The sequence below is a fragment of the Euphorbia lathyris genome, chromosome 2 (assembly GCF_963576675.1).
Source record: "Euphorbia lathyris chromosome 2, ddEupLath1.1, whole genome shotgun sequence".
NCBI classification, from domain to species: Eukaryota; Viridiplantae; Streptophyta; class Magnoliopsida; order Malpighiales; family Euphorbiaceae; genus Euphorbia; species Euphorbia lathyris.
The window spans coordinates 27,535,560-27,596,507 of record NC_088911.1 but is presented as its reverse complement, the minus strand read 5'-3'; the positions used below and the strand labels follow the sequence as shown (position 1 = coordinate 27,596,507).

The 60,948-nt window shown below is 35.7% G+C and overlaps 3 protein-coding genes and 1 long non-coding RNA gene across 9 annotated transcripts; 3 read left to right on the top strand and 1 right to left on the bottom strand.

Annotated features, from left to right (window-relative positions):
- The first annotated feature begins 7,399 nt into the window (after positions 1-7,399).
- Positions 7,400-10,808, top strand: LOC136217558 (uncharacterized). Its single transcript, XM_066004135.1, has 2 exons — positions 7,400-8,227; positions 10,539-10,808. The coding sequence occupies exons 1-2, from the start codon at positions 7,514-7,516 to the stop codon at positions 10,692-10,694; spliced, it is 870 nt and encodes a 289-aa protein (XP_065860207.1). The 5' UTR covers positions 7,400-7,513; the 3' UTR covers positions 10,695-10,808.
- A 1,741-nt stretch (positions 10,809-12,549) lies between these two features.
- On the top strand, positions 12,550-17,033 carry LOC136216781 (calcineurin B-like protein 7). Its single transcript, XM_066003342.1, has 9 exons — positions 12,550-12,577; positions 14,285-14,359; positions 14,486-14,568; positions 14,678-14,737; positions 14,999-15,107; positions 15,210-15,262; positions 16,224-16,304; positions 16,389-16,501; positions 16,621-17,033. Exons 1-9 carry the CDS (start codon positions 12,550-12,552, stop codon positions 16,682-16,684), a joined length of 666 nt encoding a protein of 221 aa, XP_065859414.1. The 3' UTR covers positions 16,685-17,033.
- A 3,194-nt stretch (positions 17,034-20,227) lies between these two features.
- Positions 20,228-22,639, top strand: LOC136220473 (uncharacterized). Its single transcript, XR_010684534.1, has 4 exons — positions 20,228-20,555; positions 20,637-20,753; positions 20,862-20,940; positions 22,429-22,639. It is a non-coding gene; the product is annotated as an uncharacterized lncRNA (long non-coding RNA).
- Positions 22,640-28,106: 5,467 nt separating this feature from the next.
- Positions 28,107-36,183, bottom strand: LOC136217555 (mannose-6-phosphate isomerase 1-like). 6 transcript variants are annotated; one of them, XM_066004130.1, is made up of 12 exons: positions 35,715-36,183; positions 34,688-35,100; positions 34,200-34,367; positions 33,412-33,624; positions 32,928-33,194; positions 32,533-32,828; positions 30,205-30,294; positions 30,047-30,125; positions 29,790-29,908; positions 29,602-29,674; positions 29,315-29,435; positions 28,107-28,193 (listed from the first exon to the last, which is right to left on the bottom strand). In XM_066004130.1, the coding sequence occupies exons 2-8, from the start codon at positions 35,000-35,002 to the stop codon at positions 30,101-30,103; spliced, it is 1,374 nt and encodes a 457-aa protein (XP_065860202.1). In that variant the 5' UTR covers positions 35,003-35,100; positions 35,715-36,183; the 3' UTR covers positions 28,107-28,193; positions 29,315-29,435; positions 29,602-29,674; positions 29,790-29,908; positions 30,047-30,100. The 6 variants fall into 6 exon arrangements, with proteins under 6 accessions (XP_065860202.1, XP_065860203.1, XP_065860201.1 ...); XM_066004131.1 differs by lacking the exon at positions 28,107-28,193 and adding an exon at positions 35,184-35,273 and having other exon boundaries at positions 29,127-29,435; XM_066004129.1 differs by lacking the exon at positions 28,107-28,193 and having other exon boundaries at positions 29,127-29,435; positions 29,790-29,940.
- Between the last annotated feature and the right edge of the window lie 24,765 nt (positions 36,184-60,948).

Below are 60,948 nucleotides of genomic sequence, written 5' to 3'. Positions count from 1 at the left end.
TTATTACATTTATTCAATATGTTACGCCCGAATGCGGATTGTTCTTAAAAACACATAAATGTGTTGCCTATTAAAGAAAGGCGGATGCATGATTACGCATCACTCGCAAAACCCTTAGGGTTAAACTCAAAAAACACATAAATGTGTTGCCTATTAAAGAAAGGCGGATGCATGATTACGCATCACTCGCAAAACCCTTAGGGTTAAACTCAAAAAACACATAAATGTGTTGCCTATTAAAGAAAGGCGGATGCATGATTACGCATCACTCGCAAAACCTTATGATTAACCTTATGATTATATTATTTTCGAAAGAAAAATAATAGAGTAAGGCATAAAATTAAGCGAATAAACGAGTACTCAAAAATTGCAAAAAGGGTTTGGCCACCCTAGCGAAAGTAAAAATTACTATGAAGAATTACAAGTATGAAGTCGGCAAAAGGCAAGGATCATACATGAAAATAAAGTGACAATAATCGCACGTATAGGCAAGGCAAAGCGGCAAGTGAAAGAAAATTAATATATACGGGCAGTTTGTTACATACAAAAAGTCCAAATATAAATTAAACTATGCTACGGCTTCCTCTCCTTCACCCCTATTGCTTTCCTCGCCTCCAGCGACTCCCTCATCTCCTCCAGTGGGCGGATCTACTTCAAGCAAATCCTCAACCCTCGAATCAATAACTGCTTCAGAGGGCGGTACCTCTTGCTCAGGCTGAGAGATGTCCTGCGGTGCCCCTTCTTCCGCATTCTGGGTAGGGATCTCGCCGATAATTGGAGATTCCTGAAAACTCTTCCAATCTAAGAGGAGTACCTCATCCATATCAGCATCCTCGGCTTCCAGCTTGTCCCACTTCTCAGTTAAATCCTTTTCAGGGATGGGAACCTTGGGGCGGTTAAGTACGAGACCCTGATGTCCATGCTCATAAGCGGCATGAATCCGCTCCCCATACCAGTAGATGCGGGCACCGTCTTCAGCCAGAATTTCCTCAGCCCTCTTCTTTTGTGTCTCCTTGGAATCAGCTAGATCATCGAGGGCCTTTCGCAGCTCATCGGACTTAGCCTGAAGAGATTTAAGAGCCTCCTCCTTCTCGCTCACAGCCTTCTGAAGGGGGCCTTCTAGGACCTTCACCTTCCCTTGGACATCATCATAAAGCGACTTCTGAGTCGCCAATTCAGTACCAAGACCTTCCAACTCCTTGGCTCGCTCGGCATCCCTTCGGAGAATGCCCTCAGCGAAATTGATAATCTGCATATAAGACGGCTCACGAATAAAAAAGGGCGAATAGAAATAGGCGGTTACAATGGACGCAAGATCCTTGAAAGAGAATGACAAGCAACAATATACCTCTACAGAACGCTTCTCGATCCCCTCCACAGCGGTAGGGAGCGGTACTTGTTCGCGCACACGGGAAGCAGAGGGAAGCCGCCCGAGGACATTGCATATGGAAGAGACAATGTCCTTGCAAGAAAAACTCACGGCCATGCCAAAGGTCCTAGTCCACCATCCGCTGATGTCGGGAATTGGCTGCAAAGGCGTAAAGAAAAATATCAAGAGAACAGCAGATAGCTCATGAGGAAAAAAGTAGCAATATAGAAAGAGGGAATAGATCATGATACCTCATGAATTGGGGTACTGCTCTTTCCTTTGGATGAGGCGGATACGGGTGTACCGCCAACAGTAAGGGACACGGAGGTGTTCTTCTTCTTGGGACGAGAAGACTCTGTATCCGCACTTATCTTCCGCTTCCTCGTCAAAGGAAGATCCTCGGAGGCAGAAGCGGGACCTTGTGAAACGGAGGCCCTTACAGGAGAAGCCGCCTCAATGGAAAGAATCGTTCCTCCAGAAGAATCCGCCCCTACAACGGAGGCGGTTCCCGCCATCCGCTTCTTCCTTCTCGCTAAGGCTTTAGCCTCCCGATCTGCAGCGATTTGAGATAAAGGATCACCCCTGCAAAGGGTTAAAAGAAATCATCAACTTGGAAATAAAAAGTACCTTGTACAAAAACGCAATAAGGGATATAGACCACGCGATCCCCCTCGCGGTAGGCAATCGCTACTCGGCTCCTTAGCATATGGAAGGCCTGATCATATGTCCATACAAAAGGAGGGGTACTCTTCAGGAACTTGATGACGGCGGATGCTTCCTCGCTGGGATAACCGAAGTTCAAACTCTTCACATTGGGCCGGCCCCAATGGCGAAGGAAGTTCGGATTTCCCTCATTAAACTTGATAAAAAAGTAAGAGCGATCCCACTCGCGGATCTTGTTCAGTTTCTCGTCAAAACCATAGTATCCGCTCTGGCGGATGAAAGTGAAATACCCCGCCGAACTCTTGAAATGATGAAGCTTGGAGAAAATTTTAAGCGAGAAATGAACCTCCAAACAATCCGCCAAAAATTTATCCAGGGTCAAGTCGGCCCATCCATTTGGATGTAACTGCCCGGGTGCGATTCCGTAACCGCTGAGGATGGAAGCAATCTCATCCGCCAGCGGATAAGTGAAGCCGCAGATAATCTGGGCGATGAAAATGGTGAAATACCCCTTTGGGTAATCGCCCGATCCTCTATCCTCCCCGGGAATGATGGTCTCGAGACCTTGGAGCCAAGGATATTGCACCCGCAAATCCTCAATGGTCTCGCGACAAACTAGGCTTCCCGACCTGTCCCTCTTTGGTAACAAACGGGGGGTTGGGACAGGTGGCAGAATCAACTTCTTAGGGTCAAAACCTAGACCCTCGTCGGTTGTATTCGCCAGGTGGAGGAAGTCAGTGGGGTGGGAATCAGACCCATGAGAACTGGTTGAAACTTCATCAACCATCTCATCAACTTCATGAGAAACCTCGCGGACGTAGCTCTCATCGAACGGTGCGAAGTCAAGGTCGGGGTTCGACATGTTGAGGAAAAGAAATAAACAGAAGTAAAAAGCCGAACGAGGTACAAATTATGAAGAGGAAAACTTACATGGGAAAGACAACACAGAGAAATGACGGAAATAAGAGGTCAACGCCGGAAAAGATGACGCCGGAAAAGAAATAACGAAAGAGAAAAAATTCACAAGTTTTTGAATTTTGAATAGACAAGCGAAAACGAAGCGTCCCCTATGAACAGACCCTAAAAGGCTCTTGTATCAAACTAAAGGGGAGGCATGTGATGACCCGCGAGGCTAAACCGGGTCATACTCATTTCGCAGGCCCAGCCCATACTTAGACCTATGGTCTAAGATCGGATGAGACCCGAATAAAGGAAGCGGGCGCAGCGAGTAACCGCCCCGAATGGGACCCGAATAAGCGGAAACGGGTGAAGCGAGTAACCGTCCCGAATTCCTAAACGGAGCATCAAGACTCCCACTCAGAACCACGTTCGTTGCCATGAAAGTCACGAAAGGGACATGCCCTAAAAAGGGGGAACCGCCCTCAGAACGTGGCCCACTAAGGAGTAACCGCCCTCGGCGGTTACCTAAAAAACACCTATAAAAGGCCTTAAGAACGAGGGAAAAAGGTACGCTCACAATTTTTCCCGCAATACTATTGTCAAATTACCAACCTTCTTACAAAAACTGACTTGATCGTCGGAGAGTTTTCCCGGAGATCCTGTCTCCGGTTCTGTTTTGCAGGTAACTCTGGCAGAGAATATCAAATCGGATCCGGCAAGTTATCAAAATGTTATCATCTTATCATTTTTTTGGCTTGGCTGATAGTGGAGTATGGCTTCCATTTTATGCAGATAGTGGAGTATCTCTCTATTACTCCTACTTCATTTTTTTTTGTTGCTCAAAACGTGTTGGATATTTTGAAGGTTCTTATGGATCTAGATCCTGGATTGATGGGAAATCTCTTGGTTGAGCATCAAACATTTATTTAGTTGTATTCATCAACCTGAAAATCAATCAAATGTGTAGAAATACATGTTGCTAAGGTGTGAAACTATACTTATATTGTACCTAAATTGAAGGATGGAGTGCGTTTCCTTGGTGTTGGAATAAACTTGAAAACTTCCATGATTAAATATTTATTGAGATTTAATTTTTTTATCTATATTGAATATAGTTTCTCTTGATGATTGGTTGCTTCTATATCAGTATATTACAATGCAATATAGATTGCTTCTATATCAGTTTATTATATAGCCTACCATTTTGCAATTGTTTATTTATTGATGTGAACTTAAAAAATAAATTTTTTCAACTAAATTGAAGAAAAACAGATCCTTCATTAAATAGAGGATAAAAACAGATCCTTCATTTTATGTAATTTTATGTGGAAATAAAAATATGAAATAATATCTTTTTGCTTTATTAATTAAGCTAATTTAATATATTATGAAAATAGAATAATAAAAATTAATTTAGAAAAAAAATCGATATCATTAATTTTAATTATTAAATTATCAATAAAATTTTAATATTTTTATGCTAAAAAAGAATCCGTGCATCACACGGGCCAAAAACTAGTTTTGTATTATATTCAAACCAAACCCATAATAGTGATATGTAAAAAGATTGACCATGTTTTAAAAGACGCTTTAGTCTTGCATGTGTTTGACATGTGCAAAACCCATTGAAACTCATTAAAATTAATGCTCTAGCCATATAGGTTTAATTAGACTTATTTCTAGCTAATTAAGAGACCCAAATAATGTTAATTAGTGAGCTGAAATTGGAGTCCAAAGTACAAAAACGGATTTCATGCTTAATTAGCAATAATTCAATATTTCTTATCTAATTATGATTTCTTTTAGCTTGGTGAACAAGATTCAACTTCACTGTTTTCCTTATCAGTTTAGGTTTAGGTTTATTTTGTAGCCTATATAAAGGCTTGTATTTTTCATCATTTGAATATCAATATTTTTAGAGTAATTAATTTATTAGTCATTATATTTTGACAAAACACACTGTTTAGTCCCTGTATTTTCAAAAACACATGGTAAGGTCTCTAACCTTTTTCCTAGTGAACTGTTTAGTTCTTCCGTCTGTTTGTTAGATTTTTTACCGTTTATGAATTCGGAAATGACTAAATTACCCTTTACTATTTACCTTCAAATTTCAGTAGAGGAAATTCAATTTAGAAGAAGAAGCTATTTGTATGGAGAACAAGAAAAAGAACAGACCTAATGCTTACGAATTTGAACGATTAAGAAGAAAATCAAGAAGAAGAACACTCAAAGTTGATTTCAGATGCAATAGAGTTCAAAGGAAAGGAAAATAAAGGAAAAGAAAATAAAGGAAAAGAAGAACGCAAATCCAAATTGACTAACAGAATCTTCATGAGAGTCTAACGGCAGGGACTAAACAGTTCACCGAGAAAAACGTTAGAGACTAAACAGTTCATCGAGAAAAATGTTAGGGACTTTACCGTGTGTTTTTAAAAATACAGGGACTAAACAGTGTGTTTTGTCAAAATATAAAGACTAATAAATTAATTACCCATATTTTTATGAACAAAAGTCAATTTTTTTTGCTTTTGGACATTTTTATTATGAGCTTGAGAGATCGGGTCATCTTTCTTGCAATATTATCTTGATCGTGAATAAATATTTTGGTAAGGTACTTGTGAATCGCCAAACACTCAGGTTTCAATTTAATTATTCAAATGTATAAGGTTTTTTGTTTTTTTGATAAAATAATAGGTATCATTTCATTAGATAAGGAAGTTCAGAGATACAGATACATAAAAAATGAGGAATAAAACCTCATACCCATACAGGCTAGTGCCAGTACAAGATCCATTACAGGAAGAAAAAAGACTACAATGAGCAATAAAAACCATTAAAGGTAGAAACAATACAAAGAAACTAGAAACCATATACTCCTTGAAAGTCGAATCTCGTTGAAATACTGCTGCAATCCGTTCTTCATCCTTCAAACTCCTCCGGACATTCGGATTTGAGTCCGTTTCTATTGTGCAACCACGCAGATCTATAGATCTACGGATAAGATAAATCTTTTCCGCTTGTGCTAAAACCGAAACAATGATAAAAGATAGAAGTATGGCTAGCAGATGTAGATCTGACGAAAAGAACTTCAAAAAAAGTAATAGATTTCAAACCAACTAAAGTTACAAAACTAAGAAAATGCAAATCTAAAACATAGATGGGAGGAGGAAGAAGGAAGTCGGGATGGATCCGGTTAGAAAGGAGTTAGGAGAAAAGCAAGGAAAAAATGAAAGAAAAAAGAGAAGATGAAAGAAAATGGAGATGAACTTTGAAGAAGAGGGAAGAAAGGAGGAGAGAAGTGAGAGCTTCTCACACTAGAAAAGTCACATGCCCCCGAACTTCACCTAAATTATGTTTCCAAATGTATAAGGTTAGATCTCATTTCATTGTTTTTAATTCTTTGGATTAGTTGTTATCACTCGTTTGTGTTTGTTGTTTGATTGTCTTAATTCCTTAAGATAGATCCAGAAAACTTGTTGATTTGATTATTCGGTATTGATTCATTAAAAATCTCGAGCCAAACTATATTAGATTCATCATACATGTATAAAATAAGTAGCATGAAAAACAAAATAAAATAAAATAGAAGTCTTATAACATACACATTAATTTAAAAGATTTATAAACAAACAATCATTTAGTATTGACCGAGCTCTAAGAATAGTAGCTAGTAATGGTAATCGGATAAGACAAATTCACAGATCCCATATGGGCTTGTGATCGGCGGGGTTGCAAATGAACCATAGTTACTAGTGCTACTTGTGTAAATATCAAAGTAGAGATAAAGAGTTTGGGGAGGGAGAAGCAAATAAATCTTTAGAATTTGTATTTTGAACTTTAAATTTCTAATTTTCGAATTAACAAAAACCTTAAAACAATTATTAAGGTTTTTTTTATAGATTTTATTGTGACTAGTTAAGAGTTAGATTCCCGAATCAATTACTAATTCTTTTCTGTGATCATTAATTATTTTATTTTAAATTAAAAATTAAAAAAATATATATATATTAACTAAAAATTTAATCAAGTTCTCAAACTTGAAAAAATTCACATTGGACTCGCTAATATCATGAGCCTATTTTAAAACCAACTCGGACTGAGCTTAGGTTTCACAAGCGGACTCAATTACTTTGCGAACTAGCTTTGCTCCAAACTCCAACCATCCATCAAATATGAATACGATGGACAAGCAGAAGTCAACTACTTGAATTGAGATTTTTCCCCATTGGCATTGTAACCACGTCCACAATGTCCGATTTTCTTTTTCTTAGAAATTTTGTTCATCTTAATATTTTGCCATATAAAAGCAAGCATAATTCAAAGCAACAAAGTATATTCGTTTCCCCGAATACGTGAAATGTCAGTTCAAATAAATAAAAATATATTCCTCAAATGGCATATTCGTTATAATATGATAAACCAAGGGCTAATCATTCACACTCAACTAAAACTCCTAACTCCTATTGTAACAAGCCAATCAATCCTTTGCATAGTGTAGTGTTTATACGGCTCCCAAATATTTTCTGGTTCCTTCTCTAGTCTTCTCCCCTGAAATGCAGACTGAACTCAACCATACTGCTCATGGATTCTCTAACCTTTAAACCTTGTTTCAGTTCTTTCTATTTTTATCCTTCAAATCCTCCGACTCAATATTCCGCTCCGAAAAACTTTTCATTTTTCAAGTTCACTCCTATAATCAAATTTAGAACTTCTCCAATCTGTTTCTCTTGTAAGAGTCCTTCAAATCCGCAATTTCCTAAATCGAATCGTAAGAATAACACCTTCTTTTTAACTCCTTTATTGATTATTGTCCCAATCTTGCAACGCGTCAAACGCGTAGCTTCTTCGCAGACCAAAAAATGGGTTTCTCAGCTGCAAGCGTACCGGGAGGAATCGGAGAAGGCAATGAATGATTGTAACGGCGATTTTTTGCAGAGTGGATCTTTAGGTGTGACTTTATTGAGTATAACGACGAACGCTAAAGTCCGATTCAGTCCTTTTGTATCGACATTAGCAGGTAATCCGACATTTATTTCGGGATTCGTTGCGTGGTTCGTGGCTCAATCAGTAAAGGTGATTCTGAATTTCTTTGTGGAGAGAAAATGGGATTTGAGAATAATGTTTGCCTCCGGAGGAATGCCGTCTTCACATTCGGCTTTGTGCACTGCTTTGACAACATCTGTAGCTCTTTGTCATGGCGTTTCTGATTCATTGTTTCCAGTATGTTTAGGTTTCAGCCTTATTGTTATGTACGATGCAATCGGTGTTAGGCGTCATGCTGGGATGCAAGCCGAGGTATTATTTTATTTCTTTTCTTTAAGCATTCGTTATTGTTTGAGTGAAAATTGGTGTTCTATTATTTTGTTTTATGTGCATTTGAAGCGTAATGCGTAGATTTCTAGAATTTGCAATGTTTTTCTTGTTTTTTCAAACCTTGGGGGAATTTTTTCAGTGGTCCTATGTACTTTGGATTTATATTTAACTTTGGCTCGTTCTGTTTCCATTTAGTTTCTTCTAGATAGGGGTTCAAACAGAGTTACAATTGTGTTATTTCACATAAGTATATATAAATGTAATAGAAATAATAATAGTGTCAAACTTAAGAATTTGTCGTTGTAAATAGTGTGTCAAAAAATGACAATCCTTTTTCTAGGTAGGAATAGGATAGCTGAAGTTGTGATTGATTTAGAATTTTTGGATTCATATTTGGCATAAATTTTATGCTAAATTCTAGCTTTTGAAGAGAGCTTCTTAGACCTTTTCTATCCAAAGTAAAACAAGGACTTACTTTTCTGGATTATTTACTTTTCTTCATGGTTCAATATCAGAATTTGAATATAGCTGTTAGAAGATTGGAACCTAAGTAGAACACTATTCAATATTGTTGAATTTATTATTCTTCCATTGATGCTCAAAAAGTCATGCAAACCTGTTGGGCACGGATATATGATAGCAAAAGCATGATGAGTAATTTTGGATTTTGGTGGATTAAGCTCTGATTTTTTTTTTTCAATAAGATAGGACCGGTAATCATTTATTTTAATTTTTTTGTTATTACATAAGTTTATTTTTATCAAATTAGTTAGTTGTGAACATCTAATTTACTGAAATTTCGAAAGTATGTGAAAATGGATAACGCTTTCTTAATTGAGTTTTATGTTTAAAGCTAACCTTTCTAGTAATCGATAGTTTAACTTGACTAAAAATAAAAGATTAATAAAATTAGAGACTTAATCTACCAAATGAGTTTGGGGATGCTTTTAAGTCATATATGACTAGTGCTTTATTTCCTCTAAAGAAATCCATAAAACATTATATATCATGCGGTACTAGTGCTTTATTTCCTCTAGAGAAATCCATAAAACATTATATATCATGCGGTGTTGTCATTAATTGCTGAGATTTTCTAAGCATTGATTGTGCATAAGTAGATAAATCAGTATGACGTGCATATGACTTGTTAATTCTAGTATCATAATATGTGATTGATTTATGTATATAACTAGGTGTTGGGTCAACCTTTTCACCAGTAATATTTTTCTCAACGAATTTAAGACGTTAGTTTCATATTCTCTCTGGATATGTTGCACGTGGACAGTTTGGAGTAGGTAAAGTATTTATGAAGCTTTTGGTTAGAGGGTTAGGAAATAGCTGCACAACTGACCAGGTGTTTGTAGAGTGCTCTTGGGTTCAATTTCATTAAATACATTTACAAGGAGGGCCCAGTCTTACTAAATACAAGGAGAAGTAATGAGCCTCAATTATAACCTTGAACAAAATTTCTCAACAAGGATACCTGTAATTCATGCCAAATAATGATGGATCCAAGAGAGAGAGGTTAGAGTAGTTTCAGCACTCATTGGTCGCTAAAAATTCATTGAAACTGAGTGTATAAAGTTTTAAAATTCTTTTTAGCAAAAGCAACAAAAAGGAAATATATTAATTAAGAACTCATGGGTGCCTCAAACATTCCATTAGTGAATTTTAGATTCGTCACTAATACCAAAGAAATAAAGTACTTGTCTTGATATGTTTAAGATTATCCGATTGGCCTTTTGAATTTACTTATAAGGACCCATTGACTTCCAAACTTGCTTGAAGTTACGATGGTCTGTTAGTCTCTTAAACTTGCTTAAAGTGATACGTGTTTTAACTTGTTCAAATCTCTCCTTGTTTTGCCACGTGGATTTAGAGAGCTAACTAGACATTTTAAGCAAGTTCAGAATGCTAATAAAGTATTTCCAAAGTTCAAGAGGTAGTCATATAATCTGAACAAATAAAAACAGGAGACTCTGATGTATTAAACCAAAAATCAATCATAAGAATGTTCTCAAGATGGTGAAATTGAATTGCATGAATTAACTTATTCAGCCTCTGCATAATAAGTTGTGTACTTAAAACTGCAAATTAAGCAGCTGGATTCATCATCACTTGAACCTTGAAAATGTTGTTCAAAGAGTGGATATTTGGAGTCGTTTTTCATGGACATGATCAAACTTTATTTGGAGCATACAATTCATGAAATGCATGTGGATGTGGATGTGTTTCTTCTTTGATTCCTTTTGAAATGCATATTAATGAAATCATGTTATATGGACTGAAATAGGTTCTGAATATGATAGTGGAGGATTTGTTTCAAGGGCATCCAATCAGCCAAAGAAAGCTGAAGGAACTTTTAGGCCACACTCCCTCGCAAGTCCTAGCTGGAGCTATGCTAGGCATTTTGGTCGCCTGCTATTGTTGTCAGGTTACTTACACTTAGTTGTAATCTCAAAGGAAATTTTGCTTCATTCTTCACTCTTATGTTATCACAAAAATACTTGGAAATAGAAAATGATCATTTTCTCTCCTATGCTATGAATAACATTATTGCTTATTATACTGCCTTCCCTCTATTTCTTAATATTAGCTTTACTCTCCGAATTTAAATGTTCAGTTCAAACTTTATTATTATTATTTTGAGATTTTCAAAGTCATGCAAAAATTAAAAATGTAAATTTCTGTAAAAAAATCAAAGGGTAAAGTAAAAAAAAAAATGTTTATGGTTTGCCATATATGTTTGTGTAATATAGGTCTGTTGTTTAAAAGTTTGCAATACAATATTTTAAATTATGTTATTGAGTTCTGATAATGTTGACAATCGGTAAGGGAATTTTTGTTTTAAAAGAAATTACATTTAAATATTGATAAAATACAGCTCTCCAAATCGAAATCAGGTGAATATTTTACCTTTCTTTTAACTAATTTGACCGTTTATGAATCTTGTTTGGCAAATAGAGTTTAACTGTTAGTTGATTACCTTTTTGTCAACTAATTTAACTAGGTGATTTGATTAGCTATTTGTATAAACATGTTTGATAAAACTTAACTGTTTATGTAAAATGACAAATAAAGTATTGATAGTTTATAATTATTATTTTATTTTTTAATAGTTTATATTCTTAATCACCTTCTAAAAAAGCGTCATATACACATGCTATAACTTATGTCTTTATTTATACATAAAAATATATTTAAATAATTAAAATTATTCTTAGATTTTTACTAATACATAAAATTTAAAAGAGAAAATAGTAAACATATATTCATACAAGTAAAACAAATGTTTTAAGACGTACATTGGCGTTGTTTACTTCTCGCTAAACTATCAGTAATGTCATTAGGGACTTTTTATCATTTTCATCGGTACTCGTACATTGAATTTCTTGTATGGAACTACACTCAACATCTGAAAATATTTCTGCATGAATAAAAGTGAGATCTTCATCTCTATAATCGTAAATGCTAGATCAAGAACTTTGTTTAATCTTATGTAGTTATGCAATGTAAATGCATCACAAATTATTCTATTATATGATCTTACATTGAATATTTGGGCACTTTCTCTAATATGTTCCATCATGCCTTCAAAATTTCAAATTCTATCCCAATACAACTCTCCTTAAGAAAGAATGAGCATAATTGAAAATTTCTTGAGACTCTTGGATTTGCATCCGATGATACCTTATCTTATGGTAGGGTGTCAAATTTCCTTCTCTTTTAGGATACCCTTTGCCTACCAAGTAATATTTATCTAAATATAAATCTACATTATTAATATCTAATAATTGTTAAAATAAAATGAATAAGCTTAATGAATAAGACTAATGATCATGAGGAGGTTTGAAAAATTTAGACTTGGATATTATATAATATATAATATATATTTTCTAATATAAACTACTTAATTTATAATTTAAAATTATACTAAAATAAAAACTTAATATTTCATATTTTTCCAAAGCTTCTAATAATATTTATTAGTTGTGAAGCTCTTAGTCTAGTGGTTGAGAGCTTAACTATGACTAGGGAGGTCATGGGTTCGAATCGCATTCGGGTTTGGTAGAAATTTTTCTTTCTTCTTTAATGTAAGCGCATTATGCGCAAATTTAAAAAAATATATATTTATTAATTTTAATCCATATAATTTTAAATAGTAATATGATTTACAGCAAATTTAGATTGGGGATAAGTGCCACATTTAACCATAACGTTTCAAGCGAAGTATAGATTCAGCCCTAACGTATGAAATGGTATAAATTTAATCCTAAGGCTTCCAATGAAGATCAATTTTAGCCATGCATTATCGAAAATTTGGAAAAACTGGTTTGATTGTGATTTAACTGTCACATCGACCTTCTTAATAAGTTTGTCGATAAATTAAAACAGTTTTGTACATTTTTTGTTGGTTTTTTTGTAACTATATTAATAACACAGTAAATATTCTACAATTTGATAAAAAAAAATTATGATTAACTTATACGTAACAGATATGGATATTAACATTTTTAATAGAATTTTTGTAATCTTATTAAGAATACATTAAATATTTTAGATATAATTTATATTTTTGGAAAGTCTAGAATGACAGTTAAATGCCAGTCAAACCAGTATTTTCTAATTTTTTTAATGTTGCTCGGAAACGTTAGAGTTAAATTTGCGATATTTCAAACTTTAAGACTCAAATTGCACTTCCTTTAAAACATTAGGGTTAAATTGGATTTTTATCTCTTAGATTTATTAGTTCACATTTACCATTAAAATGTAGCTAGATGTATCATGTTATTAGTTTACTTTTAGTAAACGAACAAAATGATGTTTATTCGGGTAACGATAGTAATTAGGGATAATAAAAAAAAAACTTTTAAAATACATGTTACAATAGGTTAATGGAAAAAACTCGTAAAACTAAATTTTTTAAAATTAGAAGTTTGAACCTAATAAGGTGCTTCAAACTTTTTTTTTACTAGTCAAAAGCTCTAAAAATGGCTTAAACCTCTAATTTTATCCTAAAATCCAATCTTACTAAACAAGATCATAAACTAAATTAATCTTTAAATTCATTTTACATGATTCCAATTCGATTTGAAAGGTGCGTCTTTTTATAATGTAATTTTTTTAAAACACAAAAAAAGCCCCATAGATTGTTATTAAAATTCAACTTAAGGTATTGTGTACCACGAAACTCTATTTACAAATTTTAAACTACATTTATTTGCAAATATGTCAAACCATATATATATATATATAATATTTTAATTTTCCCAAATTCAGATATAATTTTGTAAAGTAAAAATATGCGACAAAAAAATAAAATAAAAAGCATATTTAAGCCTCTGAACTTTACCTGTTTTAAGGATTGAGTCCCTGATCAATTATTTTTCCACATTGAATCCCTGATCATTGAGTTTGTTATGGATTTGGCCATTATTTAACTTTTCTGTCGAGTTTGGACTGCATACATCGTTAGAGCGATTCGGCTTGTTGACATGGACAAATAAAAAAAAGATTTCTTTGACTATGAGAGATAAAAAAATTAAAAATTAAAACGAAATTATAAAAATTAATTTTCAGTATATTCTTCCAAACTCGATTTTCTTCTCTCCCATTTTGTGATTTTCAATATTAGAATTGCCAAATCGATCTTCTCATCTCCTAAACTCGACAAAAAAGTTAAATAAGGGCCTAAACCATAACAAAATCAATGTTTAGGGGCTCAATATGGAAAAATAATTGATCAGGGACTTGATCCTTAAAACAGATAAAGTTCAGAGGCTTAAATATGCTTTTTGCAAAAAAAAAAAAAAAAAAAAAAAAAAACGGTTGTGAACTTGCGACACATTTGACCAGAAGATTTTAAAACTGGGCCAAGTAAAATGGAGCTCAAAATGAAAAGGGCCCACAGCTCACAACCGTTTATTGGGGAAGAAAACAAATCTCCCAAAAGGAGGACCTTCGTCTTAATGCATATCATCAGAGCAGCAACTCTTTTTTCCTCCCAATTTCTCACTCTGCTTCATGTTTCATGATCAGGACAATTGTCCCAATTAAACAAATTTTGCAGTAAAGAGTCGGAGAATTTTCATCTGCTTGCTTCTCAAACACCTTGTATGATCCAAAATTGTTTTGATTTGGTTCAAGTTGCTTTCGTATATAATTTATCTTCTTGAAAGCTTTAGTTAAGCAATAGATTGTAAGCTAGATAACTAAATTATGTTGGTTTTGTTTTGACAGTTTCGATAAATGACATAGATTCCTTGTATGAATTATATAAGAGGCTAAGCAGTTCCATAGTTGAAGATGGGTCTATTCACAAGGTATGTTCTCTCCTATCACCTTGTAATTTCATTTCCTTACAGAATGATTTCCCCAAATGTATCGAATTCAGCTTCTCAACTGATATATGCCACTTCTTCTGGTAAATAGGAAGAACTTCAATTTGCCCTTTTCAGAAACAGTAAGAAGCAGAACCTCTTTGCAGACAGGGTATGTGCTGATAATTTTCATCTCCGATCTCATAATCTGCTACATGATTAGGGATTTTTTTAAGAGTGGAACCCATCACAACCAATATGAAAATTACTTGTACAGCTTGTCCATGCCTGTTTATCAAAGAACAATAACTAACTATAAAATTCTATTGCAGTAGTTTGAAATTGGATTTTCTGCTTTGTCTTCAAAATCATTCAACATCATGATATATACAATGGAAAGATATACTTCATATATCCTTTTCAATTATTGCAGATATTCGATCTTTTTTATGTGAAACGCAATGGGCGTATTGAGTTTGGAGAATTTGTCCATTCATTGAGTGTCTTTCACCCAAAAACTCCTGATGCAGTTAAAATAAAATGTAAGAAACCATATACTGCGCATTCTACCAAGTTTTGTAACCTCCAATTCCTTCACCACATTTTCCATTGAAAGATAGTTAATGTGTAACTTAACGTGGCAGGTGCATTCAAACTGTATGATCTGAGGCACACTGGTTACATTGAGCGTGAGGAGGTGCATTCTGTTAATAAATTTTCCCCTTTTTGCTGTGATTTCATGTTGCTCTTCATCTTGCTATTTGAAATTTGTGCTAATTCAAGTAATCCTAATTTCATTAACATGCTGCTTTATCTTTTGTGCTTCAATTTTGTCTTTTTTATCCACATAATCTAATTCATAGGTTTTGAACCCTTAATTAAATGGTAACAGTTAACACCAACAATATGAGGTTGGATTATTCTTGCTGACTGACATACCTGGCTATGATATTGTTAAGGTATGCCTAATATCTTATTTAGTTTTCTTAATTAGAATAGGAATTTCCTCTACAAATTGAATCCTATTAGGAAATGGATTATACTTTTGGGTCTGCTTATTTTGGGGTTAGAGGAGGTTAATTAAAGGGAGGTTATTTTCCTAACCTTGCTTGGGAAGGAGTTTAAATGGGGGTGATGGTTAAATCGGAGTTAAATGAAGGTTAGAAAACCTTGAAATAACCCCAATTTCAGTCCCACCAAATTGGTGGGATCTGGAGGTTCACTAAATAACCTCCCCTCCCCTCCCTTTAATGAACCATGTCAAACCTTCATCCAAGCAGTTTGTTTGTTTATTTGCGATGGGAGTTTTGGAACTTGTAAAGGCACATGTGTGAGCTTTTGGTGTAATAGCCTTATGGGATTTGAGAGTTAGACACTTGGTTTAAAAGTGAGATTTCCTCACTGTGATTATATCACCCATGAATGTAAGCAAAAATAGCCAAACCTCATGAGTTTCTTTTATTTATGTGATTGCATGTATAATTTTCTGTTGCACTTGCACATGTCTAATTTCTAGAAGACCTCTACTTTATTTTCTAAGTTCTAGGGACTTCAGGAATTGATGAGACTTCCTGGAGGACTTTTTTTATTTGCTGATGTTATATCAATTTGTGGGAATTAAATGTGGTATGCATGCTTTCTGATGCTATCATTTGCAGTTGAAGGAGATGGTATTGGCTTTATTGAAGGAATCTGATCTGGTTTTATCTGCTGATATTATTGAAACAATTGTAGACAAGGTATGCATTATGCAATGTGATGTACACTCTTCTTGAGGGTTCTCACTTTGATTTCTGATTTTGATGTTCATGTCTATTATTCAGACATTTAATGAGGCAGATATAAAGGGTGATGGGAGGATTGATCAAGAAGAGTGGGAAGAATACGCCCTAAAGAATCCATCGCTCCTAAAAAACATGACGCTGCCTTATTTAATGTAAATATCCTAATTAAGCTTTAAAACTTACATTGAATGCCCCATGAGATATAACATTCGGACTACTTTCATGTTAAAGAATCTGCTGTTTTTGTTGATTTAACTTGTTGCGATTTCAGGGACATAACTCTAGCGTTTCCGAGCTTTGTGCTAAACTCTGAAGCACAAGAATCGCAACTGTAAACCAGTTAAGACACTCACCTATGAAGAAGAAGACTATAACAGAAACAGTTATGCATCTCTCTTCAGTGGCTTGCTCAACCAAGAAAAAAGAAAGGGGGAAGATGAGAGTTTCACAACTTGAAGAAGAATGCCTCCTAACATGGAAGGGGCTATTCTTGAAAGCAGCATATTTACATGTATACTGAGGAATTCACTAACAAAATGTTTGCATCTTTTCTTCTGCTAACTGTCCCTGTAGTAATGTATTACTAGGAAGTTCCATTGTCAATGGATTTGTAAATTGTTGGATGGCCTTAATTTGCGTGCTTCAACTTGAGAATTCAAATTGAAATGCTAACTTTTTACTGCTTCTGTATAATTATATATATATATAATCTTTTTTAGAATTGTGCTTAATGTTTATTTCAATGACGATGATCATCGTTTCAAACTGAGAATAGCCATTGCGCCACAACTCAAGGAAAATATGGTTCAACCTTGGAAGGATGCGTTTATTCTGAAGTTGTTGGGCTGGAAATTGCAATATTGGCTATATTCCTTTGAAGAATCGAGCTATGGAGTTATGAAAACCTATCGTGGATGTGGACACGATGGATGTAGGGTATGAGTATCATATGGTCAAGTTTTTTTTTGTTATTATTCATTAAAGTTTAGGGGCGATGAGGGGTAACTCCTGTCCAGGGTTAGGGAAAGCCTCAAGGTCGTAGAAGGATTTATGAGAAGACATACATATTTCTCCATCTATGAGGACTCCAACAACGACAACGGGAATCGAACCTAGGTGGAAGTCCTACCAGAGTCGTTTTCTTATCATTCAGCATACCCTTATAGACACATGGTCTAAATTTGCAAGTCGACTAATAGAGAGAAGGTGATGCACAGTGGCCCATGAATCGTCCGGAGCATTACTTGATGGTTCGCACATCGTCGCCTAATTTTAGACCTTCTAGAGCACTTGTTGATTCAACCATGGTATAGATTTGGAGATTTACAAATGCAGTGCCATGAGGAAGACCTTATGTTGGCTAGTGCTAACACCATTGAGTGGAAAAAATAAAGCCAAGGCCTCAAGGGGCTATTTGGCAAGAATATGTGTTGAAATTGATCTATATGTCCTCTTAGTTGTTCAAATTTGGATTGATGATGAAGTCTATTGAATATGAGGACTTTACATATCGTTTGAATCAATCTCATTCTAGAGATCTAACCTAGTTTAAGTGGCAACTCTTGGTATGAGTGAAGGTTAAATCAGATAAAAATAAAGATGGTGCGTGTAAGGAAAACTTAAGCATGATTCCGGTAAAAGACTTAATTGGGGATTGGCAAAGAGCTTGGTTGGGTGGTTTTGTTGTCGATATTGGCATTTGTTCGACTTTCTTGAGTGAACCCTAGAGCCTCTATTTCATTATGAAGAGTGTTTATGATAGCGGTTGGATTTATGTCAGGTTCTATTACTATCATTCATTCGTTTTCTTGATTGATTAGCTAGATTTTAGAAGCTGAGAGACATATCGTAAAAGACCTTCAGACATACCTGTAAAACAGAATCATAAAACTGAATGAAAATTTTGTATCACGTTTTAATGTACTGCATGCATTATATTAATGATGATCAACACTTGGTTTATGGCATATGTTTGTAGTTTTTCTTTTTCTTTTCTAAAAAACATTAGTAAATTTTATATTATATTTTCTCTGAAAAACAATATTATATTTTAAATATTATAATAACTATTTTTGTAATAATTTTTTTAATTTATATGTCAAAATATCAAATGATATCATTTTATAAAGATGGAGTAATTTGTTAAGTAATTTTGGCATTTATTTTTAAGTAATGGTACCGTAAGAAACACAGCTTTAATTTTTGAGTTGATAATAAAATATGGGCGTAGCTCTCAAATAATTGACAATTGAAAGTATTTTACCCAAAAAGTTGTCAAAATTTTATGGTCTACAAAACTCAACCTCATAGTTTAGGAACCGGAAATGATACAGAGTAGTAGGTAGACATAGGGAAGTGTTTACCTAATTAGTGCATTCATCTTGATCATGGGCCACGTCATGACTCTTAAAATGGACGAATATCAAAGTAAGAACTAAATGTCGGTTATGGTTTCATCTTAAGAATTTAGTTTTGGTGAAATACATGAAGGGAAAATTACATAGAAATTCATCTTTGAAAAACTATTTACAACTATGTCAAATCATAATTTTGAATTATATCTACTTTTAATATATTTTAAAGATTAGAATTTATAAATTAGAAGTCTAGAATATATTTTCTAGGGTTTATGATTTATGAATTGGAGTCTAGAATTTTTAAACTATGGTGTAAAATCATAATATATAGAGAAAAATGACATATTAAGAATTAATTTTGGTGATATGACTTAGTTGTAATTTTATACTTAATTATGATATTCATGTATGGGTCAAATACATGAATATCATAATTAAGTACAAAATTCAAAATTAAAATTAAAAACACTGATTTTACTAGTTTGACATAATTCAAAATTAAAATCTGATATAATTGTAAATAGTTTTTAAAATATGAATTTCTATATAATTTTCCCATTACTTTTTACTACCTCTGTTTCATATTATGTCTTTTTAGAGATTTTTTTTTTGTTTCATTATACATGCTATTTTATATGATTAGTACACATTAAGTCATTTTATATGTTGATTAGAATAATAGATTTATTATAGAATGAATAAATAGTGGAATCAATAAATAAGGGACAATAATGTATATTTTTTAATATCCTTAATTTCTATGCAACTCTCTAAAACGACATGTAATATGAAACGGAGAGAGTGTCTTTTATTCCAAATAAAAATTAAAAAATATTTGATTAAAAAAATTAATTAACATGTGTTATCTATCAACAATAGCAATAGATAAATCAATCGATCACAATTTTTTCATCCTGGTTTTAGAAATATGGTGATTTATTTAAGGGATAAGTAGCAAAAACACATCTAACGTTTTTAGCCAAGAGTAATTTTACTCTTAACATGTAAAATAGTGCAATTTTACTCTTAATATTCGAAGGAAATAACCACTACAAAAAAATCATGATATTATGACTAATTCTGTTGTAACGAAAGTATTTTTGTCACAATAAATATGGTTATTGTGACAAAATAAATTATTTGTCACAATAATTAATCTAGATACAAAAGATTGTGATGAAATACTTATTTTGACAAAATGTTGTCACTATACGTATATTTTGGAACGAAATCAATTTGTCACTACTATTTCGTAGCAATATATATGACATAATATTTTTGGATTAAAATTGTAAACATATATGGAGACTATTATTTTGTCTCTAAAAAATTAATACTATTATGACAAAATAATTTTGTTACAACAACATATATCATCGATTTTTAATTTTATTATGATATTAGTGACTATGGCAAGAAATAGTGTGTGGTCACAATATGTTTCAAAATTATAACTATATATCTATTATTTTCTCTATTGGAAAAGAAAAGGAAAAGACGAAATTCATTAACAAAATGAAACCTAAATATAAAACAAGTGGATAACAGAAATTAAACTCATCTCTCTGGCGACCCCTCACTTTCCCCTTTCATATCAGAAACCCTATAACCAAACCCATCTCCCACCTTTGCTTCTTCTCCGGCCACCAACTCTTGCCACCACTTCCTATTTCTACCTTCTTCCATTCTGTTTTCCCCTTGCTCTTTATCCTTATCCGTCTCTGTGAATATCAATTTCAGATCCGTAAATTTTCTGAAAGACCAACATTGTAGCTCTGTCAGCCATTGTTGATGTTATGGTGTCTAATTGAAGTCTCTACTCACTTCTTCATACCCAATAGAATTTCAGGTTTGTTAATGTAAATGTTATCCGTATGATTTGGGTATTTATAAATTGGGTTTTTTCAATTTATTGCTCTGGTCTGAGTAGGGTTTCAGATTTTTGCAATACGGTGCCATTTGAGAGAATGCTGCAATTAATTCTCCATCGTTTATAGAGTACCGCTCCTGAAGCTTATAGAGCTGCCAAGGCTGCTTCTTCCATACAGTAAACTCTCAAATTAGATAATGTTTTATGTTTTTCGTTATTTGAAATTTGGTTTTGTTTCCACCCTAAACTATTTTAATTGAAATTGATATTTGTTGTATGTTGTAGACTCAGAAAAAAACTAGTGACAAATTTGGTTCAACGTTTATCCCTAGTTCAAGAAGTAGACGGCAATTTCTATATCAAGGTATGCAGCATGTTATTATTTTTCAATATTTTGGGTACATTGACATTACTATTATTCAAAATTTTCTGGTAAATTTTCCTATTATATCTGTTGATCTTGTGTGCACTGTTACTGGTTTATGTGAATAAGGGGATGGTTTTGGTATGGCGGATGTACAAATGAATTTGATCCAGCAAATACTAACACCCGCAACACTCGCCAATTCTAGATTGCATATCTTAATTTTCTGTAACATGTCATATGGTCTTGTTAATTTGATTGTGTCAAATGATAAGGTACTAAAATAGGTCTATGGTTGTTAGGGAAGTATCAATTTAGGCTCCACGTAAAAAATAACACTAATATAGACCTTTAAAAAAAGGTACCAATTTAGGCCTCGATAATGGAACGAAACACGACGTTGACATTACTCCGTTAAGTTCTATCGATTATACGTGGAGGGAGAAATCAAAACTTAACGGAGTAATAGAAATGACGTGTCCAATCTGTTCTCGAGACCTAAATTGATACTTCCCCCAAAACCATAGGCCTATTTTGGTACCTTATCCCAATTTTTATTATAAAAACTTGTGTTTTTTCTAGTATTTTAATTGTCATGAGCTGACATGAGAATGAGGAAATATTTTCTTGACAAGTTTAGACTAGGTCTAACAAAAAAATTGAAGTTTGATAACTCTGTTAAATGGTTTCTATAGCCTGATATGAAAATTTGCTTTTAAAAGGATAGTCTGGCTCTGATTTATCAGTTACGAATTTACCACTTTGCTAAATATGACACAAAAATTACTCAATTCAATTAGTTGTTTCAAGCATTGACTTTATGCAATTGTGAGATAGCTATTGATATTAAAGCAAGGTACTCTAATATATGTGATGCTATCTAGAAATAGAAATGAAGAATGAAATTATTTCTGCAGGGGGATGTGTTATATTATATATTTATATTCAGTTTGATAGTTCTCTAGCTGTAGGTGTAAAATTGGCAAAACAAATGTGGTTTTTCAATTCAGCGTCAATGACCAATCCGCACTAGCAAAATAATTGAATCCAGGCCTCCTGTATATGCAACCTCTTATTTAAGCGTAATTTTATGTGTTATGATTATGAATTGTTTATGATGTTTCGTAGTTGTTTCTATTAGCTTTTATATTTAGTTGATTCGTCAAGTAATCAAGGAAAAAAAGTTTCTATTACTACTCACTATAGGAAACTTTCTGTACGGTCAATGATATCTTTTTTCTCCATGATGCTTTTCTCCAACTAAAAATCTTCAATCCTTTGTCATCCTGTGTTTATTGTACCATATATTTAAGATCATGAATTGTTATTTTTTTCTCAGTTGTTAGATTTTGTTCATCCTTTGGATATTTAACAATTTAGACAGCAGTTCATGTCTTCTGGATGTAGAAAATTTGTTATTAACTTATTAAAAAGCTTTCCTTGTATACTTATTAGATGGGTTATAGTTTACTTTTTTGTTGCTTTCAGGATGATCTCGAGGCACCAAGAGTATTCTAAATTGGAGCAGCAGCAACAATTTCGCAAAACTACTGTCTCAAAATTAAAGTTGGATATTATTTTTAGATTTACTGTTTCTTATAAACATCTGGTGTTCTTCATTGTAATTAAATTAGTGGCTTTTCTATCGTTGATAATGTACATTTTTCTATTGTGGATTAATAGAATATTGGATTGAGTCTTGAGATATGATATTATATTCATTAGCTTGATATATAAAATGAATAATTAAGTTTTAAAGCAAAAAACTTATGACCAGAACATCTAACTTGTTAAAAAAAATCACACAATTGATGACGATGCACTAATCACAATATATTAAATAAATTGTAACAAATATTGCATTGGTCACATTTTAATAATAAATTAATTGTAACAAATATTCTTTTGTCATATTAACAAATTTTGTCACAATAGGTATTAAACATTTGTCCAACCAACTAACATTTTGTGACTAATATAATCTAGTAGCAACGAAATATAATCGATGTCGTGACTAATTATTGGTCACAATATATACCGCAAAGGTGACGAATGAAATTTTGTCTCAAAATGATCTTAATAATGGAGACAAACTACAATTTCGTCACAAGAAACTTATTGAGACGAGCTTATTGCAACGAAGTTTGTGACAAAATATTTAGTCACTATATGTATATTGTGACAAAATAAGTATATGTTCTGACGGAATTTTTCGTCACAATAAATCCTTTTTTTTGTAGTGAACAATTTTACCTGTAAAATTGACAAATTGGATCAATTTCAAACATTATTGTAAAACACATGTATTTTGTTCCTTATTCTGCACCAATTATATATCGGTTCGTTTTAAAAAAAAATTCATATTTTCTGCGATTTAATAATAAAATTGGAGGTTAATATTTATTAATTCGGCAAAATATTTTGATTTTTTTTGTCCAACTCGTAAGATAGATAGTATACTTTTTTTAAATTTTTTTCACGTGTAATTATATATTTATGATCTATCACTAATGAGTAATAAAATGACTCATATGTGAAGTGTAGATGACAATATTCAGAACCAGAAGACAATTTGATGAATTATTTTTAAAATTGATCCAACTCGACAATGTTAGAGGTAAAAATACTCTTGACTGCCAATGGTAAAAGTAAAATTGTATCATTTTAAATTCCAGAGATAAAATTGTTTCTAGATATAAACGTTAGAGTATATTTATTTATTTTTTTACCTTCTTCCTTTATTTAAATAGGTTGTGGCCAACATTTTGTAAAGTGAACCGGGGAAATATTGCTTTAACCGGGGAAATGTGAGATTATACTCTATTGGAAGAATCTGATTTGCATATTTTGATGTTTATTATCTCTGCTTTGTCTGTTATTCAGACATTCAATGAGGCCGATACAAAAGGCGATGGACGGATTGATCAAGAAGAGTGGGAAGAATATGTGGCGAGGAATCCATCGCTCCTAAAGAACATGACACTACCTTATTTAATGTAATCTAAAAACTTACAATGAAAACTTATTTTTCAATTAACCATCTTTTACTTCTGTATTGAAATCATGCTTCTTTGCAATCAGATCAGATTACTGTTTTTGCTTCTTTTCATGTTTTATTTTGTTGTCATTATATAAAATATCTGGGTCTGGTTTCGTGGCTATGCTTAATGGTTTCAAATGTGAATAATAATGCTTAGTATCTTCTTTGCTACTGCATTGACAGTCGCTTTCTGAAAAGTGTAGTTGGTTTTTGTGTTTCAACTGCAATTTTTCTTCTTTTTTTTTGTGTTAATTGTAGTTTGCCATTTTTTCAGGGACGTAACAGTAGCATTTCCCAGCTTTGTGCTAAACACTGAAGCACAAGAATCACAATTGTAGAGCACTTAAGTTATACACATGAAGAAGACAGAAAAGGGAACAAGTTTTGCATCTATCTTCAATGGCTTGCCAATAGGAAAGAGAAGGGAAGGTTGGCAGTTTCACAAGCACTGCTCGGATCGGAGAAGACGGCTTTCGATTCTCCAAATACCAACTGGTCAGCTATTCTTTTTGATAGTCTCGTCTAGCTATTCTTTAAACAATGGAAGAAATTTGTTTGCTTTTCTTTTATTTTTCTGCACTAACATGTGGCTGAGTTTCCTTGTTCAAATTTTAAACCCAACCCAACCTGTGAACAACTTTTCTTTTTACCCCTCACATGTTTCAAATTGAAATGTTCATATTTGCTGATTAAATGCATTTAGTCCTGTGTTTTCTTCTTGTTTTATGCAAAAAAGTTTGGGCAAAGTCTCAAGTCCACAAATGGGCTGAGATGAATTATATTGGCTCTCACTTGTGAGAACTCTAACAAGTGCAGCAGGATTTTAATCGCTCCTTTATGATTCAGTCCATTTCATATGTGACAAGAAATATTTATTCGAGGAATTCGGGTTCTCTCAAATTGAGTTTTATTTTTTCTAAGTAAATAATTATATAAATTACATATGATATTTCCTAAAATAAGGTAAAATTAATTTACAATTTTGAGTATTATGATAATATTAAAATATTTCTTACGAAAAAGATGAAGTCGAATTTATTTAATTTAGCGATAAAGTTTATATTTGTTTTTATCAATTTTTTTTAAAGTTTAAATTTACTTTGTAAAATGTCAGTTTTACTCTTATAGAAATGAGTTTGCTTCGTCATTATTTAAGTCACATCAGATTTTTCAAAACATCAGTTATGTTGAAACTATTTATTGTGTTACTAACACAGTTGAACAACCAATCAAAATGTCACCAATTAATATGGGTATCATATTATAATCGTGTTATGTTGACTTTTGTGGAGTGAACAATTAATGTTTAGAAGTGTTAAAATGGGTATCGTATTATAATCGTGTAATGTTTGATTTATATATTTCATATAATTATGTATGATATAATGATGCAAAAATAATAATTGTGTCAAGCGGATTAGTTCGTATTGTGTCAAGTGTGCTAGCTCTATAAATTGTGTTGCGTAAGAAATTGCATCACTTTAAACGTTCAGGATAAAATTGTTCCTGACTGTCAATTAAAAATATTTTACACTTTATCCCACTAATTAATTATCTCCAAGCTCAAGAGATAATAGTAGATAGATAAGCTTATATATACATCAAAGGGTGATGAGGCAGAACTTTTTTGGATTTTGGCTTAAAATGGAGCTTAAAATGAAATTTTAACCATATAAAGGATCCGGTTAAACTTTATGCCCACTGTGGGGCTGGTTTAACCGGAGCGAAACCGGAAGCCAACCTTCCGGTTTCATTTTGCAAAGAAACCGGAAGGCTAGCTTCCGGTTTCTCATTTTAATTTTAATTTTTTTTTTATGATTAAAAAATAGCTTCCGCTTTCTGTTTTTAATATATTTTTTTTAAGTTTTGAAGAGGTGTGTCCGCCTCTTCAAAAATTTTAATGTAAAATTTCAAAAAAACCCCTTTATCTTTTTTAAACTTTCAATTTAACTTCAAGCTTTAACTATTTATTTTTAAATTTATTAATTAAACATTTTCTTGTCAAATTAATTAGTAGTAAATATCTAATTCGGTTAAAAATGTTTTATTCTTTTGAATATGAGTTGAAATTATATTTTTTACAGTTTAAATTACGATTTTTACAGTTTCTTTGCAAATTGAAACCGGAAGCTAATCTTCCGGTTTCGAACCCAGTTAAAGAAGCCCCACAGTGAGAATAATTTTTAACTGGGCTCTGAATAAGGAATTATACTTATTAAAGGACCATTTTGAGTCAAAATCCAACTTTAAATGCCCCTAAACTAAACTAAAGAGGTTTCATGAGGCTCAATTTAACTTTAAAACCCCTCTAATTAAATGTTTCAAAAGTGGTTGACATATTGTTAGGAATTGAGATTGTATCGGACAAACTATTAACTAAAAACACAACATTTACGTGGTTGGACTAATTTTATCTATATTCAAAGGAAAAAAAAAAAAAAAAGAACTTTATTATTGGAGCCACTAAAAACTAGTACAAGATAATTTATACAATCTGATATCCATAAATTTTCTTTATGAAATTTTATTTCAAAGTCATTTTTCAAAACGTTTTACATTGTTTGTCTTTTGCTCTTAATATACAAGAATTTATTTTAGACAAAAAGCATAATTAAACCTCTGAACTTTACATATTTTAATGATCAAGCCCCTGGTCAATTATTTTTCCACATTGAGCCCTTGATCATTGATTTTATTATGGATTTTGTTTGTCTTTTACATTGTTGCTCAAAAATCACAAAATGGGAGAGGAAAAAATCGAATTTGGAATAATATACTGGAAATTAATTTCTATAATTTCGTTTTAATTTTTAATTTTTATCTCTCATTGTCAATGAATTCTTATTTTTATTTGTCCATATCAATAAGTTGAATCGCCTTAATGAAGTATGCAATCCAAACTCGACGAAAAAGTTAAATAAAGACCTAATCCATAATAGAATCAATGATCAATGGCTCAATATGGAAAAATAAATGATCAGATGCTTAATCTTTAAAACAGCCAAAGTTCAGGGGCTTAATTATGCTTTTTTTTTTTTTGTCCTTTATTTTATTAAGAGATTTTTTTTTCATTGCCCTCTCTACATCTTCTCTTCCTCCCTCTCATTTTACATCCAATTTTAAAACTTATTTATAGCGTTTTAATTAAGCCACTGAACTTGGATACATTAGAGAGTCTCCTGAACTTGAAAATTGATTGATGTAAGGATGTTTCACTAACCCCTGAACTTGTTTAACGTGACACTATTAACCCTCTATTGCTAAGTAGCAGAGTAAGAGGAGATTTAGGCAACTTAAACATACATTTTAAAGTTCAAAGGGTCAACAGGCCACTTTAAACAAGTTCAGGGAGTTCATAGTTAACTATAAATAAGTTCAAGGAGTCAATAGATTAGTTTAACTAAGTTCAGAAGGCAAATCAAACATCTCTAAAATTCAAGGAGTCACTCAATGTTTTTACCAAGTTCAGGGTTTCCTAATATATGTAGCCTTTTTTTAACCATTGAGTAAGATGCAAGCATATAGAATCATCAACATCAGCAATCAACCTCAGGATTAAATGAAGTGATTATATATGGATGTCACTAATCAAAGATTGATTGAGAGAATACCATCATATGAATGTTGGGCAAGGTCATCGCGCCCCTGTACTTTGCCAAATAATCTGATTGGCCCCCTAAACTCTGGAGATGTCCCATTACCTCGTCAACTTGTCCAAAACTCCATTTGCTCTGCTGCGGAGGACTTAAGGTTAATCATACAATATAAGCAAGTTCATGGGATAATGAGACATCTCCGAAGTTCAGAGGGCTAATCGGACTATTCGGCCTAGTACAGGGGTGATGTATTAAACCTAACAGAAATTAATATGGACAGTGAAACAGAAGAGACAAAGTAAGACCAAAGATAGATAGACTGAATTAGTAAAAGAAGTCTTGCAGGAGGCATCTTTGAAGGACATATTACATAAGCCAAGATGAAGAAGAATGATAGTTCCAATTTGCACCCAAATATGCATTGCATCTTGTAAACTCGATGAATTAAAATTTAAATTGGCGTGGTACAAATAATCACAAAACTTTTATTCATAGACAAATATTAATTTTACAATTTAATTCCAACAAAATATTTTCCACATAGTTGTTAATGGAACGCAAAAGGGGCCAGGCCTAGAGCTTCACCACTCTGATGCGTACCAAGGCACGGTGCGTCTCTGTGGAATATGTATATGTTTAGGTTTTTTTAAAGTGGTTAATGTATGTTCAATATTGACTCTTGGATTAGGACTTTTGCTTGTATTGTATTATTTGGTCCACGTACGGGAACTGATAACATTCGAGATTAGACACATTTAGGGGTCCAACATTAAGGGGAAAAACACACAGAAGATACACATTTGAATTGGAAGAGGAAGAAACAGTCACTCAACATAACGATATAAAGAGAGAAAGAAACGGAGCATATGTGAAATATAGGCAGCTAAGGGAGAGAATTGTTGAACTTTGAAGAACAAAATTACAAAAGATTTCAAGAACAGCCATACTTTGTTTACTGTTTAGTTCTATTTCTCTTTCCATAATACATTAATACTTGCTGCCATACTCTGTTTGTTTGAAATAAGATCATGACCATACTTCGTTACAGTGCTTCTAATTGTTTATACTTTTGTTAATGCACATTGTGTCCCTCAGGCGCACGCCAGCACCGTGCGCTAAGGCTCCAAGACCCCTTCGCGCCTTAGTGCGTTATACGCCTTTAATAACTATGTTTTCCCGATAATGCAAAAGTTTAGTTGATGATCAATTTTTAACCATTTTTTTCTGAAATGGTCCAAAGTGATGATAGTTTCTTCTATCAGCTTGTTTCCACAGCGAACAAGGTACATATATATCATTTATATATACAAACCATGTTCCTCTAGGTATCAACAATTTTAGGAAAATATTACTTCAAAGTAATTTATTATGCTAGGAACTTAATCCTTTTGGCGTTGACAATAATTTTCAACTGCTTTTGCTTTTTCTTTCGTCTATACAAATTTGGTCAAGAATCAATAAACATATCGTAGCACAAATTCAAAACTCGTAACTTATAAGTTTGTTATTTCGATGATGAATGCATTAAACCTGAAACTGTAGTTGAAAATTATGCAGTCTATATGAAGCTCAGATGTTTCAAGTTCAAAAACCTCCAGCAAACTCAAGATGTTTTCTCCATAGTTGATGAATATTAACTCGATGTTATAAATATTGTTACACAATCAGTCAATGTAATAAATGCAAGCATGCCTAAGGCAGCTATGACAGCTAGTAATTGAGAAAAAGCATAACGGACCTGAAGAACAAGCATTTCGTAGTTGAGAATCATCTGATGATCCTGTGAAATCCCCTTACCAAGCTCCTCTGCGGATACATGATTTTCTTCTATCTTACAAGCTGTATATATACAGGTTAACCTGTGTGAAGAAGAGTAACTCAAATTATTAAAGCATTAACGTTTGCAAGAATCAACACATTGAAAGATGATGAACAATGCAGTGTCTATATAGATTTATACCAAATTTGTAAGCATTGAACAACTTTATGTGCATGGATATAAAAAGAGATTTCAAGAAATCATACATTATGTGTTTTGGATCATGTTCCATAACAGACCATTGAAGATAAACCTTTTGGAGTATATGAGTGCTGTGGCCTGCAGCACATAAAATACCAGTAAAGTGTTGGTATAAACAAATAACACTTTCATTACGTTAGTGTTCTATGGAAATTACAACAGTCGTTCATTACTTTGGAAAAGAATAACTTGCCTGAATTCTGTGAGGAAAGTAAAAGGCACTACATACTTCTCGAAGTTTATATTCATAGTATACCAGCATGAACTGTTCTTCTTCGACACTAAGTGATTTAGGGCGTGAATGCTTATCAGCTGGCATTACAAAACGAAACGATGATATGATTCTGACAAATGAACATATATTAAGTAAACAAGACAATAACATCATAATATCATATTACATGAGACATTTAAATTGAGAAATGATTAAGTACAGAAGGATGCACCTACCATTATCTGTTGTGCTAACTTGAGGTTCAGGATACGACAATGAGCCATCAAGATCTACTTCCATTCTTGTTGTTCCATACTTTAAAATAGAATTGATAAAGCTAAAAGTGATTTTCCTTACAATCAGAAAGAGAAGGAGAAACAAGAACAGAACACACCTTCTCCAGCATTTGTTTGGCTCATTGGCTAGTAGTTCTGTGCTTCTCGGCCTGTATGAGTTAAGTGTGGTCTGACGAGCCATGATAGAACTGCAAAAGCTCCATTTGATTGCATAGAAAAGGAGGCATGCAAGTTGCAATTCAAAAAAAATTACATTCTTCACAATAAAGCCCTAAAATAATAGTTGAGAAACAGAATAGGTAAATCCATTTTCTCAAGCTTTCACCAGACAAGAATCATATCATATTCCAGAAATAATAGTATGAACGTTATTTCACAAGTTTGAGCATCATCTTCAACCTCAGCATACAAAGAAGCCAATAAGGATAATATCAAATTACTTGGTTTAGTTAACAAAATTAGCTCCAATTCAATTAAGCTGAACAACAACACTGCTTTCCTTAAGAAGCAACACAAAATCTAGACAACTTCCACCTATTTTTCCCGTTTTCTGGATAATCAAACCAGAACTATACCTCAATTGCAATTTTCAACAAATGCAGCTGAAGCCCTTTCTTTTTGGGCAAAAACCTGGCTAAGATTTTGACCACTGGAGCGAATTATCATATAAACGATGATAACAATGACATAAAAGCAAGAGTTTGTCTGTCTTTCATTTAATTTTAATTCATGTTCAAGAAACAAAAAAATAAAGGAACAAAAATTAAGAATACAAACTAAAAACAAACTTATAATGATTCTGAAACTATAACAATGTGTTAAAAGGCTCAAGTCGTTGAAGCTGAAAACACCATTCATGAGAAGTTGAATGTCGTTTTCCTAGAAGGTCGGGAAATAGGAGAACATTTCCATGTATGCGCCGGACGACCTGACATTACTGGTTTGAAGGTGTGCTTGTCCCACAAAACGACTGAAGCCAATGGTGTTAGGTATCTTAGGGTTTGCGGCACACCAGGAAGGCTAGACTGTGTTGTAGTAGTGTGGATTTGGAAGTACCTTACATGAGCTGGGAGATTGGGTTATGGCATCATAGAAAGCGAAACCGAGGATCCAAGAATTGAATTGGAATTCGGCGTCATGTTTAAAAAAGCGACGCCGTTCGGGTATTCGCCATGAACGTAATAACAAGTAAGGGTAGTCGAACGGGCAAAAAGAAGGGGCATGACCAGGTGCAGAAAGTGGAGAATATGAAAATACCCAAAAATTAAAAGATCATAGATGAATCAGAGGGTTTTTATTGGAAATTTATACTCAATTTTACTGATCAATCTTTCCACCTATAAAAAAAAAAAGGGCGGCCCGGTCGCATTACGCGTCCCCGCTGAGCGAGGGTCCGGGGAGGAGTCCCACCACAAGGGTGTATTGGGGGCAAGCCTTCCCTTGCCAATTTAATTGGCAAGAGGCCGCCCCTAAGACTCGAACCCGTGACCTCTGGTCACACGACAACAACGTTTTACCGTTGCGCCAAGGCTCGCCCTCTATAAAGTATAAAAATAATTAGGATTAGAATTTAATTTATTTTTTTAAATAATGAATTCTTCCTTTCTAAAGAAGATATTAGGGTTGAATTGACTTTTCTTTTAATGGACTTTGCTTAAAGTAATAATTTCAAACTTCAAAACCTGAATTGCTTAATAATTAAAATACTTTTCTCGAAAAAATAATACTATTAAAACACTTAACATACATGTAATCAGGCGCCATTACTCAACATTGAGCTAACATTTTTTAATATTGAAAATGTAATATGGAAGCAGCAAGTAATACATTATGAAGGGAATTGCTCATTTATTAATGCAAAATAAATATACTGTAGTTTTTTACTATATCTACCTGAATTATCAATATAAACAAATAAATTTATAACGGAGGATTACATAATTTTGAGATTAAGTTTCAAACTATGATATGTGGGGTTAAATGCACAGTTGGTCACCGAACTTTCGTGGTTGTCTCAAAATGGTCACTCAATTTCAATTTATCTAAATAAAATCATTCAACTTTGAATTTTATCTCAATAAAGAACTCCGACGAATTTAAGAGCAAAAAGACACTGAAAAATTCACTTGGCTGCCACATCAGCAATAGTCAACTTTCACTGCTGCCTGAAGCGTGGCTGCCACTTAGATGACATGTGGCTGCCACCTAGCTCACTGAAACGACACGTGTGTCAGCTAGGTGGCAGCCCCATGTCATTTCGTTCAGCTAGGTGGCCACCACGTATTGAGACAAAATTCAAAGTTGAATGTTTATTGGGACAAATTGAAGTTGAGCGACCATTCTAAGATAATCATGAAAATAAAGTGATTAATGGTGCATTTAACCCTACGTGCCTTTTGGTTCCCATTCACAAGATTTGGAAGAACCTGCTATTTACTCCAGCCCTATACAGATGCAACTTTGAAGCAGTTGTTATGGTAATCTCAACGTTGGAAGGTGCAAATATGACATCTCCTTCATTCACAGTCTCCTTACTCGATCCTGTCTCCATTTCTCCGTCCCCGGCTATAACTACAAATATTGATGGACCTGGAATTGCAGGGAACACTGCCGATGCTTTCCCGGGAAGTATGCAGCTATCTACCTCAAATTCATCAAAAGGCGGCAGGTATCTTGTCACATATGGATTCAGAGGAAACCCTTTCAGGATTTCAGGCATGCCCTGCATTACATCACAACCAGAAAACAACATTTCAGACATTCAACCATAAAAATTAAACAAAATGAATTCTTTGAGTAAATATGTGAATCACTGCTTCACCTGTTTGTATGTGAGCATAGAACAAAGAGTTTGGATATCCCGAAACTTGGGTGTGAGGCCAGCCCGAACAACGTTGTCTGATGTTGCCATGCACTCGATGCATTCACCATATATATATGCGTGGGGTTCATTTGCCCCGAGACACAATGCTTGTCCGGGATTAAGCTTCACATGATTGAAAAAGAAGGCTGAAACAACACCAATATCTGTTGGATATAACTTTTCCAACCGCAAGACCAGTTGTTCCTTGTCTGTTAGTTGCCTTACCTAACACAAGAAAGAAACATCAAAGAATGGTCAAAGAACGGTCAAGCAAGACTACAAGTTAAACAACTGAGAATATCATTAGATGCACACAAAAGTAGTGTATATACCATCAGTCAAGAATCAATACAAGTGTTTTCCATGTTAAAGGTTGAAGCCTACGCATAGAAGCGAACTCACAAATCAAAATGTCAAATCAAGCAAGAAACTTAAATCTCACCTGGCTTTCCATGTGCAATCGGTTTTTCAGTTTTGATATCACTCTACTTGTTATCTCTTTGTTTGCTGACATGAGTTGGGTAAACATTGATCTCAGAACTCCCTTCAGTTTCTCCTCTTTGTCTTCTTCGTTCAAACTTAAATATTTATTTGCATCTGTGCTACCCACCAATTCAACAATCTCGGGGATATTCTGAAGCACATCTTTGAGCTCCTGAAGAGTGAAAATGGCTCCAAAGAGTTAAAGTGAGTTTGCAAAATAAATTTGAACCTCCAAAATCTAAGTTTTAATGATTGGGAGTTTAAAATGTACTGCATAGAGTAGTTCGAACCAAACCTAATCTTTCTTTAGCGTGTTCACTACATGTTGTAATCACCCTTATTTCCTTATGATAACCCAGCCAAGAGAAATTCAAATAAGTTTCTAATTGCATGAACTACTTACAATTTCAAAAATCATTTATATCAAACTGATCAGACATAACAGAAAACCTAAAGTTAATTTAAATTCTTTCAACAAATATTCAATAGGTTGTGGGTAAGCTATATCCAATTTCGTCCAATCTGGCAAGAATTTTTTTTCTGAAATATCATTATATCTAGATGGAAAAAGTGACAATTAGTTGGTAACCATGATTAGCATATAGATGCATGTGATAACAAGCACATTATCGTCAACAATCTTCCATCCGATTTGGCAAAGACAACTCACCTGTTTTGAAGCTTGTGGATACATAAGTGAAGCACATAACAGAGAAAGTGAAGCACATAATAGAGAAAGTGAAGCACCTTAGTACTGATAAAACCACAAAGAGCCTCAAACTTTGTAATTGCTAGAGCCATCTCAGGCTTGTGATTCTCATCCTTGTAAACATCTGAGTGAAGCTTGTGCAACATTTTGGCCAGTTCTTTATCTGGATGAGCCTGAATGGACAATGGTTTTGCTATGGAAAGTATCTGTAAGATGCATCAAACAGTAAAACATCATAAACTTAACATACCAAATTCCTTGAAAAAGGTTAATTAGTCCATGAAATTCAAACACAATAGTCAAATTAAACCGATCAAACATAAGAATTCCACTCTAATCAAGGACAAAGTCACAAAAAATAAATAAGTGAATCCTCTACTGCAAGATTACATGTTCAGACATATGTATAAATTATATTCATAAGCACAAAAACAAATAATCCAATCTGGGTTCTAGAGTAACACAATCAACTAAAATAGAAATTCAGATTCCCGAAACAAACAGAAAAGAGAATTGAATTATGCACCTTAAACAAGAAAGGGAGATCACAACCCCACTTATGAAGAACCTTATCGCCAAGCACATCAGGATTCTGAGCAATCCACTTCTTCAAAGTGACACTAGGAGCCCCATTCTCTATCCCACTGTCAACAACAAAAGAAGGTCCGGACTCATGCGTTCCCATCCAAAACTCAGCATAAGGCTTGTCTAATTGAATTTTGGAGCCAGAATTCAATTCGTAGAGCCTCGCAACCTGGGAATCTGTCCCTAATTTTCCCCAATCATAGTTCTGAATAGAGCATCTCACTCTCCGGAGTCCAAACTTGAACTCGGAATCCATTGGTTAAAGTGTATGTCCCCTTCAATTCAACTGCCTTTCTGCCTGTTTCGGAAAGGGAAACGCCTGGAAACCAGTTCGAGACGTTTCCGTGCTAGTCTCTGGAAATATAGAAATTGAGAAACCAGATTTCAACAAATTGTATGCAAATTGAGTTAAAGCAAAACATAAATTAGAAAATTACTCGAACTCGGTAATGAAGTAGGATGTTGACGCTTGATGAAAGATTGGGAGGTTGCTATGAGGTGTGATGAATGAGGAGGAGGTGTAAGGACTAGGATGGAGTCCGCAATAGATTACAATGTTGAGACATATATGTATCAATCAATAATACTAATAGAGAGGGAAAAAAATTGAGACAACATCCTTATTCTTAGTGTAATAATTGCAATACTCTGAGAAGTTAATTTTTCCTCGCACAGAACCTGTTCTTTACTTCTCTCTTTAATTATTCTTCCTCTTTCAGTAAGCTTATTATTGCATCATAAACATACAATCAACTTCGATGAGAAGGAAAAGCTTACTCATAACTCAAAAACTAAAGTAACAACTAATAAATTCAAGAGAAATTCAAAGATTGATTTCTAAGTTTTTAAGCATAAATTCATTCTCGACTGAAAAAACCAACATATCAAAAAAAATTACTATAGGAAAGCTGCATTCTTGTTTCTATGTTTCAATTGAAGCACATATCAGACTAACAGAGAAAACGTACCTGATTGGCGAACCAATTAAGACCGCATAGAGCTCGGTCGGCAAAAATGCTGATGAAAATGGCACCTGAAGACTTGATGCAGATGACGGATTTTGACGGCGTCGGCAAAGGGAGGCGTGGAAGTACTGCTTTCGAACCCAGATTGGATTTCAAAGGCGCAATTGGAGCTGTTGTTCTGCTTTCGAGCTGGTTGCAGTTGGAGGTGCGACCATCGACTTCGCCACACTCGACTCCCAACCCTGAGCGGCAGCGGAAAGGAAAGGAAGATAGAAGAGAAACTACAGCGTCGTGAGTGAGAGCAGCGGCTCAATTGGAGCTGTTCTTCGGCGGAAAGGAAACTGCACCGTCGTGAGTGAGAGAGAGAGGCGGAATAGGTATTAGGGAGAGACGAATGGAAATTGGGGTACTGATTTTTATCCAAATTGAACCAACTTTTTTTATCAACTGAACCAACTGTTTTTTTTTTTTATCAAAATAATGGATTCTTCCTTTTTAAAGAAGATACTGGGGTTGTTATAAAAAAAAAAAGATACTGGGGTTGAATTGACTTTTCTTTTTAATGGACTTTGCTTAAAGTAATAATTTCAAACTTTAAATCTGAATAGCTTAATAATTAAAAAATACTTTTCTCCCCTCAAAACTTTAAATCAGGCGCCATTATTCAAACTTTTAATCAAAATACTCATTCTTCATTGATCAATATGATAGATTACAAATTACATCTTCAAGCCATAAAGGCAAAACTGTAACTCAAATTCGTTAGCATTGGATCAAGCGCGCCTAGCTACTAAATGGGCGGTCTCGTTCGCTAGACAAGAGAAGAAAAAAAATCTAAGTAATCTAGATAATCATATAGTATTTCTTTGCAATTTTGAATAAGGGTTCCAAATTCGGAAATATCAACTCGTGCATTGTTTATGTTGTTCGCCACAAGTTTGGCATCCATTTCAAACTGAATTCTATGCTCCCCTTAGTACTCATCCAAATAAGATTGGCTCGTAGTGCTAGTACTTCTATAATTTTTGGCTCGAATGTACTCGCGAACTACTGCTACTGTACTGCCGAAACGGTCCTTTCTCCTTGCGAATGATAGCTCCGGATCCGCTTTCGTCCGATCCTGAGAACATTGCGCCATCCACGTTGCATTTGGGAAATCTTGTTCTTGGTGGCTGCTATTTGGGCTTTACTGGCATGTCTATTCCGCATCGTTGGCTTGCCTTGTTTCTGCTTTCCTTCCATTCCGCTACCATTTGACATGTCTGATTGAACCTGTTTGCCGCTGGAACCCGTTTGCCATTCCATAGAAGGTTATTCCTAACCAGAATACTTGTCACCTGCCCCACATATTCCATATCCGTCGTCTGACACGTCCTCAAGAACCAAACAGTGAAATCATCGGCTATCGCAATCGATGGTTGAAGTCCCGCTCGTTGCCAGCAGTCCTCCTTGTATTCGCACGTCACGAACAGGTGCATGTACTCTTCCGTATATGTTCCGCAGAAAACGCACGCTAGCGGGACCTGAACTCTTCGTGCGATAAGTCGAGGGCGGGTTGGGAGGCAGCCCGAGCACATCTTCCACAAGAACGATTTGAATTTAGGTGGAATCGACAAGGCCCTAAACTTCTCCCATCCTTCCACTTCATCTTCTGCTTGTACTATGGCCTTGTATCCTGACTTAGCTGTGTACCTCCCGTCATTCGAAAAATGTCATATGATTTCGTCACTTTCTACCCAAAGCGGAGGGACAATTTTCATATTTGCGTTTCTTCTGTCTCACTGAAGCACCCATCAATCCTCCCTCTATCGCATCTTCGTGAATCTTGTTCAAATAGATCAGCCACCATCATGTCTTCTAGTCCTGCAATACATAAAGAGTTAATAATAAAGTTGGGCAGCCATGCACCCATGGGTCCTTCCATACTTTTATGTGACTTCCATCTTCCACTCTCTATCTAATTCCAAGACGAAGCAAATCAATCGAATACGCTCCTCCAAACATAACTAGGATTAGTGCCCAATTTAGAGGATAAAAGTTGGTATTGGTATAGTATTTGGCTTTAAAGATTCTACTAACCAATGTACAAGGTTGATGGATTAACTTCCATCCCTACTTCCCAATGAGTGATAGGTTAAACAACCTCAAATCCTGAAACCCTATTCCTCATTGATTCTTACTACAACATAGTTTAGCCTAATCGAACCAATATATGTTCTTCTTCCCTCCTTCCTTCGGTCCACACCAGAATGAGTTCATCATCCTCTGCAATTCATCACAAATTGACTCTGGGAGTAAGAATGTTCTCATCCAGAAGGTCGGGAGTGCTTTGAGCCACTGATTTTAGTAATACTTCCTTACCTGCAGTAGATAAAAATTGGTATCCCGAACAACCAAATTTCTTTTCAGCTTATCAATAAGGAACGTGAATATCCTTCTCTTGGATCTCCCGATAAGCGATGGGATGTCCAAATATCTGCCAATGTCCAATGGGGCTGTCACATGCAGCAGAGAGCTGGTAACTAATAGGTCATCCATTTTAACATTCTTACTGAAAAATATACCGGATTTTTGTAAATTAATTGCTTGCACGGAAGCTGCCTCATACTTATTCAATATGTTCAGCACCCCTGTAGCCTCCTCAAGGGATACCCTATGCTCACCTTTTTTTAATATTGAATTTTTAATATTGAAAATGTAATATGAAAACATAAAGTATACTATGGTGCTGTTTGATAAAACTAAAAATTAAATTCTGAAAAAAGTAAATATTGAATCTTAAGTGTTGAATATTATAAGTGCTGAAAATATTAAATGATACTAAATGTTTAAAACTATTAGTTGATAATGTTTAACTTAAAATGTTAAGTTAAATATTTTGACTTATCAAAATAAATGATTTTTAACTTAATTGACTAATTTAAGTGGTAAAAAATAATTGTTATCAAATACAGTTAAATTAAATAACAATGCCATTATGAAGGGATTTGCCCACTTAGTAATGCAAAAAGGCTTAATACATCATTACCCCTAAACTTATTCAAAAAGTTTGATTGGCCCCTTGAATTTAGATGGTGTCTCATTAACCCTTTAAACGTGTTTAAAGTGCCATGGTTAAGTCCCTAAATCTATGAAAACGCCATACAAATATATAAAACATAAAGTTAATTTGTTTTAAAGACTTGGGATCGTGAATTAGATCTTTTTTATATAGATTTGGACAAATTGAAATGTATACTAAACTTTGGGCAAATTGGAGGTAAATTACACCCATGGCCACTAAACTTTGTATATTTTAACATTGTGGCCACTGAACTTCAATCCTTAACGATATGATCATTAAACTTTACACTTTTTAACACCAGTAGCCACTCAACTTTAACTAAGATCTCAAAATGGCTGTTAACAACCTCAAAATGAAAATATTCAAGAATTAAAGTTGTTCATAATGACATTTACCATGAAACCATATTTTTTATTTTCCAAAATCACATTTTTTGGAGCTTTCTCTCTCTAAAAATTCAGTTTCTCTCTCCTAACCAAACAATGCCTAAATGACCTCAAAACGAAAAGTTTCAAGAATTAAAGTTTCTTAGAATACCATTAACTCTTCAAATTTTTATTGTGTCAGTGGTCATTTTGAGACATTGAGTGACCACTAGTGTTAAAAAGTGTAAAATTCAGTGGTCATACTGTTAAAAATTGAAGTGCAATGGCCATAATATTAAATGAGTAAAGATCAGAGTCCATGGGGCAAATTGGTCATTGTAAGCAAGTTCAGGGACCAATAGACCACTTTAAACAAATTCATGTGCCAATAAGTTATTTTAAACAAATTGAGAAAACTAACAAGATGTTTTTTAAATTTAAGGGTCACTCAACCTTTGCGACAAATTCAAGAGACTCCTAATATATCAAGTCCAAAATAAATATATTGTAGTTTTTTACTATATCTACTTGAATTATCAATATAAACAAATATATTTATAACTGCGGATCAGGTAAGTTTGAGATTAAGTTTCAAATTATCTCTTCAAACAACAAAATTTCAAACTATAATATGTGGGGTTAAAAGTACAGTTGGTTACTGAACTTTTATGGTTGTCTCAAAATTGTTTCATAAAATCATTAACTTTCAATTTTATCTCAATAAATCACTCCTACAAATTTAAGAGAAAAAAGACACTGGAAAAAATGATTTGGCTGCCACATCAACAATAGTCAACTTTCACTACTGATGTAAGCGACACGTGGTTGTCACTTATGTTGAAACACCTTTCCACATGATTTTGATTTGACAAAATTATTTAAGTAAAAATATTCTAGCACATTAAATTTAATAAGCTTTGATTTATTACACTAATGTGTTTGTTCAATGTTGAGTTTAATTGTGTATAAGACATTGAGAATAAAAAGACCAAAGGCCCATTTAGTGGAAGTCAAGCCCAAGTCAACACATCAACACCATTCGGCTTAGAAGTTCAAAACGAAGCCATATCAACCAAAACGACGACTCAGCAAGAGAAGGATCGAGAAGCCTTCGTGACAAAAAGCTTCAAGATGAAGCTGCTGAGTTGGACAACAAAGCAGTCAGAACAGCGGCAGGAAATGTTCAACTTCTAGACAAAGTATTTCTACTTTGGGTAAAGTTCAGAAAGCGCAGAAAGCTGTATCGTGGACTTTTCCATAAATGGCGAAACATTCTGCCGAAGACTGACGAAGACAGAAGATGCAAGAATTCTATTGGCCAACGACGCTGAGCACGCATAGAGTGACAACGACAGGAAGCCGTTTCCCTCCAACGGTTATTTCGAAATTCGAAATGACCAGGTGCCTCAAGTGTCACTATATAAAGGCCCTCCATTTGCTTCATTCGATGCAGATCTTCAACTAGCAATCACGCTGACCAAATTCATACTCGAAGAATTTGTGAGAAAAGCAAAGCAAATACCTTACACCAATTTCCATATTCTGTGTAAAAGTCTAGAGTGATTTCCAATCATCTAAAGTGTCTTAGCAATTATTGTTTAGGACAATCTCATCATCATTTCTAGAAGTATAGAAAGGAGAGGCTGAGTACTCGGTTATAGTACTCAGCGGTAGAATAGGAGTGAGTAGAGGTATAGAGGAAGGTACTCTTGTCATACTCAGCTTCTAGTTGTAAAAGGTTTGATGCTCTACCTTTAAAGAGCTCAGTAGAGAATTCGAAAGCTCGGAACGTGTTTCGGGGACAGGACGTAGGCATAGAGGCCGAACCTGGATAAATCTGCTGAGTAACATCTCTCTAACCTTAAACTCCTTATATATTTTTTGCTTGCTTGAAAACTGACTAAGTAAAGAGGTCACGCTGAGTTGTGTGCATTGAGTATCTGAGTTCAGGAATAGACTCAAAGTGCTATCTCCTAACTCAAGGAAAGAAGCTGACTTAGTCACCAGTTGACTAAGCTAGTGTCTTAAACTCACTCAGCGCGCTGTGTAATTCTTTTCATAAAGAAAAAGAAGTCAGCCTTAACGAACAAATTTTAAAAATAGTTCCTATCCCCCCCCTTGGAACTATACTTGTACGTCATAAGGGACCAACAAGTGGTATCAGAGCTTAAAAGCTCACTGTGCAAGGTTTAACTACCTTGAGCTGATCCCCACAATGGCTGAAAACAGCACTCGGTTTCTCCCAGGAAACCAAACAACTCAGATTTTACCTGAGGGGCTGTCCATTACTCGGCCTCCCCTATTCTTCGGGTCTAACTACACCTTCTGGAAGAATAGGATGAAAAACTTCATTCAGGCAACGAATATAAGTGCATGGCTCTCAATAGTCCAAGGCCCATTTGTTCCTGTTGAAGTTGTGGCTGGCCAAACAGTTGTCAAAGCTGAGGCCAAATGGACAGAAGATGATCTCAAGAAGCTACAAAATCACGCTTCGGCTATAAACATGCTTCACTGTGCGCTAGATGCTGCAGAATACAACAAAATTTCAGGTTGTGAGTTAGCACAGGAGATCTGGAAGAAGCTTGAGGTCACCTACGAAGGAACCAACAAGGTGAAGGAGTCCAAGGTGAACCAGCAAATGAGAATGTACAAGCTGTTCGAAATGAACGATGATGAAGGAATCTCTGACATGAATGCAAGGTTTACAAACATCATCAATGAGCTCAAAAGACTTGGGAAGATCTTCACTGAGGAAGAACAAGTCAAGAAGATTCTTAGAAGTCTTCCTAAAAACTGGCAAGCAAAGAAGACTGCTGTTGAGGAGGCTCAAGACTTAACCACCTACAAGTATGATGAACTCATCGGCTCGCTGCTGACCCATGAGATCTCAATGAAGAATTTCGAAGTGAAGGAAAAGTCTGAAGACAAGAAGCAAAAGTCTCTTGTCATGAAAGCTAACTCCACTGATGGGAGCTCAACAGACGATGAAGAGATGGCTATATTTACCAGAAAGATGAAAAGGTTGTTCAAAAAGAATGACAAATATTCTAAGAAGCCTTATAAGAAGTTTGACAAGTACAAAGCTGACTCCAGCGACAGCAAGTACAAGAAGGACAGCTCAAAGCCCATTACATGCTTTGAATGTCATCAAACTGGCCATATTAAGTCAAGATGTCCCTCGCTGAGGAAAGAAAGAAAGAACGGCAAGAAGGCAATGGTGGCAACCTGGAGTGATAGTGATGATTCATCATCATCTGAAGCTGATGCCACTGAGTCAGCAAAGATTTGTTTCATGGCTGACGAACTTGCTGAGCCATGTGTTTCTGAGCATGCTGACCCCTCCATTGCATCTGACGATGAGGAACTTTCAACCGAGGTAATATCACTACCCTTGCTCAGAAATGAAATGGTTAATGCCCTGAGTGACCTCTACACACTTGTCAAAAAGTGTAATAAAAAGGTTAGAGCACTCAGCAGGCGATGTGACGAGGTTGAGGAGGTCAAACTGAGTGACCTTCGATATCTTCTTCAGGACAACTCAGATTTGCATAGTAATATTGGAATTATGCAAAAGTTTGTCTCTGAGGTCCAATCAGATTCTAAGAAACTGAGAAAGGATGTCACATCAATTCAGAACCAACTTAAGGTTCCGAATAAAAGAAATAATCCTCTAAACACTGAGTACCGAAGTACTAGTCAGCAGAGATGGAATCCTCAGCGGAATGTCTAGTGTGACTTATGTGGGAAGAAAGGACACACCATAAAGGTGTGCTGGCATGCTCAGCACTGGGGTGCTGACTAGTCAGTGAGACATCCTAAACGGAAGGTCAGCTATGACTTTTGTGGAAAGAATGGCCATACTATCCAAGTATGTCGCCATAAAATAAAATATGATGCTTTACTTGTTGAACCTAACAAGCCAGGACCCAAAAAGAATTGGGTACCTAAAAGTAACTAGTTACATTGCAGGTAAGCCTGAGGTGTGCTGAGAAGTAAAAAATGTGGTATATTGACAGCGCATGCTCGAGGCATATGACTGGTGATGAAACTCAGTTCATCACATTTGAGCGTAAACGAGGAGGAAGCGTAAGTTTTGGAGATAACAAAATGGGTAAGATAGTAGGGTCAGGAACCGTTGGAGGTAATCCTACTATTGAGTCTGTCTCCCTAGTCAGCGGACTCAAATATAACTTACTCATCGTAGCTCAGCTATGTGACAATGGGAGAAAAGTTATATTTGATGTCACTGGATGTAAAATATTCGAGGGTAAAACAAGTGAGTTAATTTTAACTGCCCCTCGTATTGATAATGTCTTCATGCTGAACTTAGAGAAAAAGTTTTCAAAAACTGTATGCTTAGTTTCAAAGGAAGAAAATTTCTGGCTATGGCACAGGAGACTTGGTCATGTAAGCATGGACCTCCTGGCCAAATTAGCAAGAAAGCAATTGGTTGAGGGACTGCCAGAACTTAAATTTGAAAAAGATCAATTATGCCACGCTTGCCAAGCTGGAAAACAAACCAAACAATCTTTTTATAGTAAAAACATTGTATCAACTAAGCGTCCATTAGAGTTACTACACTTGGATCTCTTCGGTCCAGTCCAGCCGCTGAGCTTGGGTGGAAGAAGATTTTCCTTGGTCATTGTAGATGACTTTTCTCGGTACACTTGGATCATCTTGCTGAGTAGCAAGGATGAAACCTTTGAGACATTTTCAAATTTGGTAAGAAAACTTGAAAATGATAAAGACCTTAAGTTAGCTCACATCCGAAGTGATAATGGTGGAGAATTCAAGAACCAACAGTTTGTTGAATTCTGTGAAACCAACGGCATTGACCATAATTTTTCTGCTCCTAGAACGCCTCAACAAAATGGGGTTGTTGAAAGGAAGAACAGAACCCTGGTTGAAATAGCCAGGACAATGCTTAGTGAGCATAGGCTTCCAAAGTACTTTTGGGGAGAAGCTGTCAACACAATGTGCTATATCCTTAACTGGGCTCTTGTTAGACCTATATTAAAGAAAAACCCCTACGAACTTTAGAAAGGACGAAAGCCCAACATTGGATACTTTCGTGCCTTTGGCTGTAAATGTTTTATATTAAATACCAAAGATAGCCTAGCCAAGTTTGACTCAAAAGCTGATGAAGCTATCTTTTTAGGCTACTCAACAAACAGCAAAGCATACAGAGTTTTCAATAAACAAACTCAAGTTTTAGAAGACTCAGTACATGTAGAGTTCGACGAAACTAACCCTGTAGGTAGATACCAGCCGCTGACCGAGGATGATCCACACTCAGCACCCGCTGACCAAGAAACAGCTACTGAGTTGTTTCCTCAAGGGCTGACCAAAGGTAAAGGTGAAACTCAAATTACCTTCACTGACCAATCTACATCTGCAGAGATTGAAACACAGCCAGCGCAAGACATCAATCTACCAAAGGAGATTAGAATACCAAGAGGCCACTCAGAAAGTGCTATTCTTGATGCCGCTGAGAATACCCTGATGATGAGAAATCAACTCAAGAGATACCTCAGCAACGTGGAATTCGTCTCAATCCAGGAACCAAAGAATTTCGCTGAAGCTGAGTATGACGAATTCTGGATGAATGCAATGCAAGAAGAACTTGATCAGTTCAGACGAAATGAAGTATGGGATCTAGTGCCAAAACCAAGAAGCCAGAAGACCATAGGAATAAGATGGGTCTTTCGCAACAAGCTGGATGAACAAGGGAACGTGGTCAGAAACAAAGCAAGACTTGTAGCTCAGGGCTACAGTCAGCAAGAAGGTATTGACTATGGTGAGACCTTTGCCCCAGTGGCAAGGCTAGAGGCTATTCGAATTTTATGTGCATATGCATCTTATATGAACTTTAAATTATTTCAAATGGATGTTAAGAGTGCATTTCTTAATGGAGTTGTAAACGAGGAAGTTTATGTTAATCAACCTCTAGGGTTTGAGGACCCTAAGTTCCCAAACCACGTTTATAAACTCAAAAAGGCTCTGTACGGCCTCAAGCAAGCACCACGTGCTTGGTATGAGAGGATGGCCAGTTTCCTGCTGACTAGAAATTACGTCAGAGGCAAAGCTGATACAACCTTATTCATTAAAAGGAAGGGTAAAGATACCCTGTTGGCTCAGATTTATGTGGATGATATCATTTTTTGTGCCACCAACGAGTCAATGTGCAAGGAATTTAGCAAGCAAATGCAGACTGAGTTTGAAATGTCAATGATGGGAGAACTCAGTTTCTTCCTTGGACTTCAAATCAAACAAGGGAAAAATGGCATCTTCATCAGTCAAGCTAAATATGCCAAGGAGATATTGAAGAAATATGACCTTGAAAATTTCAAGCCAATATCTACTCCTATGGGCACTGACACTGTCCTATGCGCTGACGAGAATGGTAAGTCAGTAGACAGTAAATTGTACCGAGGTATGATTGGTTCTCTACTCTACTTAACTGCTAGTCGGCCTGACATTCAGTTCTCAGTATGCTATTGTGCTAGATATCAATCTAACCCTAAGGAATCTCATTACATAGCTGTAAAAAGAATCCTTAGATATTTGCAAAGCTCAGTGAATGCAGGCTTATTGTATCCTAACACTCATGATTTCACACTCATTGGATACACTGACGTTGACTATGGACGGGACAAGCTTGAACGAAAAAGCACCTCTGGAGGATGTCACTTCCTAGGGAGCTGTCTTGTATCCTGGTTCAGCAAGAAGCAGGCGTCAGTAGCCCTGTCAACCACTGAAGCTGAGTACATTGCTGCTGGAAGCTGTGTTGCTCAAGTCCTATGGATTAAGCAACAACTTGAAGACTATGGCATTCTAACAAAGACAATTGAGGTCAAATGTGATAACAAAAGTGCAATTGATCTATCAAAGAACCCAATCCAGCACAGCAGGATGAAGCATGTCAGCATCAGACATCACTTCATTAGAGACCATGTACTCAAGGGTGAGATCAAGCTGACCTATGTCCCAACGGATGAGCAGCTTCCGGATATCTTCACGAAACCACTAGCTCGTGAGCAATTCAGCATACTGAGAGAAGCCATTGGTATGTTTAATCCTCTACAGTAAATTCCAGTTCTAAATATGTATTCAAAATGCTGAGTGAATTACTATGCTGAATGATTTATGCTATTACTTGCTAAGTAGAAAGATATATGCTGAGTGATTATATCAAGCTGACCTACTAAGCATAAGAACCATTCCTTTGCACAACACTGCCTACTCAGATCTTTAAACGTTTGAAATTCTTAAAGCTGAATAAAGAGCCGTTGTAATCTTTAATGCAAAACACGCAAATTCAATAGCCACCTAGGACGACGTATAGGCTATAATTAGAAAAGACACGCGCCGTATACGTCATAAATGCCAGAATCTTCGTCGATTGAGTATCTCGAGGTTAAATTGACAACGCAACGTCTTGGATTGACTTAAGACCTCTATAAATAGTGGATGCATTCCCACTGCGATCTCTTTACGCTTAGAAATCTTTGGCATCTATATTTCTCTCTCAAATATTCCCAAAACTTCCCAAAACTTCTCTGAGAAAATGACAAAGGTCTCAATGAACATCTCCGGTGCCGGTAACTCCCAAAACCGCTCCGATGACAATCCCACTTCTCCTACCCAGCGCAATCTCACTGGAGCAGCTACGCCGAGCAAGAAAGCTTAAACTGTGCAAGCTACTTCCTCTAAGGAGAAACAGCAAACAAAGGACAAAGGCAAGAAAGTTGTGCAACGCACCTACATTCAAGTCTTTGGAAGTGTAAAGGGGTGGAAGATTGACCAATCTCGTTGGTTTTCACCCGGTTTCGTGGATGCTGAGCAACCTTTTTGCGAGTGAATCAAACAAAATGGCTGGACCGAGCTATTCTCAGTACGGGACTACACTTACCCTGAATTGGTACATGAATTTTACGCCAACCTAAAAGTTGCCAAAGAAGACAGGAACTACCTGGCTACAAATGTTCGAGGAAAGAACATCTCCATCAACCTAGCATACCTTGCCTCGCTTTTCAAACTAAAGAACGAAGGAGCTATACTTCGTAAGTCTGGTGACCATGACAAAACCGACTACGTTAAGACCTTCTGCAAACCTGAGGGACACAAAGGTGAAATTTCGAGCACGTCCATGGGTCGGCATCAAAAGATGGCCCATTACATACTGACTAACTTCCTTTACCCCAAGATAAACTGCACCAACTCAGCAACCAACTTCGAGCAATGCTTTATATGGCACATGCTGACCTACATGCCGATCAATATGCCTATGTTTATCATCGGTGGGTTTCTTCGAAGTACGGGGACTTTTAGGCTGGGTTCCTTCATCACTCGAATTCTCCAGGATCACAAGGTAGACACAGTTGCGGAGATTCGAATTCGGGGAACTGAGATAACAGCTGCTGCCCTATTTGGTTTGGCATATGACCTACCAATTGTGCCAAAGGAAGGAAAAGGGGAAGTTGAACAGAATGCTGAGGGGGCAACCACTGAGGGGGCTGTGACTCGCAAAGGCAGAACACAACGAAAGATGAAAGCTGAGCAAAGCACCTCTAAAGGAGATGCCACTGCCCCAAAAAGGATCAAAGTTGTATGCAAACAAACACAACTTCCAACTCAGCAAAGTCCTGGTGCATCTAGGTCAGCTTCGAAATGACCTAGGGAAGTTGAGCCTGAGACAGAGGAAAGGGACGAAGTTGATAAGCAACCGCTGAGCAAGAAGAAGAAGAAGAAACTCAACTTTGAGTTAAGACCCATCACAGCTATACCGACAAACACCGTTGTTCCTTCTAACTCTCACTATGCACAGAGTCAAGGAATTGACGCCGAGCAACGGGCTGAGGAAGAACACGACCAAAATCCAGTAAGTGGTCAGCTTGATGAAGAAGAGTTGGATGACCAGTCTGGAGAAGATGCACTGGATGATGAGTCAGATGAGGAAGACAGTGGTCAGGATGACACTGAAGAAACTACCGAGGATGAGCAGTTCGAACCAATCAACACTAAGTTGGTTGAAGAAGAAGAAGCTGAACACACAGAAACTACTGCTGCTGTTCAACAGGAACCCTCACCAAGTGACTCTATTGAGTCCATTCCTTGTGACCCCACTCCTCCAAAGCTTCAAAGACTCAGAAAGAAGAGCGCCGTTCGAAAACCAGTCATTGACCTACTGGGAGACTCCCCGCTGGGAGATGAAATCACTGACCTTACTGAGGTACAACTCAAATACTTCTCCAACCCTCATGAATCTGATCAAGGGGACTTAGAAAATCAAGCCTCTATTTCTCCAAAGGAACATGCCGACTTAAATGCCGCCACAAATCCAAGCAATACCGAGCAACTGCTCGACGATTCTGCTCCTCAAACTGATGAGCAAGTTAAGGAATTACCTGCCCAGGTGGATGCTGAACTTCCTCCAATACCATCACCAAGTCAGCTTCAGCCTGACTCAGTGCAAGGAACTCCTTCTGCCGATCCTCCACTTCCCCAAGTAAATATGCAGAATCCGCCTCAGTCAGCTTCAACTGACCATGCTGGAACTCCAAATGCCGAGCTGAACCTAACACTGCCTCTAACTGGTTCTACTCCATCTCGGGCATCTGGACCAACGCTCGATGGATCCTTTAACTATAACATTGCCTCTGAGTCTGGTAGACGCATTGTTGACTCAGCTCAAGCACTCATTCAGGATCTCCAAAGATCAAGCACCTATGCCATTGAATCCAGCACTGTTGAGACAACACAACTTTCATTAATCACTCAGCTTCTAACCGAGATAAAGGGTATGAAGGATCTTCTGAGTGTTCTAACTTCTTTGCAATCTCAACAGCCCCGACAGGACTCTATTCTAAAAATAGCAGAACTCCAGCTGACCATTGTAAATCATATGAATTCTCTACATCAGGAATTCCATCAACTGTCAGCTGCGAACTCAGCCTATGCCACTTCTGCCGAAGTCCAACATCTCTTTCGCCAACTTAACACTGAGCAAGAGAAAACAAACCATCAGCTTTCCACCTCCTCCTAATGCTCCATTGAGCAAATTTCTGAGGTTGTGCGTCTGCTGAACTTGAACAGGCAAGAGATGGCCACTGATGAGCTTAAGACGAACGAGATTCTGAAGTATTCTCGAGCAATCTATAGTGATGTGCACAAAATCTAGGGTCAGCGCGAGTATTATGACTCATCTCTGCTAAAGATGTTTCATCAAGCTTTTGCAATCCTCACTGACACCATACACTGGATTGGCAAGTCTCAAGCCGCTGTCTTAAGCATGCTGAGTGTAGCCAAAATTGGTATTCCTCGAGTCATTATCGATGATGGTGTTCCAATCTTCGATGGGATGAATGAAAGCTCGAAGAAGCTAAAAGCCTTCTCTCAGCGTCTAGCTCAAGTTGCCAATGACTCAATCTTCATTCCCAAATCTGATGATGGCAAAAAAGGGGAGAAAGATCAACCCCGAACTCAGCAAGCTTCTGGAAGTCAGCAACAGAAGGGCAAGGGCAAACTAAAGTAGCTTTAGTTTATATTGAATAGGATAGACTAGCTGTTGTCCTTTGAACCCTATTTTTTTTTATTAACTCTGTTGTGCTGACTATAAACAAATTATATGCATCTCTATCCTTTTTCGAAATGACTATCTTTATGCGATGTTTACGTAAGTAACTAATATAATTTGTTAAAAACGCATCTTCATTGAATCATCTGTGCTTTACTGTCTATATTAAGTGATGATATGAATGCTATGTTAATCATGCATGTTGACCACTTCTTATATGTAGATTTAACTGAAACTCATTGAACAAATAATGCTCAGCGCTCTCTGATAATTAAACCTTCCGCGTAAAACTGAGTTAAATAGAATATGTTCCATGAGCTGACCTATCTCTGAAAACTGACCTTAGACTTATTCAATTAAACCTTGAAATGTTTATAGTAAAACTAAGTCAGTAGCTCAACCCTTACGGGGGAGTTGATTACTTTAGGTCAACTATCATGGGGGAGCTCAACACTGAGTTCTTCAACTGAATATTTTTGCCAACATCAAAATGGGAGAGTTTGTTGAAACACCTTTCCACATGATTTTGATTTGACAAAATTATTTAAGTAAAAATATTCTAGCACATTAAATTTAATAAGCTTTGATTTATTACACTAATGTGTTTGTTCAATGTTGAGTTTAATTGTGTATAAGACATTGAGAATAAAAAGACCAAAGCCCATTTAGTGGAAGTCAAGCCCAAGTCAACACATCAACACCATTCGGTTTAGAAGTTCAAAACGAAGCCGTATCAACCAAAACGACGACTCAGCAAGAGAAGGATCGAGAAGCCTTCGTGACAAAAAGCTTCAAGATGAAGCTGCTGAGTTAGACAACAAAGCAGTCAGAACAGCGGCAGGAAATGTTCAACTTCTAGACAAAGTATTTCTACTTTGGGTAAAGTTCAGAAGGCGCAGAAATCTTTCTCGTGGACTTTTCCATAAATGGCGAAACATTCTGCCGAAGACTGACGAAGACAGAAGATGCAAGAATTCTATTGGCCAACGACGTTGAGCACGCACAGAGTGACAACGACATGAAGCCGTTTCCCTCCAACGGTTATTTCGAAATTCGAAATGACCAGGTGCCTCAAATGTCACTATATAAAGGCCATCCATTTGCTTCATTCGATGCAGATCTTCAACTAGCAATCACGCTGACCAAATTCATACTCGAAGAATTTGTGAGAAAAGCAAAGCAAATACCTTACACCAATTTCCATATTCTGTGTAAAAGTCTAGAGTGATTTCTAATCATCTAAAGTGTCTTAGCAATTGTTGTTTAGGACAATCTCATCATCATTTCTAGAAGTATAGAAATGAGAGGCTGAGTACTCGGTTATAGTACTCGGCGGTAGAATATGAGTGAGTAGAGGTATAGAGGAAGGTACTCTTGTCATACTCAGCTTCTAGTTGTAAAAGGTTTGATGCTCTACCTTTAAAGAGCTCAGTAGAGAATTCGAAAGCTCGGAACGTGTTCCGGGGACAGGACGTAGGCATAGAGGCCGAACCTGGATAAATCTGCTGAGTAACATCTCTCTAACCTTAAACTCCTTATATATATTTTGCTTGCTTGAAAACTGACTAAGTAAAGAGGTCACGCTGAGTTGTGTGCATTGAGTATCTGAGTTCAGGAATAGACTCAAAGTGCTATCTCCTAACTCAAGGAAAGAAGCTGACTTAGTCACCAGTTGACTAAGCTAGTGTCATAAACTCACTCAGCGCGCTGTGTAATTCTTTTCATAAAGAAAAAGAAGTCAGCCTTAACGAACAAATTTTAAAAATAGTTCCTATCCCCCCCTTGGAACTATACTTGTACGTCATAAGGGACCAACAACTTAGATAACATGTGGCTACCACCTAGCTCATCGAAACGACACGTGTGTCAGCTAGATGGTCACCATGTGTCGTTCCACTTAGCAGTGAAAGTTGACTAGTGCTAATATGGAAGTCACGACATATATTTAATATCGCAATTGTTATCGTCATATAGCAATTCTGATTATTTCTTATCAATTATTGAAGAGCATTAATACGGCTTAATGAAAAGGTAGTGGAGTAAGGTCATGTTCTTTTTAACTGAAATTAACTAAACTGAATTGGGCTGAGTTGAATGCTATTGAACTTAACTTAACTTAACAATAACGATAATATTAGACTTTAATTATAGCAATAATTAAAATAAATAAACTTATAATAATAATAATAATGGTTCCAATAATAATAATAAACCCTCTAATTAATATCTCCAATATGAAATAAAAATGAGTCTAATTTGAACTAAAAATACAAATTACATATAAATACAAATTTACATAACAATTTAAATCCTATGAAATTAAATACAAATACAAATACAAATTTACATACAAATTAAATTGTAGTTGAAACAGTTAATTTTGTAGAGCATTGTAATTTCAATATATAGTTATGATTATAATAAATAATAAATAATTATATATATAATAAAATTATATATTATATATAAATAATTATAATTATATTAAAAATGATAAAGTATATATATAATAAATAATAATAAATAATTATAATTATAATAAAAATGATAAAGTATATATATAATAAATAATAATAAATAATTATAATAATAATGTTAAATTATAAATTATAATAAATAATAATAATAATTTATAATAAATGATGAATTATTGAATAATACTGATATTAAGTGATAAAGAATAGAGTCTAAATCTATTGTAAACTTTTTGGGTTAATACCTTGAAAAAAGTTAAATAGTCCATGACATTAGCTTTTAGCTGATTACATTAGCTGATTTGATTAGCTGTTTGTGTAGACCTGTTTGGTAAAAATTAGTTGATTGATCATAGCGGTTTGTGTAAAAAGACGAATAAGGGCATTTCTTTTTTTAATACATAAAAATATATTTAAAATAATTAGGGTTAAAGAAGTCCATTAATTTTAATATTGGAAAACGCTAATTGAAAAAGCTCCTAAAATGAGCTTTTTCTAAATTAGCGTTTTCATCCCAAACCTCTCTCCACCAAACACTCCAATCAGCGGTTTCAGTGGTCAAACCGCTAAAATTGGTCAAAAGCGCTTTTTTTATCCCAAAACGCTATTTACCAAACAGGGCCAATATCGAACATAAGAACTCCACTCTAATAAAGGATAAAATCACAAAAAAGAAATAAGTGAATCCTCTATTGCAAGATTACATGTTCAGACATATGTATAAATTATCATCTTTGTGCTTACAATAACAAATCATCCAATCTGGGTTATAGAGTAACATAATCAACTAAAATAGAAATTCATGTTCCCGAAATAAACAGAAAAGAAAATGGAATTATGCACCTTAAACAAGAAAGGGAGATCAGAAGTTGCCCTTCATTGCATCACAACCATAAAACAGTATTTCAGACATTTAACCATAACAATTAAACAAAATGTGAATCACTGATTCTTCACATGTTTGTATGTAAGCATTGTTGGAGATAATTATTGTTAACCGATAATTATTAGGCTTGTTTAGAGTTATCTAATAACTAGTGTTTATATTCATCTATATTACCTTTTCATTAAACATAATCGTTTCTATCTATGTCTATGGTATATTCAACATGGTATAATCGTTTCTATCTATGTCTATGGTATATTCAACATGGTATTAGAGTCTAAACACTCAAAACCCTAACCTACTTTTCTCAAATTCGGTCGACTAGACTTCTCCTTATTGGATGAAGGGTAGGGAAGGGTAGAGAATGGTAGGGAAAGGGAAGAGTAATTTCTAACCCTTCCAAACCCACCAAATTGGAGGGTTCAAAATTGGATGCAATTTGTTAAAAAGAAACCCTTCAAAACCCCTCCAAACTTTTACCCTTCTAATTTTTTTTGTGTTCCAAACATGGGTTTGTAGAAACCCTTACTAATCTTTCCTTCTCCCAAACAAGTGTTTCTATCAACCCTTACTAACCCCTCCCTTACTAACCCCTCTAAACCCTCCATCCAATCAAGCAGTAAACCTAATTCATCCGAGTATTCCTTTTGCTGTTACGGTTTGCCATTTGATGTTGCTGTTTACTGTTCCTATTTGCTGGTTGTCTTTAGAAAATGATGCTTTTCCAACAAGCAGAGATTCACTGTTTTTTTATAAAAGGCTGCTTTTCGGATGTAAAAAGCAAACAATAGGTCACTAACCAAACATCTAATGCTTCTTTTCAGATGTAAAAGGCAAATAGGAGATCACTAACCAAACACCTAAAACTCTCCTTTTGAAGTGAAAAGGCAAATATGAGATCACTAACCAAACACCTAAAACTCTCCTTTTGAAGTGAAAAGGCAAATATGAGCATGAAAAGGAACAACCAAACACCCATTGGTCTGCTGATTCTGTTCTTCGTTATTGCAGCAAGATTCTTTACTTTCCTCATCCGTTAAAATCATCAGTTCTTCCTTCCGTGTCTCGTTCTTTGTTTGTTTTCGTTATTCTGCTTAACTTCAAGTTTCATTCTGCTTCCAATACTCGTCTGCGCTGTTTCTTTTCCTTTCGATTGTCTGATTCTGGTTCGTTTCCTCTTGGTTTCTGTCTATCTGCTATCATTATTCCGTTTTCTGTATGTCTTTGATAATCTATGTGTTTTCTCCCCTTTCCTTCCTTCTCTACTGCTAATCCATATTCATGGCTGAGACACAATCTTCGTCTCCTCCTGTTCCTGCTAGCCCTGCAACCTCGATTGCAGCTACTCCAGCAGGATCATCATACCTCGTCCTAACTTTCATCCACCTAGTTCTTATCTCTTTAGTATTTGTTTATATCTTTCAATTGTCTAGATTGATATTATGTATTCCCTCCCCAAATATCCCCTTCCTATTTCGTTTTTCCTTATCCTTCTTTTGCAAATCTCACTTTTTACTATTTTTATTACATATATACCCCAATCTTTGTTTTCTATCTCTCTAATTCAAATTACAATGGCTGGTGTTGCAATACATATTGGATCTATTAAAAGATTTCATAACCCATGCTGCTGAATTTCTTCATCCTGCACCTTCTTCCATATTTTGTTTTGATTTTTCTTTGAAGTTTTGTTTATTGTTTTCTTTTTCCATTCAACTTTCTATCACTGGTTGAATACCAATTTTATAAACTCTAACCCTAATTTCTTTTTCTACTTAGTTGGCCGATTCCAAATTTCAAAATCGTTCCTTATTTCCTTCAGTGTCTCATTCTAAAATCCGCACTATCAATTTTCCTCTAATTCGTTCGTGTTTCTACTTCTGTCCTGGTCTATGTTCTGCATTCAGTCGTTCGCCTTTTGGATTGCACTCGCCATCGGCTTGAAGGGGAGTGTTGAAGATAATTATTGTTAATTATCTCTTTGGCTATCATCAGATACCAACGGATAATTATTAGGCTAGTGTTTATGTTTATCTATGTTACGTTCCTTGTCAAACTCTAACTCATGTAATCTACTATATATATATATATATATATACAAGGTTCTATAATTAACCCTGATTGAGGGAAATTCATTAAACACAATCGTTTCTATCTATGTCTATTGTATATTCAACAAGCATTGAACAAAGAGTTTGGATATCCCGAAACTTGGGTGTAAAGCCAGCCCGAACAACGTTGTCTGATGTTGCCATGCACTGGACGCATTCACCATGTATATATGTGTGGCGTTCGTTCGCCCCGAGACACAATGCTTGTCCCGGATTAAGCTTCACATGGTTGAAAAAGAAGGCTGAAACAGCACCAATATATGTTGGATATAACTTTTCCAACTGCAAGACCAGTTGTTCCTATTTTTGTTAATTGTCTTACCTAACACGAGAAAGAAAAGAATGGTCAGGCAAGACTACAAGTTAAACAACTGAGAATATCATTAGATGCACACTAAAGTAGTATATATACCATCAGACAAGAACCAATACAGTGCTTTCAAATATAAAATCAAATTATCCATGTGAGGTTGAAGCCTACGCATAGAAAATACTAGAATTTCAAAAATGTGGAATCCAAAAGATACTGAAATTCCAGAAATCTAGAATTCTAGAAAATACTAGAATTTCAGATTAGAAAATACTGAACATTGTGGAGTTCACTCGCGAATCGACCGATCAAATGGAAATTTTTGGGTCAAGACGTAAAGTAAGATACAGTAAAACCTCTATAAATTAATACTCGATAAATTAATAAACTCGTTAAAATAATAATTTCTTCTAGTCCCGACTTGGGCCAGTTCAAAAAATGATCAATTTTAATAAATTAATAAGATAATAATTTTCTGGAACAACCCTTGATAAATACATTGTATTATTACCTTTATAAATTAATAATTTCTCAAATACATATGAGAAATATATATAAATATATATACTTAGGATAATTTAGCAAAATATGAATCTATAGTATTTTGTTTTTTCTTGAAATTTAAATCTAGTTAAGTTTCATCTCTAACCATTCTTAGTGCATTCAAAAGTTCCGGTGTATCCTTGTCAAATTGTAACAAAAAATTATAAATAGTGGGTGATGCTATAATTGCTTCCTTTCTTGTGACTGGTTTCAAATAGGGCTGTAAACGGGGCGGGTCGGGGCGGGGATTGCATTAACCATCCCCGACCACTAGTCTATCGGGGATTCCCCGTCCCCGCCCCGAATAACATATGGGGAATTTTTTGGTTACCATCCCCGCCACGCGAGAAATCCTCATCCCCGCGGGGAATCCCCATCCCCATTTAATTTTTTAATTTCTTTACTTTTTTAAGATTTCCAAGGTTTTGATTATCTAAAATTTTCATCCTCGCGGGGAATCTTTATCCCCGATGCATGCATTACTTATTAGCTTTCAATTTTTTTTTTATTTTAGAATTTCTACTATTAATTGCATAGGTTCCGTTTTAATTTTAAACTAATCTAAGATCTCTTAGTTAATCTATCTTAATTTATTTCTAGAATATATTCCGTTTTAAGACAACCAGGTTACAACTCAATATTTTTAGTTTATTTTTTTAGTTTATCTAAATCACATATATATTTTTTTAGTTTATTTTTTTGATATTCGGGTATTTCGTCGGGGATCCCCGTTGGGGACATTCGGGGACAGGGATGGGGATGGAACACATATAACCATACCCGCCCCGTCCCCGACTATCGGGGACAAAATAAAAACCATCCCCGCCCCATGGGGATCACAAACGGGGATTCCCCGTCCCCAACGGGTCGGGTCTCCAACGGGGATGGGGAATCCCCAACCAATTGACAACCCTAGTTTCAAAGGTACCGAATCATCACCAGCTTCATCCTCAATTGAATTTTGCATAATGCTCGACATAATTTCTTCTAAACTTTGGACTTGTAAGCATTCATTATTTTTACCTGGATAATCCAATATTTGATTGACATCCATTGGATTGCGGTAACCAAGCTGACCAATCATTCCCTCAAGTTCATAAATCTCTTATGTGGTTGCTTCCTCTAAATTCGTTGTGATAGATTCATGAGAAGCCTATTTTTGGTATGGTTTGAAACAACACTCCCTATAAATTTATATAGTAATTCATTACCTATGATACATTGAATATTTTTAACATAAATACAATGAACTTCGAAGTTCAATTAACTTATATAATGCACGTTTAATTTTATTTGTTCATTGATTTTAGACAAAAAATTTATTTAAATTAGTAATTTAAAATTTATTTTTAAAAAAATTTAAAATCACTCTATAAATTAATAATTATTAATTTATCGATTAATTAATAACTCTCTAAATTAATAAAATTCTATGGTCCCAACATTATTAATTTATAGAGATTTTACTGTATGTGAAGGTTTTGGTCATTTTAGGTTTGATGATCGTAAAAGTTAGGAAAAATTGTTTGAGCTGGTTCAGTTCTATGTATTAAAATTGAGCCTTTTTAGTGTATTGTTTAATTAACTAGTTAAATAAATTTATCCAACTTAGATAAAATGTTGAATACCTCTCTAATCGAGCGTGCAATACGCAACAGGCCTGCATGTTTCTTCTATTTAACAAGAGTAGAAGGAATAGCATTTTCTATTTAAATCCCTAAATATAACGACTTTAATTTTGAAATCCCTAAACAACAAGGGTAACAATTTCTTACGCCTTTTCTCTTCTATCCTTATGGGCTTATTATATTCTCTTCTTAAATCGCTTCTTCTCTTATCTCCTAAAATCGTTTCTTCTCGTCTATAGGGTTTATTTTCTTGAAATCATTTATACGTTAGTTCATTTTTATTCTCTTCTTCTTTTTTACTAATATGGTTGTTTGTTATACATTGTTGGGTGTATTTTCTTGAAATTGTCTCTTCAATTAGTTTTTTTTTTTTTTTTTTTTGTAAATTGTCTCTTCAATTTGTTGAACATTTGTTTTCTCTATGTTCAGTGACTAAGAAGATTTAGAGAGCTTTCATTAATAAGTTTGAAATACCTTTTGCTTCTAAGTGCTTAAACAAGCTCGAAATTATTTACTCAAAACTTGAAAGTGATTGCTTGCATTTTTCACCGATTGTTTTAATGAGTCAAGATTAAAGCTCTTCGTTCAAGCTGTCCACCCTTTTGACAAGTCAACGATGCGTAGGTCGCACTCAAGGGCTTAGGGATCCATCGACTTGAGGGAACTATTAGAATAACTTGAAAGTTCAAACTAATCAAATTTTTCTGGACTACATTTTAGACGAAGTTCAATGGGGTCGGGACAACATGAAAGTTCAGGGAAACAATCACGCTTAGAGCTCATATCTTTGTAAGCCTGTTAAAAACGAGTTTAAAATTTATAAATAGAATTCATCCTTACACTATGGGAACATTAGCTACACTGTTTTGATAATGAATTAAAGTATTCGATAAAACTTACTGTAACTGTTCCATGTCCCTTATTTCCCCAATTCAATCCATAACTTACTGATAACCCGCGAAGCCCAAAACGGGTTATATTCATTTCGCAAGCCCAGCCCATATTAAAGCCCCATGGGCTAAGATTGGACGGGACCCGAATGAAGGAAGCGGGCGCAGCGAGTAAACCGCCCCGAATTCCTAAACGGAGCGTCAAGACTCCCACTCAGAACCACGTTCGTTGCCATGAAAGCCACGAAAGGGACATGGCCTAAAAAGGGGTAACCGCCCTCAGAACGTGGCCCACTAAGGAGTAACCGCCCTCGGCGGTTACCCAAAAAACACCTATAAAAGGCCTTAAGAATAAGGGGGGAGGTACGTTCACATTTTTTCCCACAAAGCTATTGCTAAATTATAGACTCATTTTTACAAAAACTGACTTGATCGTCGGAGAGTTTTCCCAGAGATCCTGTCTCCGGTTTTGTTTTGCAGGTAACTCCGGCAAAGAATATCAAAGCGGATCCAGCAAGTTATCATTGGTGCGATGAGCGTGGACCTTTTTTACCAACACTTGGTTAAAGGTACACGAAGAACATGTCAGAACCATCACGAACGACCGGTGTTACGACCAGATCCACTAGCATGAACTCACGAGGTTCACGGATTGCAAATTCGCAGCCTGCAGGTACTCAGCCTGTGGTGCCTAGCTCGTCAGGCCCCTCGGGCAATTGGGTCCCTTATTGGAAGTGTAGGTGCAAAATGAAATGGAGATGTCCAATAGCGATTTCGTGCAGATGGCAGGACAGGTCTTGGCTTCGAATATGAGCTAGGCGGCTGGCGATCGAATGATTAATTTATTAACCGCCCTCGCCGAACGCGATACCGCCATGGCGCCTGCCCCTCAGGAACCTGTGGTTATCTCAACACAATCACCGACTATTCCTGTCATACCTGTCCTTCCGCAACCATCTCAGGTGCCAAATCAAGTGGGCCAGAATAGTCGCACGAATCCACACAGTCACCCGAGCAACTACTCGCACCCAGATCTCATTACGACGACACCTCCAACCTGGCAGCCATCCCAACCGTTGCCAGGAATGCAAGGCACTCTTCCGCTACAACAACTGGACCCTTTTCCTCACAGACGTTCGGAATTGATGACGCCTAACACAACTATGTCTGGGCGTGAGCACACATAGAACTTTGATCCTATAACGGGACGGCGATTGGTCCACCAACAGGCACCCGTCTCAACACCGATGGGCGAGTGGATGCCATCCAGAATTCACCAGCAGCGGATGGAAGAGGTCCGGCGAGTACCCGATATTGACTTAGAAGATCAATTACGGAGCATGATGGAGCGAATGGGGTACTCACCTCGGCCGAGAGCAGAGGTCCAGAGCGATTCACCTTTTGCCCATTCGTTGCGGGAATTCATTCCAGATCACAGAATCAAAGCACCTGCCATACCAAAATACTATGGGGATCCAAATTCTGACCCTGAGGCTCATGTCAGGAACTACAGAGAGTTAATGGATGTTGCAGGGGCAAGCGAAAGCATAATTTGCAGGTTATTCTCGACAACTTTGGGCGGTGCGGCATCTGATTGGTTTCGATCTTTACCGGCAGAATCTATTCACAATTGGCAACAATATAGTCGGGATTTCTGTGCGAAGTTCGTGGGCTGTAAAGCGGCAGATGTGACAGATAGGCAGCTGAAGGAGATCAAACAGAGAAACTATAATTCCCTAAGGGAATTTTTTGTCGCCTTTAACGATATCCGGGTGCGATTGCAGAACCCAAATATCGTGAGTATTCGCAACATCATGGCGGATGGAACCACAGATTGGAGCATGCGGGAAGAAATCATCCGTAACAAACCACGCACTGTAGCCGAGCTCATGAAGATAGCAAAGGAATTCATGGAAGTGGATGATGTCAACAGGAACATAGGGCCCAAACTCGGCGAGAAAGAGATGCCGCTAGAACCACTTCGGACAGTCGGCGTCAGACCCAGTCCAAAAGTAATTTTGTTCGAAGAGGCGATCGTCCCTTTCAAGGTGGAGGATATCACACACCACTAAACACGACTCGCCAAGAGGTGTTACTTTGGATCGAAAAGAGCCCCTTGAAGAAGGATGTGCGGTTCCCCGAGGTGAAAAGCCGAACCAGTTTGGGGCGCTATCCCAGTAAGTATTGCAGGTTCCACAGGTTGAATGGCCATGACACAGATGATTGCTACGAACTGAAGAAGGAAATAGAAAAACTGATCGAGAGAGGCAAGCTGAGTCAATTTGTAAGAAAAGAAACAGCTGATGAGAAAACAACGCTCCCGCATGAGGGAGAAACACGGCCAGAAAAGAAGCAGAAGAAAGGGGTGATAAACGTGATAGCAGGCAGAA

Bases quoted from the DNA above. Each gene is read 5' to 3' on its own strand.
- LOC136217555 (XM_066004130.1), bottom strand. From the start codon at position 35,002: ATGGATTCCGAGTTCAAGTTTGGACTCCGGAGAGTGAGATGCTCTATT. The intron at 33,195-33,411 runs GTGAGATTTAAG...TTCTTGTGTTAG, and splicing joins GATTGCACATGGAAAGCCAG to GTAAGGCAACTAACAGACAA. The intron at 32,829-32,927 runs GTGAAGCAGTGA...GATGTAATGCAG, and splicing joins CTATGCTCACATACAAACAG to GGCATGCCTGAAATCCTGAA.
- LOC136216781 (XM_066003342.1), top strand. From the start codon at position 12,550: ATGCATTATCGAAAATTTGGAAAAACTG. The intron at 14,360-14,485 runs GTATGATCCAAA...TTGTTTTGACAG, and splicing joins GCTTGCTTCTCAAACACCTT to TTTCGATAAATGACATAGAT. The intron at 15,263-16,223 runs GTGCATTCTGTT...TATCATTTGCAG, and splicing joins GTTACATTGAGCGTGAGGAG to TTGAAGGAGATGGTATTGGC.
- LOC136217558 (XM_066004135.1), top strand. From the start codon at position 7,514: ATGGATTCTCTAACCTTTAAACCTTGTTTCAGTTCTTTCTATTTTTAT. The intron at 8,228-10,538 runs GTATTATTTTAT...GGACTGAAATAG, and splicing joins ATGCTGGGATGCAAGCCGAG to GTTCTGAATATGATAGTGGA.